This window comes from Wyeomyia smithii, chromosome 1, assembly GCF_029784165.1.
Source record: "Wyeomyia smithii strain HCP4-BCI-WySm-NY-G18 chromosome 1, ASM2978416v1, whole genome shotgun sequence".
Classification (NCBI taxonomy): Eukaryota; Metazoa; Arthropoda; class Insecta; order Diptera; family Culicidae; genus Wyeomyia; species Wyeomyia smithii.
Window position 1 is genome coordinate 141,735,975 of NC_073694.1, and position 72,089 is coordinate 141,808,063.

At 39.1% G+C, this 72,089-nt stretch overlaps 2 protein-coding genes across 2 annotated transcripts; one reads left to right on the forward strand and one right to left on the reverse strand.

Annotated features, from left to right (window-relative positions):
- Positions 1-23,079: 23,079 nt before the first annotated feature.
- LOC129730957 (uncharacterized) lies at positions 23,080-30,917 on the reverse strand. The gene is made up of 2 exons (XM_055690632.1): positions 30,375-30,917; positions 23,080-23,694 (listed from the first exon to the last, which is right to left on the reverse strand). Exons 1-2 carry the CDS (start codon positions 30,781-30,783, stop codon positions 23,348-23,350), a joined length of 756 nt encoding a protein of 251 aa, XP_055546607.1. The 5' UTR covers positions 30,784-30,917; the 3' UTR covers positions 23,080-23,347.
- A 28,044-nt stretch (positions 30,918-58,961) lies between these two features.
- Positions 58,962-61,263, forward strand: LOC129718163 (uncharacterized). The gene is made up of 3 exons (XM_055668618.1): positions 58,962-59,638; positions 59,728-59,917; positions 60,477-61,263. Exons 1-3 carry the CDS (start codon positions 59,254-59,256, stop codon positions 60,802-60,804), a joined length of 903 nt encoding a protein of 300 aa, XP_055524593.1. The 5' UTR covers positions 58,962-59,253; the 3' UTR covers positions 60,805-61,263.
- The last annotated feature ends 10,826 nt before the right edge of the window (positions 61,264-72,089 follow it).

The window sequence follows — 72,089 nt, forward strand, 5'->3', positions numbered from 1 at the left end:
CTAATATGAAGTCGATTCAATCAATCAGCATAAACAGAATTTCGTCGTCTCCCAGCAGCCAAGTTGCAACATGATGCAACACGCAACAGCGAGCAAACGAAATCGCTTGATGTTACAAACCGCAATAAGATACGGGTTAAAACCGTTGCGTGTGTGAGAGCACCATCGGTGTTTATTCGCTGGATACACTATCTACTGTCTACTGAACGCAATAATCTGCTTACATGCGACACGGGGACGGGAACATTTTCTTCAACGAAGCTGCGCAACACGACACAAAACATGTTATTTTGTTGCTTCAATGAGAGTGCTATCGGTCCGGTTCGACAAGAAATCATTTTTGTGCATCCGTGCTACGAAACTGAGGAAAAACTTTAGAAACTGAAAAAAGAGGTGGAGCTTATCAAATGATCGCTCTGAACCAGAATGAAGTCACACATATTTTTCAAGTTATATCATTCCACCACGTACGTAAAATAATTCATTCCTATTTTCATCCCTATATAAGAACTTGTTTTAGTCGAAGCCGCTCATAGTAGTTCTGAACAGCGACGACAGCAGTCCTCCCTTAGATAGCGGATAGCGGCCACAACTGTTGCATGGCTGTGGATAAGCGTAGCAGTTTCAGCGGATCTCACCATCGATAGCAGCAGGGCCAGCAGATTCAGGTACAGCGGATACCCATGGCGGCCACAACTGTGGCATGGCTACGGATAGCGTTGCAGTTGCTCAGCAGTTAGGCCAGCGTATTGCGGCCACAACTGTGGCATGGCTATGCATAGCGTAGCTGTTGCAGCGGGTATATCAGCATCGATAGTAGCAGGGTCAGCTGATTCAACGACACTCCCTCCACTAAAATGCTGTTTCAGTGTGGTAGCGGGAAGCATCAGCAGCAGGCTTGCATAAAGTCAATACATCAGCCAGCAACTTTCTCGAAGGCCTCTGCCGTAGTAGACGCGAAAAGCAGCGCGAACCGATTCGCTCGGCCGTAGGTTGATGTACAGCTCTACTGATGGCTGTACATTAACCTACAGCTGAGCGAATCGGTTCGCGTCACTTTTCGCATCTATTATGGCAGAGGCCTAATGGGAAAGTTGTATCAGTTTGTTCAGAAGAATATTATTGTCGGTAATATTACAGAGATGCGATTGCGTAAATCCGATTTTGAATTGAACAATTGTTCTTTTGAGAACAATAACACACTTATTTAAAGAGTTAGTAGCTTTTAGTACCAATAGCAGTAAAGTGACAGCCTCAGCGGTAGATGCAGATGCAGCCGGTACTTCCCTGAGGCCGATGTAAAGGTAAATGGGAGCAGCACGGCGAAACAGTTCGGGTTATGCTTAGACGCGCGTCATTTTTCGTTGTTGATATTCCCCACATGAAACGACGCGCTTTCGTATGATAGCGGTGGTATTAGCGGTAGATGCATTTGCCAACACTTCCTCCAGTAAAGCCGTGTCTAGTTTTCAATAAGAAAACACCTTTCTCATTGTGTTGACCGTGCGCCTTAGTCCTCACTATCAATGATAAATTGAACAATTGTCCTTATAAGGACAACAAATGAATTAATGAAGATTTAATTTTGAATTAGAATACTTCTCTCAGGAAGTTCGGCTACATAGGGATGTAAAATGAAAATCTAGAACTGAAAAAAGTGAGAAAAATTTCAAATGCCAATAAATCGGTTAGTTTTCGATGGATTTCCTTCGTTTTTGCAGCAATCGATTAGAAAATCTTCTAAGATTCCTACCAAATGCATGAAATTGCAATTTTATCATTCGAACTATTGTACTATTGAAAACTCTTAAGCCTTGTCAAAACACAAAATTTGACCTCTGATTAGTCGTTATACCGCGCTTTCCCAAGCACGGTCGGCAGAGTTATGGACCTAGTGAATTGGGAATGCATCATTTGGCCTATATAAGAGCTTCATCAGATAATAAACAAACATTTCATCGGATATTAAATTGAACAACTGAAATTTGAAGAACACAAATGATTATTTGAAGAGTTAATATTTTCTCGTTTTGCGCTATAATCCAAAGTTAATTATCTTCATCTACATGCATACTCTGACTATTATTACGTGTTTGCGTCGCTTAGTGCTTAGCTACGGTCATGCAGAATGCAAATAACGGCGCGATGCGATTCGGCAAGACGAAATCTGTTGAAATGTATAGCTCTACTTCGCCTTAAAAAGAGCTGTACATTTCACCACGGTAAGGCGAATCGCATCGCGCCGGCATTCGCGTTCTGCATAACCGTAGCCTTTGTTCCGTTCCCGTTTAATGATGTCGTATTAAATGTGCATATTACAATTCGGCAGCACTTCAACTTCTCATTTGCACAAAATTTAAAAATAACCAATGAACCTCATTCAAAATATCAGACAAAAAGAAATTACAATACTGCCAATGAACGGTCAACGTTTAGAAAAAAAATGACTGACACGCAAGCAGCCAGGTTATCTTTCTTGTAAAAGTATTCTACTTCAACCTTGCGGACGTGGCTTTGCATACAACCTTCTTGTGATTTTTGATTTTTTTCTTTATGTAATCTTCTTTTTCGAGCTCCACTTTGATATACGCGGGGTTTTGTGGCGATCGCTCATTTTGAATAAATGTAATAATAAATTCGGTTCTTGCTCACTGTTTACAGCCAGATCTAACTCATGATACCTATACATCATGATCTAACTGTCGAATGATTTGGACCAGAGGTGCCAGATGTTTTCGAAAGGTGTCTGCAACTGCTCGAAATCCGGAATTTTTTTCTTGATATCTAAAAAAAACCTACCGCAATTTGAAAAAATTGCGATCCGCAAGCAAAAATTTGCACACAATTTGAGAAAGACTGCGCAAATCTAAGGCTACGCTGGCAATAATCTACAGAAACTAGGAAAAAACTACACACCACTATCTTCAGGTCAATAAAATCTGCACACGGACTCCGAAAATCTGCATTTTGCAACGCAAATCTGGTATCCCTGGTTCGGACAGGTAAACTTATTTTCGGAATCAACAGCAATGCATTAAAAAAACTTGTGGATTATTTGATTTCCTGCTTGATCTCCCATGCGCGCTGGTTCGATTCAAATGGTGTGTTAATGTGTGTCATTCCAAGAGAATCGAAGGTGAACTCTTATGGATGTAGTTGTGATATTGGCGCTCGCGAAAAAATAACACTGAAGGAAAGTTTCAGATTGAAATGGTCTGTTCAAATTTTTTTACTGTAAATTGAACTTTTGTTTGAATCTCATTTTTGATAGAGAAAAGAACTTTTTCTCGTTTTGTGGGGGCCCCAAAAATGTGGGGTCCCGGGGCCCGGGCCCCCTGGGCCCCCCTTAAATCCGGCTCTGCATTAAGGTGTTCGCTTCAACTATCTACGTGACTTGGTAGTCCTATGTCCACCACAGAAATTAGATTTTTTCACGAGCCGATGGAGGATTGATTGCGTACTTCGAAAAGTGTGGCTGATCTTCAAGATTACGATAGACTGTCCCGTATCAAAATATTTATGTCAACAACTAACATCCAACACTAATCACTAGTAATGCTATGATATAAAAACTCTCTAGAAATAATGTGGTGGCCTTGAGGAAATTCAAAATAACATCTTGAACAGGGGAAAAATATACCAAAATATGGCAGTTTTTTTATGACATTCACGAGCTATCGCTATCGCAAACACACGGCAACAGAAAAAGTATTCTGAGAAGACAGTAAAAAAGACTATACTTAGGCGACATCCATAAATTACGCTACGCAAAAAAAATCTATTTTTGGACCCCCATCCTCCATATGTAACGAATCGTAAAGCCAACACATACCCCCCCCCCCCCATAAAAATTACGTAACGCTGCAGAAGGATTTCCTTGATAAAAATTCTCATTTTTGGAGAGTCTCTCCAGTGATTTTTCGTTACGGAACGCTGAACTCACCTCCCCCCTCCCCTGTGTAACAAATCGTAACGGTCAAGGATACCCCTTCTTCCCTATGAGCGTTACGTAATTTATGGATGTCGCTTTATGGCATGCCTGATCGAGGGTACATTTATTTGGGTATTATCCCGGTTCTAGAAATACTCAATTAGATGGTATTCAGTCATTGTGGGGTTGTTTTCCTAAAACCGAAGTTGCATGAATTTCAGAATTGCGTCTGGGCTCAATTTCAGGTTTCTAGAATTCTTACAGTAGTGGAAAAAACAATAGGTGTGAGCATTGCTTATAAAGTCACCTGCATTTTAATTTATCATGTGTAAGGCATATTCGAACGCAATATCTGTGTGAGATTGTTTACACTATGGGTAATGAATAGGAAATGCTATCTGTCGAAATTCATGGTATTTTATTCGTGAGCGAAAAGAAAACTTTCATCTCAATTGCAGAATTATCTATTTTTTTAGGCTGTGGAAAAAATAATAGGCATAAAGTAAACTATACATCGTGACGTAACTGTTAATACAATTTGCTTATTGAAAAATATTTATTTACGGTTTTCTGTGAGTAGAAACAGTAAGTTTGTTCTGATAAACTAATCTATGCGAATGTCTGTCTGTCTGTCTGTTCGTTATAGACTCCAAAACTACTGAACCGATTATCGTGAAAATTTGTACATAGGGGTTTTCGAGTACGGGGTTTCGACTAACACTAAAATATAAGTTTTGCTCTATCTCATAAGCGTCGGCAAGGGGGGGTAGATTGGTGGTTTATGACCGTGAAAACATCCTCCCCGTTAACCGTGCAAACTTATATACAGATGTCTTTTAGTCTGAGATATATTTTTGCGAAGTTACCGAATGATGTTAGATCTCCTTTATTTAAGAGGCGTTGCAAGTACAAGGTGGGAAGAGAGGGGGTTTAACTATGTTGGCCTTTGATGATTTTAAATCTGCTGGATCGATCGATTAGCATTAAATTCGGTATTAGAGTCTATGGTAGCTGTAGAATTTCAATGACTTTGTCTACTATATAAAAATGGAATTCCGTAACGCTTGATCTTATTGATATTATTCCCTCGGTCTCTGAGGTGTACAGTAATCATCATCATTTTGAATCATTCTAAATCAAAAATAATAAGCGGTGTAGGTTTTTTAACATGAAAATGTTCGCTGATGTTCAGAAAAGACATATGAGAAAAAATAACAGGTATCTAATTACTAACACTTGAGATATTATTCACAAAACTACGTAAAACATGCAAAATTATGACTTTCTGTGCTGAATTTGCCTCTAAATCAAAATTCAAAGCGATGACATATGATTCTTTTTTCACTAAAATGTTTGGTTATGTTCAGGAAAGACATTTGAGGAAAAATAATTAGTATCTAAAACACTAAAACTTGAGATATTATTAAAAAAACTACGTTAAACATGCAAAATTATGACTTTTTATTCTTTATTCGTCTCCAAATTAAAATTCAAAGCAATGGCACGTTATTTTTTTTTCATTAAAATGTTCGTTGATGTTTAAGACAGACATTTGAGAAAAAATAACAGGTATCTGATTACTAAAACTCGAGATATTATTCACAAAACTACGTGAAACATGCAAAATCATGACTATTATGCTGAATTTGCCTCTAAATCAAAACTCGAAGCAGTGATTTTTACTATAATAAAATGTTCGTTGGGTTTAGGAAAGATATTTTAGGAAAATTATTGGGTATCTGATTATTTGAAATTTAAATCCTTGCACAAAACCACACGAGAAATGCAAAACCATAATTTTTTAGGCTCAATTTGTCTCTAAATCCAAATTCAAAGCAATGATATATGATTTTTTCATTAAAATGTTCGTTCATATCCAGGAAAGACTTTTGAGTAAAAATAACAGATTTTTGATTACTGAAAATTGAGATGTTATTCACAACACTACGTTAAACAAGCAAAATCATGAATATTTGAACTCAATTTGACTTGAAATTCAATGCTATGATATGTAATTGTTCTTCATTGAAATGATTAACAAACATTCAGGAAAAAAAAGGAAGGGAAGGAAAAATAATAGGTATCTTATTGCTTAAAGTTGAGATATTACTTTAAAAACTACGTATGTTTGAAGATGATTTTCTGCATACAGAAAAACACATTAAAACACTCTTTTTGAAATTTATATATTTTATACATATAATACATGCAAAATGTTGACTTTTTGAGCAATTCGCCTGTAAATTAAAATTTGTTGTCAATAAAACGTTCGTTGTTCCTTCAACATCTGCAAATATTTTCTTTCAGAAGAATTTATGTTTCAATTTAGTGCGAGTCGAGCAGAAAAAAAATACATTTCTGATGTTTTCGTAGTTTTGTGAATAGTAACACATTACGGGGATTCGATTTACTTTTTTACTTTTACCAAAACTAGATCTTGGGACATTTGGTTGGAGGAAAGGGCGCATTTCATTGGTTTTATTTTTTTTTAATTGCTACGGATTAAAACGTTAATTTCTTTTCTCAGACTGAATATTGAGAATAGGTTATGTTTCCTCTAATTCTACTACCAAAAATCGAATCCCTTTAATCGAGTACCGTCCGCAGATACGTATTTCGGAGGACTGTCCACATAAGCACTGATGATGGTTGCATGTAGCAACCGAAATACGTATCTGCGGACGGTATTCGATTAAAGGGACGCGATTTTTTGTAGTAGAATTAAATGGAAACATAACCTATTCTCAATATTCAATTCCATTCTACTAAGACGCTCAAAAATAAATTTATTTATTTACTGTGAACGATTGACGAATATTCGGTTATCACCTGAGTGTGGTATGTTCGGAACTGGGATGACCCCACATAACATTAAAGTGATGCTGGACGTAGAAGATGTGAAATATTTTTGAAGTGAGTTGTGCTAATAATGCAATGAATTATAAAAAATGATTCCTAATTTTGAAACTTTTGATCCCGAGCATCGCCGGGAACGTTCAACTAGTATGTCATATATTCATATATATATATATATATATATATATATATATATATATATATATATATATATATATATATATATATATATATATATATATATATATATATATATATATATATGTCATACACGGTGACAAAAAAGTCCGGTCACACTTTTTTGGGGTCGCCTGTAGCCTACACGTTGCATCTCTCTGGTGCCATCTATATGTCAAATGAAAGGGTTAACTTTGCTGCCTAAAGTGGCAGAGTTTCGTTTCTGTGCAGCTTGTTTACATTGAGCTGTGAGCCATGGTAGAGTTAAGAGCAGCTGTTATCGCTGAATATGTGAAAGGGTACAAACCCGGACACATATTCAAACACCTAAAACCGCACGGAATCAACCGGAAATTCGTGTACCGGACCATAAATCGGTACCTAGAGACCGGAGGCACCGAGGACAAAGCACGATCTGGACGACCAAGGTCTGTGAGAACTCCAAGGCTGAAAAAGATTATACGAGACCGGATTCGTGGAATCCCGCCCAATCTGCACGGAAGCTGGCCAGGAACCTTAAAATTACCCGAGAATCAATCCGCCTGCTTCTGCGCAAGGATTTAAAACTCACACCGTACAAGAAACAGGTGGTTCATGGGGTTACCAAAGCTACAAAGGACAAAAGGTACCAACGGTCGCGGGAGTTGCTCGGTTGGCGCGCAGATGACGAGATTTTTTCGGACGAGAAGCTGTTCGTTTTGGAGCAAACAGTCAATCGCCAAAATGATCGAGTTTGGAGTGTGAGCCTCCAGCAAGCTCATGCGGACAAGCTAAACGTTTCCCGGTTCCGAAATAAGACGTCAGTGATGGTTTGGGAAGCCATTTGCAAGAGAGGTAAACTGCCTCTTATTTTTATCGAAAAAGTGGTCAAAATCAACGCAGCGTACTACCTGGACACGGTTTTGAATAATAGTGTTCTGCCTCAAGCTGAACTATTGTTTGAAGACGATTACTACTGCTTCCAGCAAGATGGCGCCCCATCCCACACCGCAAAGGTTGCTCAGGCGTGGTGTGAGGAAAACTTGACCGATTTCATTTCGAAGAATGAATGGCCTCCGTCGTCTCCGAATCTGAATCCACTGGATTATTTCGTGTGGGGATACATGATGTCGAAGCTGAACGACTATAAAATAACAAATGTGGAGCAATTCAAGCGAGTTATCACGAAAATCTGGGACGAGATGCCGATGGGGCACGTGCGCGCCGCTTGCAACGACTTTCCGAGACGTCTAAAGCTGGTTCGATCAGAGAAAGGTGGTGTAATTCCGAGATATCGTTTATGAAGTATCTTTATGAGTTACTGAATAAAGCTATGAAAGTCAGATTCAGATTTTCTTCTTATTCTTTGAAATAATGAGATTTTCCTGTGTGACCGGACGCTTTGACAAGCGAGAATCTTAGTAGAAACAAAATTGCAAAAGGGCTTTTAAGTATGGGTTTATTCTCAGGCTTTTTCAAACACAAAATTCCCTCCAGACTTAATAATCACTGGTCTTAAGCTTCGATGATATCATAGATTATAGCACGTTGTACGCTGTTAAAGTAATAGCTTGCAAGCAGGAGGATATTATAAGGTCGATAAGAAAGGAAGTTGGTTACTAGATCTGAAGGAGAAGACAAAAGCACTTTGTATAAAATGAAACAGCATACTTCTCAATAAGTAATACTGTAAAAAGTAAATAGAAATGTGCGAACAGCAAAAACGTCCGGACAATGCCACAAAATATGAAAAAAAACTACTGGTCCATACAAAAAAGGACACTACGTTTTGACGTAGGACTACGTCTTTGTATTCTATATGAAAATATATACTTGATTACATTTTGTAAAATTGAAAATGTAACTGGCAAATGTTGCGTTAGATTTCAAACGATTATAGCAAGCGAACGACTCAATGCATCTTAGTCATTTATATGTCGGTGGATAGATGAAATGTGTAACAATAGTTTGATATAATGTTTACCATTGATGCTTTACTGCTTAGTGGTGAAAAAAGGTGAAAAGTGCCAAGGTCAAGCTTTCTCATACATTTTCCTTGCTATTCCCTTGTTTCCCGAGCACGGTTAACAATAACATGGACGGAATAAATTCCGCTGCCTACATATTCTGACTCAACAAAGTGTTTTGTTCCGTTTGTCTTTTATCTGCGTGGCCACGCCCTCATGGCAAAAATCTACGCTTAGCTCGATACAAAAGACTGCGTGTAGGAAATTCAGCTTCAGTCTAGTTTGTCACACAACAGCGAGTGGAGTATAGCTGTTAGAGGTACGCGACATTGAGAAACGAGAGCTGCATACGAGTCAACTTCCAGGCACTGCGGAGCAGTGCTGATGAAAGTCATTTTCCCCAGCAAAATTCTTCGAAAATTACAGCCAATCATTTTCAATTTTCACTTCCAATGATCGCAGCACTCTTTCAGATACACTAGATTTTCGTCCTAGTAACGTGCTGTTATACTCAGATGAAATAGATCGCTGTTGCGGAATAAAATTTGACGACAAATCCAACCAAATGATCTTCACTTCAAGCGTAAAAGAAGAACAAATAGTCCACTCAACCAAAATGAACCTCACCGAAACACTTTCTCACTGACACTGATGCCTTGACAATCCTCGTTAACTGATAAACTGATTTTGTTGTCTTGCTTTCATCGCATGAAATATAATGAGGTGTTTTGACAGTTCACTTCCATGCAAAAAGCGGGAAGGGAGAACTCTGAAAGGATTGTAAAAATATAACGTTTATGGATGCTTTTTTTCACTTTCACTCAAGAGTGTCAACAAATATCAACCCTACTGCGGAGTATGTTACCTTTATTTGCTTACGGCAGCAACAGTTACTATCGTACGCTGCAAAATATTTAGCTGGCACAGCTACTGGAGGGCACAGCGGAGAGCAAACTTTATTATGCGCAGTCAAGCAAAATATTCAATGCTACCGATGGTGCGATCAGCAGCGTTCTGTAGCACGAATTTCTAACTGAAGATTATGGAATCGGTTCTTTTCAGAACTATAAATGCTTGAAGATAAGAGTTATGAGAATTTTCGCAACTACTACTAGTGTAAAATTTTCATGTACTCATGCATCGTTAGTTTTACAATAACCATCAAATATAAACGGTAGTGTTGCCTATGAACAGTTTATCGCAGCATAAAATATGTACATTTAGTTCCACGTCACCATTTCATACAACCCCTAGGGCTGTATACCTTGTAGTATTTCAATAGTAGGCACAACAGCTACCTTTATAAAATCACTGATTTTTGCGTTTCGTTCGATGCGTAGCTAATTTTCCTATTGATTGTCGTAAGAATGAATAAAAGTCGTTGAGAACTGAGTAAGTTATAAGCATTTGAAATTGGGCGATTTTAGAGACGCTCTCGAGATGTTCGGTATTTTAATTTTACAGTTTTATTCTAAAATGCTGCCGAATTTGTTAAGAAACATTGAGATCAGAAGTTTTTTATATGAACTTTATAAAGTATGTAAGCCCTGTCAAAAAAATACTTGCATTTTTTCGAGACAATTAAACCTAGATTCTGAAAAAAAACTGAATGATTTGCGCGTTATTTCAATATTAAGAGAAACCTCGATATCCATGTCCCATCAAGCTACAACTTGCTAACAGATTGACACCGTTAGCCACAGAGCCATGAGAACTCTCTGATTGAATGAATATATTAAACCAAAAGCGTAAACCTCCATCGCCATGAAGATGGAGATTATTTCCCGTTTACTCTGTTGTTTCATTCAGTCGTACAGGCAAAACCTTAGCTACTGCTGAATATCTCCTTCACGGTGGAAACGAAACAACGGCCTTGAAAATATGGCGCCAAAATTCGAATTCCTTACCTTCCCATAAATAAAAATATACAAATAAAGCGACAGCGAAATGGGGACAGCCTCGAACGGAATTTTGTCGTCAATGGCTTCAGCCGACGGTGGCAGGAGAGAGTTTGACTGTTGCTCCCGGCAAACGAGGACGAAAGTGGGAAGCGCATGCCAACTGACCGCACACTCGCGCGCGAAGCACGCCCCATTCACATCAAATTGAATTGAATTTTTTATGCCATTTTTTAAGTCCGCACGGTTAATTGTACTTTCCGTTGCTTGTGCATCGCTTTGCTTGCAGTCACAGCTAGAGTAAATGTGACACGTGACATGGTAAGTCAACACGGTTAGCCATGCACACATTAATGCCGTGGATTGTGAAATGAATTTCCTATCAAATATGTTCATATCTATAATTTCTCTATGAACTTATTTATATATTTACACGAGCAGTTTGCTGTATGCTTGACGTAAAGCCCGTGTGTAAAAAAATAATTACCAACAACAAGTACAATTACAAGATGAACACTTTCAGCAAGGGACCATCAGGCGATTGATTGCACTTGATTGAAAATCATTTTATTACTCGAGCACAGTTTTTCAATTTCTTCCAATCAATTGAACTTTAGTCCACCCTTGTCGAGAGCCACTGAAACATATGAAGAACGTCTTTTCAGACTGGCTCTTGAACTGCATTCCCCACACTTACACAGCTTCGCCACCTATTCAGAAGCACAGCAGCCGTGCCGCCCAACAGTCCCAATCTTAGCTGGCGACGTGATTTGTGCATGTGGAAATAATCCGCTTCCAGTTCGCTATGGTTAATCGTTCACCTGGCTTGGTCCCAAGTTTGGTTGGTACACTTTGATAAAGATCAGCCTTTCATTACAAGGGCAGCATAGCGCATAAACATTCAAATCGCTTAAGCACGTGCCCGATTATACACGGATGCTGATAAAGTTAACCGAATTGAACTGAAAGAAAGTGCCAGTGGGATAGCACAGTGCAGAGGTTCTCCAAACGAAGGCACTTTGGAAGGTAAACGTTAACGTTTCAACACAATTTTCTCTACTCCATTTTATTTTACTCAACTCGAAGACTTAGAGTAACGAAAGTGATGCTAAGTTGATTTGCAATGCAATTTTCATTTTTTTTTAAATTTTGTAATATTATTTATCTTTTAAAAATTTTGTGACTGATGTCAATACTTCAGCTTTCGTAATTTTTGTTTTATTTTTGTACAATTTACAAATTTTCGACTTGTGCATATTTTGTGAATTTCGAATTAGTTTATTGATTATCGTCCGGTGAAAGAAACTTGTTTGTGATGGACAGATTTATATTAATTCTTCCTTAGACTGAAACCGAACGCAACACATTTTTGTTTGTTTGCTTCTGTGAGAAACAAAACCTGTAATTCGCTATAAGCAATAACAACCACTCGGTACTACCATATTTGGAGGAAAACCTTTCTCCCGGTGTGGTGGTTTTACTTTCGGCGTTACTGTGGTGCTTCTGACTCGACCAGTATCGTAGATATGGGGGTCATTGACTTGAGAAACGCAAAAAATAACCCCCTAGACTGCATTGTGAAATCGCGTCAAAATCCGCAGTGAGCACTCCACCTGAGGTGCGCTGCGCGCTGTTCACAAAATTTATTTTTCGCTTTTTCGGAACTGAAATCTGCTATCTTTAAGGAGATTATGAGGCTTGAGCTGATTGGCCTCCGGGAAATGCACGCAGTAATTGGGAAATGACGTTCGCATTTGAGAGGTAATAATAATAAAATGCATTTCACCTACATTTTCAAAACAGTCGTGATAAAGGTGTATCCACTGTGTGGATGGAAACCAGGCTGACAAAATATGGAAACCAACGCACCTCGCTTCATTGGCATACTGGGTTATGGGAGAGCCACATTAAAAAGTAGGTGTTTGATTTCAGAAGGATTGAGTTTATTACGTTCAGTTTCATATTCCGTATTCCGTAATTTAACCTTCATAACCGAGTGTGAGTTTAAGTTGACTCATGCAACGCACTTTTCAATTCATCCACGAGTTAAATGCAATCTAATACAAACAACACGTGAATCTGTGTTTTTAGGTTGACCTTGCGAGCACTAGCATACAGACGAAACAGAAAAATGCCACAACCCCGTGATTTGCTGGCGGGTACTTGAAAAGGAAAGTATAAACCCTAGCAAAACTACTACGGAACGAAGGTGTACCAGAAAAGTTGTTACACTCATGTTCGACTTGTTTAATGGATCGTTAAACTTAGTACGTGATATTGACGCGCGATGTTTTGTGAGTGCTAATGGAAGACTTAACAAACCGTCGAATAAGCAGGTTTTGTTACACATGAAGCAGGACGAAGAAGCACGCAGGAGAGAAAAATTAATGGCAATGTAATTCTAGTTACACAACAAAGTGCTCAGGAATTTGAATATTCGAAAGTAATATTGCAAGACACATTGTGTTACACACCAACACAATGCATGTTCTATCAAACGTGACAGATGAAGTATCATATGTACTTTGACGATTCTAGTTTGTTTCTGAATATTTTGCAGTGCATAAGGGGCCATCCACATACCACGTGGACAGTTTTTTTACCGATTTTACCCCCCCCCCTCCGTAGACAACTGCCTATATGAATTCTAAAAATTTTGTATGGACCGTGGACATCACACAGACCCCCCTCCAACCCCAAAGCCGTCCACGTGGTATGTGGATGGCCCCTAAGCAAGTAGAAAAGTTCCGTGTACTTTTTACATTATAGCTTTATTTGAATTCCTATTGGAGAAATGATTTCATTGATCCTGAACACCTCATAGGACCCAACGCCACAAAACGATTCTGGAATTATAGCTGTCATATGTTTTTACCCAGAAAATTTTAATCATCTGATTTTTCATAAACATTTGCACTGCACTTACTTGATTTCTTGAGATAAAACTTGCTATTGACAGACTGAGAGTTACATTCTTCTTGTAAACTGACAGCCTTTCTCTGCCAGTTTACCCCAAGTGTATGCTTCCACGCGAGGCATAAAAGTTGAGCGGCAACTTTCGGAAATCTAAGCTTCAGCAGCGAGAAACACAAACTTTTCGATTTCCTCTTCATGACATCGTTCGCTTTCGCATTGGTTAAAGCTTTGGAACACTAATCGTAATTTTTATTTGACGGCCGTCGAATTTCCTAACTGAATTGAGTTTTTAGTTGTTACAATTGTGAGAAATTCAATTTGACTGGGAAATTTTTTGACACCTTTTCATATTTTTTTCTACATACTCATGAAGTTCTGGTTGGCAGTACAGCAACACCTCCTAACGAAACAAATTAATCAAGTGAGCGAAGGTGACATAGTTAGTTACACTTGTCGACGAAACTCAAAAATAAACTGAAAAAAAGATAGAGTTAAGCGTTTTAACCCGAACTGTAAATTTGAGTTCTACTAGCAAAGATAGAAGTGCGTCAAAGACCACAGAGCAACTGCTCGCCGGGTTTTTTTTCCTCTGTGTGGACTCATCACTGCGACCAGAGACATTTTGATCTATTGTGATATTGCCCAGGTGTTTTCTGTGTTCCGCACTTCATATTACTGGCAGTATCACTATTGGAGTGAATGATACGCTTTTCATTTATATCCGTGCTTGTGTGTGAGAGTTTACCCTTTCATTTCAATCTTACTGCTCTACTATACCGCCGAGCCTCATTTCTATCCTACCAATATCGCCAAATTACAATTCCCTGGACTGAGGCTACACCTAACGTTCCTCTCTGGCCAGGTTTATTCTAAGAGGGACTTATTATGTCAAGAGGCAGGAGTCTTATCGAAACCTCGTTCCTCGTGCCTATATCGCCAATTACAATTCCCTGAAGAGGGTAAATATTTCTGAAATCAGTTTTATTATAAGAAAGACTTATTTTGTCAAGAGGAAGGAGTCTTATCGAACCTCGTTCCTCCTACCAACACCGCGTCACAATCACAATTCCCTGAAGAGGCACTTAATGCTACACCTCTGGTTAGGTTTATTATAACTAGAACTTATATTTTTGTCAAGAGAAGGAGTCTTATCGAAACCTCGTTTCGCCAGCCAAGACCGCGTCATAATTACAATTCCCTGAAGAGAACTATTATACGTTACTCAGAACAGTTTTATTATAAGAGGTACTTTTTTGTTAGGATGAAAGTCAGCAAGGGTACTTTAGAATTCAGCTTAAAGGAAGGGTATGTAGTGGAGAGCCTGAGAATGAACCCATGTTAAAGTCCTTTGACAACCAAATGGCCTGATTCTACTAAGATTCGAACCCACGACCACTCGCTTATCAAAGCGGACTCTGTAACCTTGCGGCTACGAAGCTCTCTTTGCTCGCCGGGTTTGTTGCTTCTATGTTCGCTTACGAGAAAATTTTATTTATATGTGTAAGTTCTCAGGTTGTCTTCCACCTGATCGATCCATTTGTCCGCTGTGCACCTTCCGAAGGATTGGTTTAAATAACCATCTTTACCGTCGTCCGGCATCCTTACGAATTGCCCAGGCACTGCTCGAAGACCGCAAGGGCGCTTACTTCATGTTTTATGACCGTAGAGGACTACCGGTCTAATCAGAGTCTTGTAGACGGTCTACTCGATTGTACGATTTCCTGCCAAATGAATTTCCCTGCTAATATCGTTGTCGGCAGTTACCAGTGAGCCCAGATATACACTAGAAATGATCGGGTTTGGCTTTTTTCAAACCGACCCGCACCCGATTTTTTGCCTTTCTCCTAGAAAGGTATAGCAATCACTGGAAAGACCAAAGGTATAAAAGTGCTCCAAATGGTCGAATCTCGTATATCAATCGACTCAGTTTGACGAGCTGAGCATTTTCTGTATGTGTGTGTGTATGTGTGTGTGTGTATGTGTGTGTATGTAACGCTATCCCAATCTCACTCGATTTTCTCAGAGATGGCTGGACCGATCTTCATGAAATAAATTGCAAATGAAAGCTCTAGTTGCTCCATAAGACTCTATTAAATTTCATTGCAATCGGATTTTTAGTTTAGAGGTTATGTTTAAAAACATGAAAATCACGAAACATCATTATCTCAGAAACTACTCAACCGATTTTAACAAAATTGGTTTAAATGAACGAGCTACTTAAAAAGCCTTTAACTTTTGAGTTTCATGAAGATTGAACATGTGGTTCAAAAGTTATTTAAAGAAACGTGTTCTGGAGAGTGTTTAATCTCACTCATGTTTCTCAGAGATGGCTGAACCGATTTCCACAAAATTAGTGTAACTTGGAAGGTCTTATTACCTCATAAAACCCTATTGATTTTTTTCGCAATCGGACTATTACTTTGCCTGTTATGTTTAAAAATGTGAAATCCAGCTTTGAAAAGAAACATATTCCGAAGACTACTTAAACTCACTCACTTTTCTTAGAGATGGCTGACCCGATTTCCACGAAATTAGTGTCAAATGAAAGGTCTAGCTGCCTCATAACACCCTATTGAATTTCAATGTAATTGGTCAGTTACTTTGTCTGTAATGTATCAAAATATGAAAATCACGAAAATTCATTATCTCAGAAAGTACACAACCGAATTGAACAATATTGGTATCAAATGAACGGGCTAGTTAAAGGTTAATTGATGAATTTTATAGTGATTAAACACGTGGTTCAAAAATTGTGAAAAGAAACATGTTCCGGTGACTTTTTAAATTCACTCGTTTTCCCAAAAATGGCTGGACTAAATTCAACAATCTTAGTGTCAAATGAAAAGTTTTGCTTTCCTAGAGGTTCCCATTTTATTCGACTATAATCGTTTTTTTTATTCCAATCGATATGAATTAAATTATAAAAACAACGAAAGTCTATTACCTCAAAGATCACACAACTTATTTGAACATATCTAGTGTCATTTGAACGGGTTGTCTCTCAAACTCACAAGTAATAAATTTCATAGCAATTTGATATGTGGTTCAAAAGTTATGAAAAGAAACGAAATTCAAAGACTATTTAAAACTGTAACTGCTTTGATCAAAACATATGGCCTCAACAAAATTTAAATTTAGTATTGTGCTATTCGTACGTTCCCGGTATTGCTCGTGATTGAAGTGTACGAAATTCAAAGTCATTTCTTTTATTTCGCTATTTCTTCAGCACGAATATTTTACCCCTAATTAATATTTTTTTTAACTTTTTGCCTTTCTCCTAGAAAGGTATAGCAATCACTTGCAAAACCGAAGATATGAAAGTGCTCCAAAGGGCCGAATGGCATATATCACTCGACTCAGTTCGACGAGCTGAGCATTTTCTGTATGTATGCGTGTGTGTGTGCAGATTTTTTTTTTCACTCACTTTTCTCAGAGATGGCTGAACCGATTTTGATGAAGTTATATGCAAATGAAAGTTCTAGATGCCCCATAAGACCCTATTGAATTTCATTGTAATTGGATTTTTATTTTAGAGGTTATGTTTAAAAATGTAAAAATCCGAAACATCAATATCTCAGAAACCACACAACCGATTTCAATAAAATTGGCATCAAATGAACGAGCTATCTTAAAAACCCTTATTTTTTGAATTTTATATAGACTGAATATAGATTGATATAGATTGGTTCAAAAGTTATGAAAAGAAACGTCTTCTGAAGACTGTTTAATTTCACTCATGTTTCTCAGAGATAGCTGGACCGATTTTCTCGAAATTAGTGTCAAATGAAAGGTCTAGCTGACTCATAACACTCTATTGAATTTTACTGTAATCGAACTGTAACTTCGTCTGTAATGTACCGAATTGTGAAAATCACGAATTTTCATTATCTCAGAAAGTACACAACCGATTTGATCAACAGTATTATCAAATTAACGGGCTAGTTAATGGTTAACTGATGAATTATGATTTAACACGTGGTTTCAAAGTTTGGCTGCCCTATACGTTCCCATTTCATTTGATTATAATCGAACTATGCAACCGTTATGTATTAAATTGTTAATAAAACAACGAAAGTCTATTATCTCAAAGATTACACAACTTATTTGAACATAACTAGTGTCATACGAACGAGTCATCTCTCAAACTTACAAATAACAAACTTCATAACAATTTGATATGTGGTTAAAAAGTTATGGAAAGAAAAGAAATTCAAAGACTATTTAAAACTATACCTGCTTTAATCAATATATGTGGCCACAATATAATTTAAATGTGGTATCGTACCATTTGAATGTTCCCGGTGTCGCTCGTGATTGAATTGTTCGAAATTAAGAGTCATTTCTTTTATTTCGCTATTTCTTGTGCATTTACATTCCGTCAAATTCCATATTTTATACTTCTATTACAACATCATTATTTTAGAACCCAAAAAGTGAATACACATTTATTGGATTGAAGCGTTCATGTAAATCTATTTTTACAAATAATAAGTTTGAATGAGAAAGGCTGGGTCTGACCGCTAGGTGGATTCATTTAGGTTTTTTTCGGTTGAAACCCGAACCCAACCCGAACTCGAAACTTTTTTTTTCGATCAAACCCGACACGAATCCGAAAATTTCATTTTCGTGAAACCCGAACCCGACCCGAACCCGAGATTTTTTTTTAAGGTTGATTTTTTGTACCAATTTGAATCTGTCCTGAAGCTTTGAGCCTCGAACGGTATTGGAATGTTAGTGATTTTTACAGTTGCATGAAAAAAAAAAATTTTTTTTCCACCAAACCCGAACCCGATTCGTACCCGACACCTTCAAAAATTGGAAAACCCGAAACACGACCATCTCTGATATACATGAACTCGTCGACCACCACGATTTCATCGCCACCCTCTTGAACTCGAGTTGGGAGGTTAGCGCTTTCTTGTCATGAACTTTGTTCAACACATTTCGTCTTTGATGCATTGATATACCAGTCTGTAGGAATTATAGAATGAAATTGTCAATGTTTTAAAAATATGGTTGCAAAAAAAAGAATGTTTACTATTGCGTCAGTGTATAAGCATATAACAACGTGGACCATACGAAAAATGGATCACGAGAAAACACATACAGGAGTATGATTGCCAAAAGTGAGAGAAAAGACCCTTCATAGCAATACATTCTCCCGATCGCTCGTGTGCGTGAGCGCTGGTGAGAGAACACGAATAAGCTCGTCTTGCTATCGCTCTACTGAGAGCGAAGAAGACGAATCAGATTTTAGACGGACGTTGGAAAAGAATGTTCGCAGATAAAAGTTTTATAAAATGGAGACTTCCGACACAGTCCAATCCGTTTGGCCTCGTCTTTTAGTCCAATGTACGGATCTACCATCTTCACACAGGTCCAAGTCACAATATCGATGTCATTGGCAAAGCTAAACAATTGAACCGACTTTTTAACGTCATGCCCGATCTTCCAGAAACAATAGTAAACACTAGACACGACACTAAACACTAGACATTACCGAGTTTCAAGTTTCGAAGGGGCTCGAGAGTGATCCCGACACTCGAACCATACACATCACTCGATCTACCGTTAATTCGACCAATCGTGTTAATTTGTCCGAAAATCCGTAATCGTGCATAATCTACCATAGCTGTTCGCGATCGATTGTGTCCTTTGCCGATTTCTAATTGGTGAAAAGATAATGTGCGGGCACACTGTATTCGCAGCATTTCTGACAACCTGTCGAATCTCGAAAATCTGATCCGTGATTGCACGAAAACCCATGAATCCCGCATGATAGTGCCTCACGAACTGCTTCGCAAATGGTGATAGTCAACGGTGGTGTTTAGCAGAATGATTGCCCGGTAATTGCAGCACTCCAGGTTGTCGCCCATTTTGTATATGGCACACCTAATATCTTCCATCGACTCTTCCTCTCATCCCGTAATAGTTGTTCCTCCCGTAACAGCAGTTTTATTGCTTTTCAGTCGACCAAGCTTCTCCTTCCCCTTACGGGGATCGGGGCTGGCCTCGGCTCGTGCTCTACTGCATCGCCGTTCAGATGCTCATGAAAGCGCTGCTTCCTCCTTTCAATCACTTCACACTCGTCCGTAAAGAGTTTGCCGTCCTAACGCCTGCACATATCGGCTAGCAGCACGTAGCCTTCTCGGGAGCTGTTCAGCTTCTCATAGAACCACCGAGTGGCTCCACGATCTCGGTTTTCTTGCTGACCCTTCTTCCTTCGGACGACGGAGCTTCGACTGTTCCGTGCCCTTCGATATCGTTCCACGTTCGCTTTCGTAAGATGTTGCAAGTGCTGTGTTTTTCTCCTCGACTTACTGTTTGCATTCGCCTTCAAACAAGTCGGTTCTAAGATTTTGAGCCCTTGCTGCTAGTTGTACATCAGTGCTACCTCTGGCGGATCTAGTGCTCCTTTGACCATCTTCAAGAGTAGCTGCACTAAGCTACTCTTCAATGGCTAGAGCTTCCGCAAGCTGCTGCGCGTATTTCTGTACAACCCCGGCGTCTCGCAGTTGCTTAATATTAGATCACGGCGTTCGCCTTTGGCGGGTATTATACACTGTCTAGAGTTTTGAGCGTAAACATACATTTACCAGGTAGTGATCCGAATCTATTTTCACTGCGCGATGGTGCACACTTTGATGACGTCACAGATGAACCTGCCGTCGTTTAAAACGTAGTCGATTTCTCTGTCTCTGCTGGTCGGGCGATCTCCAGGTGGGTTTGTGGATATCTTGGCGGGGAAATAAGGTATTTCGAACTACCATACCACGGGAGGCTGCAAAGTTCACGCACTGATGGCCGTTATCATTAGACACGGCGCAGTGTACAGACTATCTGGCCCGATTACTGGTCTGTACATTGCGTCCCGTCCCACCTGAACATTCATGTCCCCAATGATGACTTTCACGTTCCGTCGTGGCAGCTATCGTAAACCTGTAGACCTTCTCGTCGTCAGGTTTCCCTTAATGTGGCAGTACACATTGATGATGCTGTACTTAAAGAAGCGGTCTTCTATCCTCAACGCGAGAAGGTGCTTCATCGTCACGTTGATCGGGTGCCACCCCATCATGCGTTGGCGCATCTTGCCCAGTATTATGAAGCCTCAGCTTGCTGGTGGTGTTGCAATTTTGGTAGAAAGTAGCCGCCCGGTGCTCACTTTTTCATACTTTCTGTCCTATCTTGCCGCATCCTGCAAAGTAGAGCTATTTCCAGTTCCATGTCTAAAGTTTCCAATCGTAGTTCTTATTCCGTTGAACAGGTCCGATGACAACATTGCCCAGGCAACACCAATCCGTTGTGTCCATGTTTTAGCTGGCAGTCTTTTGCAATCATATGACTCCTGATGGTGGGAGATAGTAACTTGTGAGGGCCGGAGCTTAGTTTGACGCTCCTTCCAGGTTGTCAACTCACCATTTGAAGCCTACATAGACTTTTAACCGTTCCTGTAAATTGTGGTGTCCTTAGCTAGCTCGAAATTGCGTTATGTATTCAGAGACTTGAATGAAGACTTCTCGTAAGAATGACATATTTGCGCGAAAAATGGTTTGGATGAGTCGGATTTTCTCACCAATATATCCGGCGTTCCACTAGGGACAATTATGGTCCACTACTTTTCACACTATTTATCAACGAAGCCTGCATTTTACTGTCATTTGGGTTTCGCTTACTTTACACAAATGATGTGAAAATATTCGTGATCATCAAAGCCTTATACGACTGTCTGGAACAGCAATATATGATCAACGAGTTCGAGATATGGTGCACGAAGAATATGTTGACATTGAGTGTTCAGAAGTGCAACGTAATTACGTTTCACCGCAAGCTTAATAAACATTTGAATACACCGTACTCAACCATACATTGCAACGAGTAGCTCACACCCGTGACCTTGGGGTAAACCTTAATTGCGCACTCTCATTTGGTCTGCACTTGATAGAAATTATCTCAAAGAATGGTTAGTTGAGATTCTTTTTTAAGATAGCTACCTAGTTCCTGGATTCTTACTGTCTCTGATCGTTCTACTATTCACTGGTGCGATCTATCCTCGAGTCTTGTTCAGTAGTTTGGTGTCCGTCTCAAGCTCACTGATATCTGAACAAAATTTTTCCAAAAATCGACAGAGTATCAACGATAGGGTGCCGATGGAATGTATAAGAACAATTTGAACAATTAGAATTTCGTTCAGCAGTAATGTTTGCATTAAAAAGTTGCCTTTTTTTCGGATGGTGATGGGAAAAAACTAAGACAGATAGTTGGGTTTGATGAATTTATACACCCTTGCGAGCGGCCTTCCGGCAGTTGACCGGCACTTTCTCATTGTTGGCGAAAACATGCGTGTAGACATGTTTTTTTGTTCTCTTTTCGTCTTATTTTTGAATTCCTCCTCAGTTTTCAGCGGCAAGTTTGGAGTAGATCTTACGCTTCAGGTCATCCCAGAAACTTTCGATGGGACGCAGCTGGAGGACGCTCTATCTCATCCAACGCTTGCTTCGAGTAGTGGGTCGACGGCAGATCCAGCCAGGACACCGTGTCTTCGCCCGTATGGTATTTCTTGACGAACGACGCAAATTCCGGCAAGTCAACCACAGCAGCACCTTCTTAGGAAAACCTGGTGTGTGTAATGAGCTTCACCTTCGGGGCTCACTTTCTTCGTGAGGAAAATAAAATACGAAGTGCCCTGCCAGTCATTGCCACCCAGGTTGAGATAAGGCCCGACGTCCATCACCACCACCATGTCGCGATTGCCGTGAAAATCGACTTTTCCATTTTTGTTCAGCCACTGCCGCTGCGTCATTGCCGACATCTCCAAGACCAATGGACAGGACTGCCGTTTCCTGACATTTATGTCCATGTTCGCTAGGTAATTGTCACGTTTTGGCCGGTGGCACTAATCTGATCGATGGTGCATGGGTAGTTTCGTCATTGCGTCCAGAAGTGACTCATGAAAAATCGACCATTTTTGTGCCTTTTTTTTATAGAAACGGGCTTCTGGTATGGCTTTACCTACAGTAGAGAAAGTCTCACTTTTTTGAAGAAATGAATAAAATATAACCTCTCACTCAACGATATCCTTGAAAAAATTGCTCATATACGCGGCAATTTAACATAGTTTATAGTTCCGAACATAGGTAACATTGCATTTTTTTGGTTTTGTCCGATAATTCCGTGTGGGTAAGTACCCACATGAATATTTTCCGAGTGGGTACTACTACCCACATCAACTGCCAGCCCTGATCGACATAGTGTCCCTCGATTGGTACCTTCAATTGTTTATTGCTGAAGTTTGTTTATATCAGTTTTATAACCTGAAAACAAGTGCTGACAGAGAAAAAGATAGTGGACAAGTTGATATAGTTATGTTTGTATTTCACTTCACACATTTCGAGTATGTCGTCTCAATACACAAGAAGCTACAAAAACTCTTCAAATAAGGTTCCCTACCTTACAATCTGTGACATTATCACCATACATCATCTTTGTATTTTTCGTTTCAAGAATGATTAAGTTGTCATTAATCTAGTATCCAGAAAATATGTTTCTGATTCAATCGAGTCTTCTTACAACTTTTTCAAATTTCTTAAATACTGATTGAGTTGCTTAAGTAGCTCCCGATAATTCTACGTAGAAATCGCACTCCATCCGCGATATGGTAGAGTCTCCGTGGCCCGCCGCCGCCGTCGTTTTTGATTATCCATATTATAATCGTCGTAGGCGTTGCGGTGGATCGGTTCACCGGGGACGACACGAATACTCGAGTCCTGGCGACCCTTACTGTCTCCACCGCTATCGGTCAGCTTCTTAAGCCCAATGATGGTGGAGAGTACCAGGGCTATAGTGGACACACCGAGGGCTTTCATCGCAAGCATGGCAACACTGCCGAACCCGATTGCGCCCAGCAGCTTACTCATCATGACGCCCAGCATCATGAGTGCTCCTAATCCTCCTTTATCCTTTTTGCGGCCCTCTGGAAAATAAAGGAAAGGTTTGTGAGAAATATGTATGATCCATCAAGAGTAGCGCTTTAAATATATGTTCTAATATGTATCAAATTCTGCTTTCAAATTCAGAGGAACCATCGGTTAGAAAATGAACATGATCATCTTTTGAACACAGGTTCAAAAGATCAAAAGTGAAACGTAAAGAGTTGAAGAAATTTCTTCCTTGAATTCCAATAATTGTCAATAAATACTGTGCTCGAATCTCCCAGCTGGTCTCGAGGTACGATGCTGGTCTAACAAGTCAGTCGTCGTATGCTTGAATCCCGGCTCTGGAAATGCTGTTAGTGTCAGTAGAATCGTAGTGCTAGCTTTGGCATCTCCTTCCTTGTATCATCGAGCTCCATTATAGGATTGTGTGGATGCTCAGCGGAATAAAACTCAATTTACTTCGTTTTTTTTTTTGCAAAGTAATTGATTTTTTATCAAACAGTTTCAAGCCATGGTACAGTCTTCGCTGTTCACAAGCGCCGCCACTCTTCTCGGTCCGTGGCTTCAGCTCGCCAATTCTGTAGTCTGCATTGGGTTCGCAGATCGTTATCCATTTGATCAATCCACCTTGTCTGAGAGGCACCTCACTGCCTCGTCCCTGACGAATTGCTTTTGCACCAACTGCACCTATACCCGGTTGTCGTCTGCCATCCTTGCGACATGTCCAGCCCACATCAACCTGTTTATTTGGCGATGATCGATGGCTCGCCAAGCAGCTTCTACATTCGTTGGCCTTCCCCACATTCCGTTATTTATCTGTATTCAAAGAAAAATGGTCTTCGAATGGAAGGTTGGTCCTCAATATTACCAGTGAGCCCTGGTATACGAACTCATCAACCACCTTGATTTCATCAGAGAGGTTAGCGCCGTTATGCTGACCCTATTTCTTTCCCGTACTTCGTCTTTGTTGCATTCAATATCAGTCCAATTTGTTTGATTGTTTCAGTTCGATGTACGTAAAATTGACACCATGACTCTTTTGTCGATCTTCGTTCTATCACACCTTCCAGAGTAATAGTAAACAGCAGGCACGAGAGTCTATCCCCTTCGCGTAACCCTCGTCGTGTTGCAAAAATATTCGAGAGAGAGACCCTAATTTTAACTTTTTTTTGGGCGTTCCCTTTCCCAGCGGAGAATAATTAAATTTTACCTCGAAAAATGATCTCCCAATTGGTATTACTACAAGTGTTGCGTATTGTAGATCGATCTGTTCTCTACCCGTATTGAATAGTTTCATCGTTTAAAATATCAAATTTAATTGTTAAGCTGTAATCCAAGTTTAGATGACAGGTGATGCCACCGGAAATGGGTTAATAATAAAAACAAAAATCAACGGAAATAAAACACACTTAAAACAATGTTGTTCGCTTCGCGAGACACAATAAAATTAAAAACATACTAAAAGCTATCAAACACACGAGACATACTTCGCATTGGCTCATGAAAGTCATGATGATTCATGACAGGAAAATGCGGCAGCGTATGCTGAAATATTACCCTGAAGAAGGTCACCGGTTAAGCACGCTTTAACTAAGTTGCGACTATCCTCCAACAGTTCTTACCTAAACAGCAAACATTGGATTTCGTAGTAGAGTAGACTGCAAGGTTTCGTCTACCTGAGATGGCGTAAACAACAACGACATCCATCAACGATTTCCTATTATTACGGTCGCAGGAACAATGCGACTAATGGTTGTTTTATCGTGGAATACAACTCCAAGTCATCGTAACAAGATAGTTTAGAGTACTTTAGAACAGAGTTGACATCGTTCATAAACTGCGTGAACTGCAGAAATATAAGTGGTCCAACATAACTTCCCTGAGGAACGCTAGGCCAAACGGGAAAGCATGAGGAAAGGTGGTCACCGATTTTGACAGATATATTTCTGCCAGTTAGAATCGATTCGAGCCCGACAATTAAGTTATCATTCATGCCTACTTCGTCAAATTTGGCTATTGGAATCACTATTCATTTTATCAAACACCGCATATATATCTGAGTAGAAAAAGGGGGCACCAGCGTAGTTGGCTAGTGACGTCTATGCCAACCACGCTGGTGGCCTGGACATAGGTGTCGATGGTTGGGGGGTGGCGGGTGTTGTCGAAGATTTGAAATCGTGCTGATTCGAAAACATATATTGTTTATATCTCTAAACCTGTAAGCGACTATCAGCTCAAACGACTATCAAACTATCAGCGGTGGTCACGTCTCAATGCTATATACGCTGCTGAATTGTGATTGGAAGTGGTCAGCAATATTTGCAGTCGATATAGTTTCAAGCAAACTAGCCTGGATGCGTATCTGAATCTCTTTGCTGTTGTTATTGTCAACGGTCACCAGTTACCCCGAATACACGAGCTTGTTGACCACCTCAAGCTCATCGTCGACTACAGAGACTTGAGTTGGGAGGCTTCACGCTAACATGTATCCCGTTTTTTAACGCTGTTATCCGCAGTACATTTCGACTGGCAACGGCTTTCAGTCGGGTGTAGGTTTTCTCCACCGTCGCAAAGTTACGTGATATGATGTCAAAGTCAACCGCGAAGCCCAGAAGCTGAGTCTGCCTTGTGAAAAGCATCAAATCACCGTAAAGCCAATGAAGATGTGATATGTGAGCACGTTGTTTTCTTGAATCTCTGTCTGAAAGATCTTTTCCGAGGTGACGGGGGCTATTATAAAACCCGCTTGATGCTAGCGTACGAACCTCCTGATCAAAAGTGAAAGACGACAGAACAGAATCTGTGAGAGTATTTCAAAGGCGACATTGATGTCGTGTTAGTTGGAGCACTCCAGCTTGTCGCCCTATTTGTAGATGGGGCAGCCGACTCCTGTCGTATACCAACTCTTTTGTACGGCACCGTAAACCATAAACAAACAAATTTCGATTCAAACCACTGACCCGTGCAAGTAAGTTCCGTTACTCAATGAAAGCCTAAGCGTTACAGCACACTCGCTACCATGCCATGCCGAGTGTACCGCAACGTTTGGTACCTGATTCATACAGCACGCAAAATGCAGCGTTGCAATTTAAATGCTGTCTCTCCAGCTGTTTTCCAGTAGGGGCCCAAGCTGGCCACACATGTAACACATGTCAGTATACCAGCGGTTCATGTCCATGGAGATAAACCCTTCGGTTGTTGCTCCATCCCATGAGATTTCAACATCGCTCAACAATTCTTCTGTTGTATTTGATTTGACGATGAAACAAGGAATCCATGGAATTCCCGATCACCTCAAACCAACAGTTGTGCCATCAATATTTTCGGCAAAATTTGGCCACCTCCCAAAACAGAATTCCTTTTTCACGGACGGATCTGTGATGGATGGACAATCCGGATATGGCGTTTTCAACACAGATCATCGCATATCTCGCAAACTGGCACAGCCCTGCTCCATATACGTAGCTGAATTAGCTGCCATACACAATTCGCTGCGAATTATCGAGCTCAAGACACCAGACAATTACTTCATCTTCTCGGACAGCCTCAGTTCTATCGAAGCTCTCCGATCGATTAAACCGGTCAAGCACCCGTCCTATTTCCTTCCGGAAATTAGACGGATATTAGAAGTGCTGGTTGATCGGTCTTTCATTATCTGCTTTGTGTGGGTCCCCTCTCATTGCTCATCCCAGGCAATGAAGAAGCTGATTTATTAGCAAAAAGGGGTGCCATAGAAGGAGAGATATTTGATAGACCGATCACCTATACCGAGTATTTTCATCTGCCCCGACAACTGGCTCTGGAAAACTGGCAGGAAAAGTGGGATAAAGACGACCTTGGGCGATGGATGCACTCGATCTCGCCCAAAGTGTCTACAAAAGCTTGGTTCAAAGGGTTAGATTTAACTCGTGATTTCATTCGAGTTATTTCGCGCCTAATGTCCAATCACTATGTTGCAAACGCACACCTCTATCGAATAAACTTAGTCGATAGTAATCTGTGCGAATGTGGAGGGTACGAAGATATTGACCACATAGTCTTCGTATGCCCTAAGTACCACAGAGCAAGGGCCAAGCTTATAGATTCTCTCCGGAAACAGAAAGTGACGTTTACAATGCAAGTACGGGATGTGCTTGCTAGCCGCAACCCCGCGCTTGTAATACCCATTTACGACTTTTTAAGAGATATCAAGTATCGAATTTGATTATCTCTATGCTTTCTCTCCTAATTTCTCCCAACACAACAATCTTAAAAAGTTTCACACTAATTCTGTTTTTTTTTTTCTTTCTTTCGTTCATCTTTTTTATAGAAACATGAATCATCGCTTCTTTCTGAGAGACATGATCCACCGAACTTAGATATAAGTTTTGATTTCAAAGAGATAAGGAACCATCACCCTCAACGAATAGTAGTAAGGATTAGTATTTAGTTATAAAGAGAAAAACTTTGATGTTAATGTTAGTCGTAGGCTTAAATGACATGTATTTTTAAATTGTATTTTTGAAAGAGAAAAGATGAGAGGGTTTTTATGCCTGTTTGAGGAGGAGCAGTTGGGATACAGGCTCAACTCAAGCTGGCTTTTCCCTACTCCAAAAGATATTCGGCCCCGTTATGCTTCGCGGTTGGGCCTAAATAAATATTAGAGTTAAAAAAAAAAAAAACAATAACCATCGTACGCTGCAGGATATTTTGCTGGCAGAGTTGCTGGAGAGCACAGCGGAGAGCAAATTTTATACGCGGTCAACTAAATAATCGATGCTACCGGTGGTGGTGTGATCATCAGCATTCTGTAGCTACATTTCGAGCTGAAGATTATGAAATCGGTTCGAGTCAGAACTATTAGATGATGAAGATAAGAGTTATGAGAATTTTCACAACTACTACTAGTGTGAAATGTTCATCTATTTCTAAATAATCATTTTTACAATAACGACCAGGACGCACCAAAGATAAACGGTAGTGTTACCTATGAATAGTTTGTCACAAGATATAACCCTCATTTCAAGAATTTTCACTGCTAAATTGAGTGATTTTCCGGTTTAATTGTTTGTTTGTGTTCACTCGAACACCGTTATCATCAAATATCAGCAACGAAAATTAGTTAATCTAAGAACCAGAGTGATTTTCGCATCGGGAAAGCAAAAACTTTCTTTTGATGCTTATGAAAATCACTCAGTAGTATTGAAGATGTGTTGGTTTGTTTCTCTTTCTTTCTATAAGCTACGTGGCCACGCCTTGAAGGTAAAAATCTACGCTGAACTGACTGCGTGTAGAAAATTCAGCTTCAGTTTAGTTAGTTACACAAAGGCGAGAGCAGTGCAGCTGTTAAAGGTACGCGACATTGAGAAACGAGAGCTGCATACGAGTCAACTTCCAGGCACTGCGGAACTATGTTACACCTTTATTTTGCATACGGCAGCAACACTTACCATCGTTCGATGCAGGATATTTTGCTAGCACAGCTACTGGAGGGTACAGCGGAGAGCAAATTTTATGCGCGGCCAACAAAATATTCATGGTGCGATTATCAGCGTTCTGTAGCACGAATTTCTAACTGAATATTATGGAATCGGTTCTTTTCAGAACTATAGATGCTTGAAGATAAGAGTTATGAGAATTTTCGCAACTACTACTAGTGTAAAATTTTCATGTATTCATGCATCGTTAGTTTTAAAATAACGACTATCAAAAACAAACGGTAGTGTTACCTATGAACAGTTTAGCGCAGCATATAATAATATTTAGTTAGCATATATTATATATTTAGTCCTACGTCACCATTTCATACAACCCCTAGGGTTGTATACCTTGTGGTATTTTTTAATTTATTCGAAACTTGATGTTTCTTGTAATCAGAAAATATTTCTAAATCTTTGTTCTTTCGACACCAGATGGCTTGATTCTACTTGGGTTCGAACCTGAGAACTGTAGACATAAATACGTCTGACGAACACTGCGCATGAACTCTACAAAGTGTCCGTAAAGCATAATCTATTATGTACTAAAATAAATGTTGAATGAACATCAATTATGGTAATAGGGGACTTCTCTTTTTATCTATGAAAGGCAGACTTTAGTGAAAACTTGTTTTGTACCAAGCCAAGCAATTTTTTGTTCTTTTTTATTTTCTAAAAATGTTTGTTTTTGCGCTTGAACATCAAAACAGTAAATAAAAATAAGTTCAAAAATACAATAAAGTTTTTTTTTATTTTTTTGACAAAATTTCCGTTTGCTCGTTCTTCACCACTGTTTTGGAACATAACAATGATAGTTATCATTCGAGTACATTGTACCTACCCAGAGACATATGAATTATTTCATTTATTTGTTTTCATTGGTACTTTTACCCCAATGTTGTGGAAACTACGTATTTCTACGCCATAAAGCAAGAAAAGCCAAATAAAAATCGGAAACAGCGCATCACAGCGACTATCATTCATTTTGTTTGCTTGAATTATTGAATCAAAACAATCCATGGAGGTGATTTCAAAAGTATTAGCGCCACTGGTCTAAGCGACAGAAATTGACTTAAAACTAAACACTAGTCTGAAATTTTCCAGCTTTGATAAAAATTCCTGAATATCAAAGACTAGTTTTTACTGCAATTTTACCACAACGCTAACAATACTAAATTCCTAATTCAGGAGAAGAAGAATTCTCTTCGACAACTTCGCAAGCTTAAGCTTTGAGTTCGCGAATGCAGCATCATGTTAATTACCTTCCATATTCGCCATCAACTCTTGTTGAACTGTGTTAAACACTGACCGAACCACATCTTGGATATCGACTTTTCGTACCATTTCCCCCACGTTAAATCTAAGCTCATGAGTGGCCAAATATCGGCCAATTCGATCGAATAGTCCTTCCTGTTCGTTGCCAATCGCGTTCAGAGCCCGTTCTTGTTCCTCCCCAGCATCACCAATTGCCACAACTTCCACGCCTGACGCCAGCTGGAGGGACTTCTCTTTGTCCAGCTTCTTCATCACATTTCGAAACATTTTCGCTCCATAACACGACAGGGGACTATCGGCCTCTATGCAGTCCTTGAGAGCTACTGTCACATCGAAGCGCCCAACAAAGGCCACCCACGCGACAACGAACATCACCCGTGCACAGTGTTTTCCCATTGTATAACTTAATTACAAACACCACGCAGAAAGTAGCTCCCGCAGAGACAACTTTTCATTAACCACTGTTTGATTGCTGTTTCAAGCTTCGCGTTCCAGGCAAGCCAGGTTCAGCACCGAATCTGTTTCAACACAATCCGCAAATCGCAACTGGCCATGAAAAGCCCGGGAGCAGTGCATTTATACACAATAAAGGACAACCGTTTTTTTACCCGTTGCAGCGGCGCGGAAGCTTAAGAATCAGATCGAAGCAAATTTTCCACTTGAATTCGCGGTGAAACGAAATGAATGCCAAAGCTGGTCCCATTGAAAGTGGAAAATCAACCGCAAAAATTGATTTCAAATCTTCGAAGTTTGTGTTGATACGAGTGTTGTGTTCAAGTCTCTGGCTTCTGCGACAAGGCCGGGAAACGGGAGAAGTATTTTCTATTGTCTCGAACGACAGCTGCAACAGCTGTCCCCTGACGAGATGCGCAAGTTTGGCTAGTTCGGTTTGCAGCACTATTGCGATGTTTCGCTTGCCGCTTTCCGAGCACGAAAGAAAGGAAAAGCCGCAACGGAGAACGCTAACGAAAACAGAACCACAGGTGCGTTTGGTTTGAAAATTGCGTAAATTGATGATGATCCTCCTATCCATGGCTATAATTTGAAACACAAAGCGTTCAGATCCGTTGTGTGGGAGACCGTAAAGAAAAATTGGTAAACTGCTTTGTCCCAGATATTATGAAACTTGGCAACCTAGAAATTATTGGGATGACGAACCAGAACAGTGAATTGAGAAAAGAAACAAAACCATAAAATTACGCAACTAAATTAGTACGAAATTAACATACACGAATTTGTCATGAAGACCAAAATTAATTTGTGATATTTGTATTGACAATTTATCCCGAGTAAACCACGGGTAATCGGCTTTGATTAACTACTTAATATCAGGGCTAGGGTAGGGTTCCCTCAACCCCTCTGAATGAATGCAAGTGGGAATTTTGAGTATGAATGCAAGCAATGGTTGATAAGCATGTATGCGAGTGTGACTGTAATTGACTGACCCCGATAAAGCCGCGGGTAACCGGCACCACGTATGTGTCTCGTAACAAGCGAAGGTTGTTCCGCTCTGTGTTGTGTAGGTCCAACGAAGGTTGTCCCGTTGGCTCGTAGATCGTGTACTACCGTCGTGTGTTGCTCGCCGGATTGGTAAGCAATGTTTGCTACCCCGGCTAATCGTTTGTTTTTTTTAGTGCTGTAGCAGAAATCCAAAAATTTTCCGCCTTGTTGGCAAGATTCTGCCAGGCACATTGAGTAACTAGAAGAGTAGCTAACTGGCTATCTAGCAAAATTCTATAAATGATTCTGAGGCTTCCCCTGACATCTTGGAAGTCAAATCAATTTATATCTGTGAATACTGGAGGACGGGTACTTGGACACTTTCAAATTTTGCTATATTTCCGAATTCAACATTGTTTCCACAGGACAACACTTTTTTTGTTCCGTTTTCTTTCTTCTCCGTTCAATCACTGTCCGTTCTTTGCTCTGTTTTCTTTTTAATCTTCACTTATAGGGTGCCACTGTTTCCCGCTTTTCAGATCTACCACACTGTCAATCCGATTCACCCAAAACTAGGCTTTCTCATACCCTACACAAACCAACAAATAAATGTCCAACTAGTAGAGCACTTTACCTGCAGAACGTTGTTACATTCAAAAATACAAATGAAAATTCATTGAAATTCAGTTAAAGAAATCTCAAACAAATCATTTTACTAGTCGAATGATGCTTAACAGCAGGAGTTCCTGTTTCTGTCAGTGTCGGTGACATTTGAGAGGCTATATTGGAATCGGCTTTCGGTTCAAACAAATCAATCACCTAGTGGAGGGTGTGACGAACGATCACATCTTAGCAGCAATCTCTGATCAACATGTACGGTTAAAGATGAAACAACAAACTGTCCTTCTCAGGACAACAAATGAATGATTGAAGATTAGCCACTTTTCACTACTCGCTTTGCGAAAGCATTGCAGCTTGCAATCCGACTGTTAAAATTTGTTAAAATTTGGGTTTTAACAGAGGGGTTTTCCACATATCCTGTCGATTTATGGACGGTGAAGTTCTTTCCAAACTTTTGGTGCTATAAATGACATATTTTTTCAATTACAAACCAACGAAACACTTACTTATGAAAAATGAATCTCATTTCGTGTTGGCATTCAGTGGAGCCGGGCCGACAGAACTCTCACAAACGCTTTTTTTTGTATGTCCCTAGGGCATTGGGCAAAAGTACCACTGCGACAAGAATGTTTGTCTTTTGTGGCTGGCCCCGATTGCTTTACACAGATTACAAGATGCTCGACCTCATTGATGGAGTTCAGATAGTTGGTTGTAAGCCTGTGCCTTAACTTGGAACTACATGGTTGATGAAACCAGTGACCGTTTTGGGATTGGTTCTCCATACTTGGTATGGAGTTGAAAGGTAACTTTCGAAGAAGTTGAACCTCGACGAAGTAACAGCCCCGCAGAAGCAAAGCAGATGCCCGCAGGTTCAGCGTTGCAAGAGCGGCAATTGTCGGTTTGCGACTATGCCGATTTTCTTCAAATAGTAAAGAGCAGGACAGTGTCTAGTGAGGAGTCCCGTGATGATGCGCAGTTCACTACGGGTTAAAGTAAGTAGCCTTTTGGTAACCGCAAGGTAAGGGTAGATAAACTGTTTAGCCTGTCTGCAACTCTGCGCATGTTGCCCTTCTGATGCTATTTCTAGCTTTTTCCACGTCCTTTTTTTCCTGTTGGGTACATTTTCCACCGCGACCAGTTATTTGATCTATTGTGGCGGGCCCCGTTTGTTGTAAGCCTCATCAGGGTGTCCTATCACTATTAGATTGAGTGGTTTGCATTTGATGATTATAGGAATCGTCCCAATATATCTTGTATGCCTGAAGGGCACTGGGTACTGAAATGCTAAAAAGATATTATTGAACGAAAATAGCGCACACATCTAATGGTTCTAATAAGTTTTTATCAAAAAATTGCTTCCTCTTTTGAAAGAATGTTCCGAGGTTTCTCTATCTAGGTTACAGAAGTGACAGGCATCATCTTGCAATTCACCTATCTGCTTAATATTTGCTTGAGCAGTGACCCGTCACAAGGCCACTGACGGTACAAAGATCTTTTTTGAAGATATTGAGTAGTTTTTGAGTAACTGTTTTGTTGTGTGATATAATCGCCTTTTATGGCGGATTTGGAAATACCCAGAAACGGTTTAGGTTCAATCAATTACTGAGCAGATCCTTGTCGTGCTAGGCTGTTGGCATGTTCATTTCCTAGGATTCCGCAGTGACCGGGTTACCCATATAGATAGAGGCCTTTATACCTAGTCCATAGATCCTTGATCCAGTCTGGGATCCAACTTTTGAGCCATCCGTATAGAAACGGATGGTGCCCGATGGAAGACTCGGCCCTTTATTGTTTAAAATTATGCGATTAGTCTCAATCACCCCATATGGAACGTCCATGTTTGGCTCCTTTCCATCCAGTCCGAGACTTTTGTTACCAAGGATGAAAATTACTTACGCTCATTTTTTTCCGCAAGCCGATAGCCAATTTGATATGCACGTTTTGAACAACTAGTAGTACTACAACTTTGTCGAAGAGAGTATCGCTCGTACTCAAACACCGGAACCGTGAGAGTAGATTTAAGAAAATTATCGCAATGATTACCGCAATCGTGATAATCACGCGATAATCTGCTAGAATGTCCTCTCCTTACTCCGGTGTTTGAGTACGAGCAATACTCTCTTCGACAATGTTGTAGTACTACTCGAGGACTTCAAATTCGTCATACAAAGTTGTTCAGAATTGTGCATGTTGAATGAGCAATCGGCATCCTCTGTTGTTACCAAAGGTGTTAGCTTGAACTGCTTCAGGATGCTTATATGACCCGTTAGGTCACCTTCGAACAACACTGTATATCTTCGCAGCCTTAGTGCGCCAAGCTCTACCTCCTTCTTCACATGAAAATGTAGAGACAGTAAGTTCAAGATGACTTCCATGGCTGCAGTCGGCGTTGTGCGTAGGGCCCTGGTAACTGAAAGACAGACCAATCGTCGAACTTTGGTGAATTTCGCCTGGGCTGTCGTTTTATACACCTTGGGCCACCATACGAGGGCTGCGTATATTATACGTGGCCAAGCAATAGTGATGTAAGATCAGAGCGCTAATTGTGGTTTTAGCCCTCAGGTCTTGCCAAACAGTGTACTGCAAGCCCATATAACCGAAGTTGCCTCCCTAATAGTGTAATCTATTTGAGCAGTCCAGTTCAGCTTCTTGTCCAGAATGATTCCAAGATATTTGGTCTCGTTTCTAAAGTTCAGTCTTACCCCATTTAATAGCAGAGGAGTGATTGAATGCCTCTTTCGTTTGGTAGAGGGTATAATGAATGTTTAAGCCCTCCTTCTAAGCACCACTCAAAGGTGGTGTTAATTGCTGTTGCATACGACTAGATAGTAAAGAGAATATGCATAAGAACTTTAGTGTTTCTCTGGTTCCGTGGTCCTGCACTGTGGGTAGCTTACTGCGATGTCCAGCTCAGCTTGAGCTCGAATATTTTTTGTGACAGGATGTTCTCGAGTTATATTTCTTGAAACAGTTCAAGTTGATTTTCTCAGAAATCCTGAGGTGTTCTCTTCTCAGAGGGGTAGCCTCGACGTCAAATCTAATGTGTCTATGGTCTGATAAACTTGGTTCATCAGAGACATGCCAGTTTTTGACTTTCTTCGTTAACGAGGTTTCGAGTCGAACGACCAACATATGGTTAAAGCCTCGTTAAAAGAAATAAATGAAGAAATAAATAATTCGTTATCGAGGCGCTACATAGAGTGAGATCTAAAACCTCTTGTCTAATAGCATTACAAAATGTTGGCTCATTCTCTACATTGCACACATTAACATTGTTAGAAGTGAGTTATTCGAGCAGGTACTCACCTCGTGTGCTGACATCTGAGCTGCCCCTGACTGTGTGGTGCGCGTTGCTTCGGTAGTATTAGACGAAGTTCTCTCATTTCTGGTGTCCACACTGTCCTGGAAGTACCCTTTGAATCTTAGGGCCTTTGGCAGGTCCTTCGTGTGCTCCCTCCCACGGTTTAAGAGAAGACACAGTAGTCCAGGATGGCGTCAGGAACAGTTTTTAACTTCTCAGGGGTAAGTACGGAGGCTGGATAGTCATTCTTTCTTGTGGCCTCAAGCATCTTCCTATAACTTACCCCTGTGGGGCCCTAAGCGCTCGTATTTGGCGACGATGTCTCAGTCGACCGTTGTCGCTGGTTTGCGACCTGACCTGAGCGGTCGGTCTGGTCGACTGGTCGACGTACTAAGCTAGCAACCTCTTGCATTGTGGCCTTGGCTTAGCAGTCGCTTCAGGCGTCGCCGTTGCGATTGGGAGAGCTGTTTGGCAGGTGACTCAGGTTTCCCTTGCTCATTCGGCTGCGTCGGATCAGGAAGACAGTCTGTAAGGTTCTTCTCTTTCCCGCTAGGCGAACCAGAGATTAGTGATGAAACCGAAAGTCCTCCATACAGCGATTCGGTGTCGGTTGACGTTTTCCTCTAATTCCATCTCCTCGGTTGCGCCTGTTGCGTACGGCATTGTAGGACTGCACACAATGGAAATTTGTTGTTTGTTTATATCAGAATCCAGTTTTAATCCCACGCGTGTGCCACGAATGAAGGAGGTTTTTTGCGAGTTACGGTAGCCTTACGCAGAAGGCTAGAATACTATGGAAGGGCGCACACTGGGGCAGCCCCATACAAAAGCTCAGACAAAAGGTAAATTTTTTTCCGGAATTTGGTTCGAAATCGATATTTTGCAGAAACTAGAATGCCTACAGACCAAAAACCAAGCATAGGTTGTAGAGAATTCGCATGTTTTAGTACATCGTAATGTAGGAGAAGTTGGAGTTTAACATTTGATAAAACCAAAAAAAAAAAAAAATATTTCGATCATCTTTACCAACCTACAAAATGCAGGAGCTCCCGTATAATAATGATGTTAAGCATGAAATCCCTTAAATATGAGTTAAATTAAAGGAAAAAAACTTAGATAGCTGACTATATCCTACTATACCATGCTTAAAAGATAAAGAAGATAAAAATAAAGAAAAGATAAAAAACCCATTTTTTTACTAATTTCAAACGTTTGAAAATGTGATTAACCAGCGAGTACCCTCTCTATATTTATCTCAAATTTGAAGATACCAGTCTCAGCTATTAAAAAACCCCAACTTTAGCTGCCGCTTTCTGCCACTTCAAAAGTTATTTGATTTTTGGTACAGCATGTTTTAAGTATAAATCATGCGTTTCGCGGCAGCTTTCTATGACGACATCACATTTTAACAAATTCGTGAAGCGCACAGGCAAAAGTCCAGCAGAATTGAAACCATGCAAGATGTTTTGAACGGTATGTTGGTTATATCTGACTCCTATTTTGTCCAGTTTAAGAACAAACTTCGATTCAACTGATCCGCGCAAAATGAAAAAAGCGGTCGTGAAACTCCTTTACGTTGAAAATGATATGGAAGACGATGAATTAATGTTTCTGTATTCTTTTCAAATTCAATCATTTTTGTTGTATATCATGAATCATGATCAATACGTTTAGAATGTGTATGTGTATGCGTGTGAAATGAGTGTCTTAGGCCTTTTTATGCATGACCCAAACAATTAAACGATCCTAACAACTGATCTAAGAACACAAAAATGCTTAGACTTGAACTTGAGTAGTAAAAAGAATTTCACTTTCAGGATTGAGCGATCTAGATCAAACAGTAAACAAGGTATGTTGTATATGAATGTACTAGGAATCCTGCCAAAAAATTCACCTGAAAATGCCAAACTTTCTTGTCTTCTTGATGTCAGAAGATAGAAATTATATAAATGAAGATTTCTAGATGAAAAAGTCCCCTAGATCAAAATATGATGTGCATAATGGTAAATCGTATATAGTTGATCAACTTCGCGTGACACTAAATGGTTTTGTTTTATTTCACTCTGAATCAATCAAATTTATTATATGAATTTTATTTTGAAAATAATTTCAAAGTCGTTACATAGATTCACTAATAAAGAAACATTAGAAGACATGTCAAACAAAATTTTCAACAAGTTTTAGCAGAAAGTCGTAGCAATCAACAATTACAGTGAAGTTAAAGTTTTAAAAGATTCATTTTTGTGTTTTGCTTGGCAAGTTTGTTTATTTGCAGACAATCACATTTGTATCACGAAGAAAAATTTAAAATGAAAAAAAAAATCATCTAATAATGTTGAAATGTAAAAAAAAAAGGTTCTGAATTAATCATAGTAAATGAGCCAAAAATTCACAAGCATTCGCTGGGTCTTACTATTATACAAATTTTTGTACATGGGACTAGCATTGGCCGATATCGTGTCGATGCTTACGATATCGATACCTTTGGGTCTAAATATCGTTATTTTTTATCGGTGCAGGCGACTTCAATATCAACCAGGATCGATACTTTCGCCCCGATATTTTTTCGATACTGAAGGGAAACTATAAAATCGGAAAATATTGTTGATTGCTATAAATTGTCCAACGAAAAATACTTGTAGAATTGCGCGGATACGATCCATCGCGTTAAAGTCTTCTGCAAACAGTGCAGAAATTTGATTTGTGCTCTTTTTGTAAAAGATGCCAACAGGATTGAATATACCCGCTCATTTCCAAGGCGGTTTTTCTTGCCTCTTGCGAGAAAAATTCTCCCGCATTTGATGATACTGTCTGTGCAAAGCAAAAGCGAGTTTTTGCAAAAGGCAGACAATAAAGAATAAGAAGCCAGATTTTCGTGCTGCCCTATATTTCAAATGAGGCCACAGACGCGCTTATGCTATTGCATTGATTTGTATGTGACATATAATTCTGTCTCACCGTGGTCCCATTAGGTCTATTGACCGCAGAGGTACAAAATATGCAGATTTTTCTTCAAAACGCAGATTTTTAGAGTCAGTGTGCAGATTTTTATTGATACGCCGATAATTCTATTTTTTCCAGAGTTTTTGCAGATTTTTGTAAGAGTTTCTTTATATTTGCGCAGACTTTCTCAACATCTGTGAAACTTTTTGCAGACTTTTGCCAGCGTGAACGCAATTTTCTCAAATCACAGTCAATTATTTTTTTCAGATTTTAAGCAGATTCTGTCGGTTTTCCGAGTAGTTGCATACATTTTTCAAAAACACCTGGCATCTCTGATTTCCTGTATTAAAGATCAAGAAAAAATAGTAGCTTTTCATAGACCTGTTTCAAGTAGCAGGCAGAGTATCGATACAGCTGGTATCAATGCTCCTCCCTCAATATCAACCAGGTATCGATACCACCAAGAAAAAATTATCGATACTTCAGGATCGATACTTCTGCAATTTTTGGCCAATGCTATTTGGGACATCACTTTTTCGATATTATACCGGTCATGAATACTTAGTGAATATCAAAGATTAAACTGTACTGTTGCTTTTACCAGCAGGTTTTCTTTCTAGACATCAGTTTTACACTCTAACAGAAAGTTTAAAAATTCTTCAAGAAAAGAGGTTTTTTTCAATTTTTTTCAAAAACTTCGGTCTAAGTTTATGGAAGCAAACATAAATTAACCTGGTGTGGAGACTCTGTCATTTTTTTTCTATTGATACAGAAAATGTCACAGGGAATGGTTGGAATTCCTGTCGTCTGTACTAAGAATGCTCGTAAAAATTTGTCCTTGAAACTTTTTTTCAATTTTCACTGCTTAGCAATGAATAATAATGATTACTAGCGTATTGCAAAATTTTCCAACATTTTATCTATTCAAAAACATGTTGGTTATTGTCATTTATCATGTGGTTATGCTGTTATTATCGTTATTAATTTAAATCTGACGAAACATTTGCCAGTTTCTTTTTCAATTTTACTATTTTTCTATTGAAATGCAGTTCTTCTGTAACTAGTCACTTTTTCTCCAGATTGAAGTTTGTACGACGTCGTTGGAATGAAGAACCGAGAATGTTGCGGACTGCCTTTTGTTAGCTTATTTATCCTTACATAAATGCGTGAAAATCCATTCATTCTACAATCAACTTTTGCCGGATAATGTTTTTTGCCAGCAAATAAATAAACAAGTAGAATGAGTCTGCCGTGAATCCTTTGCAACAGACGATAGGCTTCTTTCGATATCGAATGGTGCTAGACATCTTATTGCCAGCGCACCAGGCGAAGTGCCGCTTGTTAGTTTTGATTGCGCCCGGTCGCCTGTCGGTGAACAACACGCTGCTCGAGAAACTTCAGGTCTGAAAACTTTTCGCATTGCATATCTACCGACCCCACAATATCGATAGTAGAGAAACATGAACAAAACTTTAACTGTTGTGGAAATGAGCAATAGAGGTGGCATTGATTATACCGATGATATATCATCTACGGACTAAAATCAGACATTTAATTCATGTGAAAAAAGATTAGAAATGTAGACATATTTCATTTATCAAAGGCTAACAAAAGTACTATTTTGTTGAAAAATTACAACCTTGAAATATGGCACAAGAAAATAAAAATCATGCAACCTTCCGTTGATCCTTTTCGCGAATGATAAGTGAGTTGCCGTAGGAATACAGCGGTGGTAGATTGATGCGTTGTCATTTACAGACGTACGAATAGAGAGATGAATCGTCGGCCCTTCTTCGCTGAAAGAGTAATCAATTTGTTTCGAGTTTGGTGGCATTTAGCTGGTCTGACATGGAAATGTTAGCTTCGGCGAAAAAGTTTGCTTCGTTAGAACCTACGCAAACATTTAACAGACTGCTCGTATTACACTTATACGGTTCTTCGTTTGATGAAGATTCAATCATTCATAAGCAGTGATGATAAGGTTGAGAGCTCGACATTCCAGAGTAGAAATTCGATTTGTTTTCCGTTTCATATAGAGTGCTAAAACTGATCCACAGCACTTTATTTGGTTTCACGAGTCACTGACAAGCTGCTAACAGGTGAACAACTTTTTGTTTCATTTGCTTTTGCTTAACTCCGAATGTTTCTACGAATGAATGGCGGTTCGGAATAGCAGCATTGCAAATAGGCACATAGCTATGCGTTGAACGTATTGAACTTGCAATGAAAGGTACCGAATCGACGCTTCGATGGTGGTCATTAAACGGAAAACAATTGGGGGGTTGGATGCTCGCATGCGATTCGTTAATGACATAGTAAAATGCCTAGCTACACAGTTTTAGTCACGAACTTCCCCAGTTTCAAAGCCATCAACAAAACGCCATCGTTTGAAATTCGAATGAAATGTTTATTATATCGCTGCATTTCTACTTCGTCCTAATTTTTATTTTATTATAGGTGTTGGATTTCGTTACAGGCAAACTGTTAGTTTTGAATCATGTTTTAAATTTGAAAAGTAATGGATTTTTTTCCGTACCTCTGTTCGTCTTTAACTCAAAGAGCAAGTCTAGTTGATTTTTGAATTAGAATAAAACGCAAGGTAAAATGCATGGTATGACATTTTATGACAGGAATATAGTTCACTCATGTATTATCAGGAAGCCGTGTGATGCTACTTGTTACTAGTATATAGTGAAAACAATGAATCTTGGAAAACAACACATAAGTGAAAAATATGTTGCCCCAAAGCTCAGAATATATGCCCAAGAAAGAAAATAGATTTTCGATCATTCCTGTGAATTTTGGTACCCTGGTGTAAACAGAAATGCGTCAAAATGCCGCAAAGTAATTGCTCGTCGGGTTCGTCGCTTTTACTCTTATGGCCTCACTAAGGGTACCAAAATTCAAAGGAATGGTTGAAAAGCTATAATCCCGACCAGAGACCAGAGACACTTCATATCATTGGCAGTATCACTATTGATGTAAATAATACGCTTTTCATTTTATATCCGTGTTTGTGTGTGACAGTTCAGCCTTTCGTTTCAAGCTTACTGCTCTACTATACCGAGCCTCTTTCTATACTACCAATATCGCCAAATTACAATTCCCTGAAGTGAGACTACACCTAACGATCCTCTCTGGCCAGATTAATTCTAAAAGGGATTTATTTTGTCAAGAGGAAGGAGTCTTATCGAAAACCTCGTTCCTCCAGCCAAGAACACGTCATAATTATAAATTACCTTAAGAGACCTATTGTACGTTTCTACAGACCAGTTTTATTATGAGAGAGATTTATTAGGATAAAAGTCAGCAGGGGTACTATAGAATTCAGCTTGGAGTTAGGCTATGTTGTGGAGAGCCTGAGAATAAACCCATGTTGAAGTCCTTTGACAACCACCAAATGGCCTGATTCTACTAAGATTCGAACCGACGACACCCCGCTTATCAAAGCGGACTCTGTAACCCTGCGGCTACGAAGCTCGTCATGTAAATTCATTTGATCTAATCCCAAGAACGATTTTAAGATCCCAAAAAATGATGATATATGACAAATATTAAATGATGATGTATGACAAATATTAAGAAATATTAGATACAATATCCGCAAATATTTTATTGCAGAAAGCTCCATGTTCTGGTTAAGTGTGAGTCAAGCATACAAATTTATTACTTCTAATGTTTTCGTAGTTTGTTGAATAGTATCACGTTCTATTGGATTCAATAAAAGAACTTTCAGCTGGCGGAGAATCATGATGGGCATATGTTTGCAGTCGGTGAAGGCCGTCCGAAGCGTCCGAAAACGCAACAGGCAGCTGGTAAAGTCATGGCGTTAGTTTTTTGGGACGCGCACGGCATAATTTACATCGACATCCTTGAAAAGGGAAGACCCATCAATAGCGACTATTACATCGAGCTATTGGTGCGTTTGAAGGACGAAATCGCGAAAAAACGACCACACATGAGAAAAAAAATTGTTCTCTCATCAAGACAATGCACCTAGTCAATGAAAACAATGGCCAAATTGAACGAGTTGGGCTTCGATTTACTTCCTCACCTACCATTTAGCGCCCAGCGACTGTCTGTCTTTTTGCTGATCGCAGAAGGATGCTCCAGGAAAAAAGAATTGACTCGAATGAGGAAGTAATTGCTGAGACTGAAGCTTATTTTGAGACCAAGGACAAATCGTTCTACAAGCATGGTTTTGAAAAGTTAGAAAAGCGTTGGAACAATTGTATTGCACTTGAAGGTGGTTATATTGATTAATAAAAAATAATTATGAAAAAGAAATTTGTTTTCTTAGTTAGTCCCGGGACTTATCGAACGATGTGTTAACATCGCAGCGGCTCAACGATTTGTGGGCCCAACTGTTAGAGGCTATGTTATGCGTATGAAAAGTGGCGGTGATATACTATCTCGTTAGTCCTTGAAACATGGCGGGATGCCATCTAGCTGCTCAGGGCCAATTGGGCTTATAAAGTGTTCGAAAACGAAACAAATGTTTTTCAATTGAAAGCGACGGGTCAAAGCGTCACTATAACCTGATACATAGAGTCTGTTTTACGCGGGAGGTACATAGCGCGTAAAAAACGCGTAAATCCCAAAATCCGTGTAAAAAAAATGCATAAATTCAGATATCTGTGTAAAGAAACCTAATTTGCCAAACGTTTTCAATCATTTCAGCTGAATTCTTTCGAAATAGGATTAATAGCAGTGTTATTTCCGCATGCGAATCCAGCTGGATATCAAGGAATATTAAAAAAAAGGTTTGGCCAAATCTGTGAATATTCAGTACAGTTGAATCGCTTTATAGCGACATCGCAAGGGACCGTCGTTTTAGAGAATTGTCGCAATAAAAAGAAGAATTTTTATGAGTACTAAGCAGAAGGGACCATGGAAAATGTCACTATAGAGAGATTTGTCGCTATATAAACTGTCGTAATAGAGGGATTCGACTGTAATTGAATTAAGTAACCTCATTAGACACTCTAAATAAGGGAACACGAAAAACCACCAGAAACATGCCGCGTTAAAAACTGATTTTTCTAAAAAATTCGTGTAAAAAAACACGGAAATTCCAAAAACCTGTGTGAAAAAATCGTGTAAGAAATTCTCAAAACCTGTGTTAAAAATCGTGTAAGAAATCCGCGTAAATTCTGAAATCCAAGTAAAAAAAGACGCGCAAAAACCCGCGTAGAAACACCTTAGTGTAATTGTCAATTGAAGGTGACTTAGTCATGCTCTGCTTAGAGCACTTCACTTGTCGGTCGTTCTTTTTACGGTTAGGGGTGTTCGAGTTAAAAATACAAAAGATTTCAGCAATGATTGTTCCTACTTACTCTCACTTGAATGAACAAATGAAAATCAAATAGAGCTATGTCCGGTGGGACAAATCTTCCCATTTGATCTGGGCTGGCATTGTTAGGAGGCACAATCACTTTGTCGTGTCGATTCTTAAATTGTGGTCTTTCCGTTCTAATCTAATAATGCCGGCCCAAAGGCATCAATTGTCATCTGTTCAGGATCCCAGTGTTAGTTTCGCCCGATTGGATCGGTTCGTAATAGATTACGCCTGGCTGAAACCGGTATATGTACGAATATGATTTTTTTCCCGTGAATATCCTGCTTTCTTGTTGATGGCGATGCTGACCGGGTGAACTTTATGATTTTCGGCTTTCAGGATTGTCACACCGCACATTCTGTTCGGCACCAATTACTTTACGATACAAAAATCCTTTCCTCTAAAGCCGTTATATCAGCTGTTCACAGATGACTAAATGCCGTTTGACGTCTCTTGACTGCAAATTATTTGAGACACTTGATACGTCGCTTTTGTACCGTTCCAGAAGCTTTAAGGTAGTTTCCAACCATCAATAAGTCTTAAAACTGGTGATTTGGACAGTTATAGATGTGTTTGACACGGGTTTTATTCTTTGTCTTTGAAGTTTTTGGGTTATCCAGGATTAGTCTTCAATGGCTAAATTTCATCCTTTTAACCGCCCAAATCAGTTGCTCAGGCTTATGTTTTTTTATGCTAAAACATCAGAAGGACTGTGTGCAAAGCCAAGACCGCAAGGTTATCTAAAAATAGTGCAAAACCAGTAGAGAAAAATGTTTAATCTTCAATCATTCATTTGGTCATCCTGATGAAAGCAGTTTCCAGTTATGCATATCATACGAGGATTTCAAAGTAATACTGTTCCGTTCTGCAGTACCTGTATGTGCCCTTTGATAAGAAACATTCACGTGGTTGTAAACGATATTGCTTAAATTGTATACCAGTGAAATAATAACCTAATAATCAATTGGAAAAGCAATGGTTATCTAACAACGAGCTTTCATTCGGTTGTCGAAGTTTATTTCAGACACATGTTGCAATTGGCTCCGCCTTTTTTTCAAGGTGTGTCATTTCTCCATTTTCGCAAGACGCAAATAATTTATTCTTATAAGCAAGATCGCGCCAAATGACCTATGGTCGAATATCGACCATTTTTGATTTGAATGAAATTTTGCACACGTTTTTGGCTTAGCAAACTAAGAATTTTTCACAGATGGAGAGGTTTTTTACACCCATGAGTTACATTCTAAAAGGGCGTATGCCTTTTGGCATTGGTTTTATTCGAAGCACTGTAGCCCAGAAACCATTGGTTATATAAAAAACCGTCTGAGAATGAGTTTTAGGGAATTTAAAATGCACCATAAAAAAATATACACTGTACAAAAAAAAATTTGTTTGACCAAAAAAAAAAAAAAAATAATCATTAAATTTCAATTTAAAAAAAAGAGTTGAAATTTTTTTAATTTTTTTTAAAGAAATTTGACGTCAATACGCAACTTTTAAAAAAGTCCAGGATGGAGATATAAAAAATATTTTTTTTATGATAGATTGATTTATTTTATAAAAATTCTAATTTAAACATTTTTCAAAATATTTGAATTCTGATGATTTTAAAAGATGCAGAGAGTCATTTTGAATCAAAAAGCTCTTGGTAGTAAACATTCTAAAGACATCAGTTTTCGAGTTATTTTTAATTTAAGCTCGAAAAATTATTAATATTTAGGAAAATACACGTTATTCTTAATTTGTCCGTGGTTCTCCAGCAAAAACCATACGTTCATTGGAATACTTGATCAAAAATATACAATTTATTCTTTGACAACAAAACGATTGGATAAATAACTCAAGCGCTGTACCTTATCCTGCCTACACGTTTCCTCTTGCCGAATGTTTTATAAAAAAATACGTTTGTCGTGCAACACTACCTACTTGTTTACTAATAATAACTGTTTGTAAAGTACGCAACCAATAACTACTGGGTCACCTATAATATCTGTTTTCGTATATTAATACGATTGCATTACTCCAGATGTAAACTTTGCAAGTCTTCGCAAGCTCAAAACAAAATATAACGTCGATGCACGGTGGCACTTTTTGCGACTTCTCATGGTAAAGGCCCATGCGATGCAATTGGTGGCATAATAAAACGAATGGCAGGAAATGCAAGTTTAGCTAAAGAACATGAACATCTCATTACAAGCGCAAAAGAATTGTATGATTGGTCTAATCAGAAAAGTAATAAAAATTCATCGAAAATGTCATTTAGTTGGGTATAATATAAAGAATATGAACAGGGAGTAACAGAATGGAGCAATATTTTCAAAAAATCTATAATAATAGCTGCCACACAAAAGTACTACTCTTTTGTTCCGATATCAGAAAATAAGATACAAACGAAGCTGTTTTCAAAAGATGACGAATCATTTACTTATGATGTATATAAAATATAAGGTGAAACTAGTTCTGTAACGTATCTATGTCATAAAAAAATATATTCCTAAGATAATTAAACTCGAAAATAAATATTTGATTAATATATATATATATATATATATATATATATATATATATATATATATATATATATATATATATATATATATATATATATATATATATATATATATATATATATATATATATATATATATATATATATATATATATATATATATATATATCACTATATCACTTAGAACATTTAACTCTTTTCTTGAAAACCGTTCGCCCAATCGTTTTGTTGTCAAAGGATGAATTGTATATTTTTGATCAAGCATTCCAATTAACGTATGGTTTTCGCTGGAACATGGACAAATTAAGAAAAACGTGTGTTTTCCCTAAAAATTATAATTTTTTGAGCTTAAATTAGAAATAACTCGAAAACCAATGCCTTTAGAATGTTTACTACCAAGAGCTTTTTGATTCAAAATGACTCCTGCATCTTTTAAAATCATCAGAATACAAATATTTTGAAAAATGTTTGAATTAGAATTTTTATAAAAAAAATGAATCTACCATAAAAATATTATTTTTCATTTCTCCATCCTGGACTTTTTTTAAAAGTTGCGTATTAACGTCAAGTTTTTAAAAAAAAAATAAAAAATAATCAACTCTTTATTTTTAATTGAAATTTAATGTTTATTTTTAATTTTATTTTAGTCAAACAAATTTTTTTTTGTACAGTGTATATTTTTTTATGGTGCATTTTAAATTCCCTACAACTCATTCTCAGACAGATTTTCCATACAACCAACGGTTTCTGGGCTACAATGCTTCGAATAAAACCTATGCCAAAAGGCATACGCCCTTTTAGAATGTGACCCATGGGTGTAAAAAATCTCTCCACCTGTGAAAAATGTTCAGTTTGCTAAGCCAAAAACGTGTGCAAAGTTTCATTCAAATCAAAAATGGTCGATATTCGACCATAGGTCATTTGGCGCGATCTTGCTCATAAGGAATAAATTCTTTGCGTCTTGCGAAAATGGAGAAATGACACACCTTGAGAAAAAGGCGGAGTTTTATGATCCTGTACAGAAATAATCTGCTGAAATTCAGATGCTATGACAGCTTCATTCTGATCTATATGTTGCTCATTGCAGCAAGGTACAAAATCTTGATTTGTTTTCGACTTGTATACATTGCTCCATTCCTCTAAAAAAAAAATGAAAAACTGCCTTCATCACCAACAAGTGAACTATAAACATTCGCCGCAATCAAAACAAACAGAGCTGCTGAACAGGGTTGGTCTGGCGATGCGAAAAGATGCACTCAAACGTGTATCACGTTCACGGTGACACCATGTATTCTTTCTATCGTTAAGATTGATGTCTCACATTCCAATGATGTCTCAATTGATTTTGTTATATATGATTAGTACTTGTTTACAACTATTTATCGTTTACAGCTGTTATGGTTGAAGTTGTCAGTATTGAAAAATAGTGCTAACTTACAGTGTGCTATGCTATGTATGCTAAAAAGTGAAATGTATACATTGTGATAGTTAAATTTTTTTTTTTTTTGAAAACGATTGAAATTCGGTAGTATTTTTTTAACTAAAATAAATCCGGATAACCATTGTTAAGCTTCAATACATGCATTTTCATGTATAAATACATATTCCGAATTTCTGCAACGCAATTGATCGTATTGATAGGAACCATCGTTCCCTGTCATCTCTAACGAGTATACAGAATGGCCAAACACCACCTAATTTAAGTATTTCAGCAGCCGAGACGTAGCCCGGAGGCCGGAAATCTACCCTAGATACCATTCTGAGATGACAACTTCCGGTTTCTGAAAAATAGCCTAGAACGGCTAACTCTCACCCAATATGAGTACATGGGGCAGCGTCGAATATGTAGTTGTTTTCATAATCTAATAGTTGATGCCGCAAGGCAAAACAAAACTAAGTGAATCAAGTCGGTAATATAAATGAAGGATCGGAAATATGAGAGCAGCAAATATGCTTTTTGCGAGAATATGTTAATCTTATTTTCCAACGAAACGATATCTACATTAGAACAAGAACAACGCAAAATTTATGCCAAATGCAAATGGTAGTAGTATTAGCATTTAATATGACGTTACAGCAATCTTCTTTCCCACCACCAACTGGAATTTATCTATATAATAAATGCGACTGGCTAACTTGCAGTGAAACCGAAACGAGTGAACACTTGTTTGCCCACAATCTAGTCAATCTTCGTTTATGCCACTCTCCGCGTGCCCCAGCTGACGTAGCCGCTATCCGTCGGTAAAGGTCCTTCAGGCGTAACGCACATTCATCTCCCCACACATAGAAAAAGGCTCGCGTTAGAAGAGAAAAACTTTTCCCTCCAGTCATGCGGTGCGAGATGGGGATGTGTGCGAACTAAGCGAATTTTTCTTTGGCCAATTGCATCACGCAACACCCGAAGCTAGGCAATCTCTACTGTCCGCGAACTTCCAAGGAAAGTGAAAACGCACATTGTGCATCACGGCTATGGTAGACCAACTTTTAAAGGTCTGACACACTTTCCTACATGCCTGCATGTTAAATAGCAACTAGTGGAAACGGGGAGGGGTAGCAAGGCTGAAGGGTTGCCAATGGAAAAGGACGCGTTCATTGAGGGATATGGGCCTTGAATTCAATGCTACTGAAGTGTGACGTCCCAACATGATGTTTACTGCTTTTACTGTATGCAGTGGCAGAGCCAATATGTACAGAGTGTCAGGCTATTGTAGGTTTTGTAGGCACACAAGTTGACGGCGATTGGCTTCGGTTTCAATTTTCTCGTATTGTGCCTAATCAGATTAAATATAGATACCGGTGATATCAATACAAATAAAACCCTATGAATACACAAACAAACACTGGCGTAAATTAAGAGTGACGATTCGAGTCGCATGCGGTGGAAGGACACTTTTGGAGAATTGTAATAACACTGTCATGAATACGACGGGACAGATAGCTGCAGAAATTGTTTATTTATTTCGCCCAATTTTCATTGCATTTCGAAGTGAAGCTGAATCAGTTAGCAATGTCTAGGTGCTGAATTTCGCTTTCGACAGTCTGCCTGCTGTTTTTCAGAGACACCCCAACAAACAATTTTTTTGGATAACAGCTTGTTAAGCTATAGTTCAGCCGAAATCCACTTAACAATAGCTTATTAAGCTGTAGATCAACAACAAATTGTTTGTTGGGACGCGCATTGAGGCGAACTGTTAGTATTAAAGTAGTAGTATTCGTAATTACTATTCACTGTCACATCAGTTCACTTCGAAATAATGTTTTTGTGTTAAGTTCCTGGTCGGGTCCAAAATCATATCAAACTGTATGTTTTCCCGATGCTGGTCATAGGAGTTCTAATTGATCTATTGTACACTTGGTTCAATTAAATCCTACTTTAACTGAATTAAAAAAAAAAAAACAAATAACAACAATTGTATGATACGCTAGTAAAATGTCTAAATAACAATTAAAAAATCGTCTCCTAAAAACGAAACAATATTTAGCATCCAAGTAAATAGTGTGTTAAAATACTGTGCTTAGCCTGCTTTTGCTTCACGAATTAAAAAAGTTAGGTTCGTCTACAGACGGACTTGAGTACTAGAAGATTAAGGGTCGGGCTCCCGACTGCTGCATAGGAACTTTTTTTTCGAGAAAACGAAACTTTTGAGCCATACGGCTAGCTTAGCTTTACTTAGCCTAGTTCTGACTGTACATATCAATGGTCGCTACTCCATGATGAGTCCGAGCCCTTCAAGATACACAATGAATCAACTGAAAGAACGACTGGGAGTGATTCATCATGAGGGTGTCCTAAACATTAAAAAATTGTTTTCAGGTTGCCCAAACGTGTTTTATGAAAAAACGACTTTTTCAAGCTACAAAACCACTCTTTTGCACTTTTTTCAATTCTGTTCGATTTCCACATTTTTCCATACTTTTTTTTGTTTTTGTGGGATTGTTTTTGAATATTTTGCATGGTTTTATAATTTGCGACCGATCGCACGCACGTTGCCACATGTGATCGTCATCACCAGCAGCCAGCCGTAGCCAGCAAAGCTACTAATAGCAGCACCAGCAGCCAGCTGTAGCAGTATCCAGCAAAAGAACCAATAGCAGCAACAACAGCGACCGTCACAGCAGTTTCGGTGAGTCATATCGTTTCTTCTATTAAAGAGGTCTCCTTAAAGGACGCCCTGTAGATCCTGTATCAGTTTTTCCGACTTGAGTCGGCCGCGACCGGCATACTACCGCCGTGTCCCAAAGTATAAGGTGAGCCTAATTAGCGTGCACGCAATTATGACAAATCATCATTTATGAACGCCACCTTACCAAATTAGACACCCGGGTGCAAGCACTTGCTCAAGCCGGTGACGTCACTGCGGATTCATTATGAAGCAGCTGATTGAAATATAAAGCACATGGGTCCACGAGCACAGTAGGGAGAAAAAAGCACACGAAAAATAGAGGATAAGTCGAGAGTTAAGTGGTACATTAGGGTGGGGAATCGTTATTTGGAAAAAAACGAAACTTGATAGCAGAAAGCCAGAACCAAGTTTTTTTGTTCTATTTGGAGCTTGCTTATATGACGACTGAAACGGTTAGTTTAATAGGTTTATCGGCTTAATCAGTCCGTGTATACTAGCAAAAACGATTAGTTTTTTCTTAAATATAATAATAAGAAAAAACAAATCGTTTTTGCTAGTATACACGGACTGATTAAGCCGATAAACCCATTAATCTATTTAGAGCCCCAAACAATCCTTAATTTATCGGAAGTCGATTGGTTTAGTCTCCGCTTGGCGCATTGCATTTCAAATTTATATGGAGATTTGTATGGAAAAACCTACAATTTTGCATTTTCCATTCTAAAGAGCTCACAGTGGCTCAAACCATAGATTTCATGACTTCAAATGGTAGGTTTTTGATGTCTAACAACTTGGCCGAAGACATCAAAGAGCTAGGGTATCCCAAAAAAATACTGGAGCTGTTCAAAGTTGAGTATGTCGAAATTTATGTTGGAAATTTTTTTTTCTGCCAACACTGACAGTGTACCGGCATTAGTGAGATTTCCATCAAAAGTAACCTCTGAAACATGTTGTAGATTCTACTTACGACTAGAATATTGACCTGAATTTGTTTGTTTGATCCAGCTGAGTGTATCAACTCGTTACGACAGGTTATTTCTGATGGGAATCCTGCTGGCGCTGGTACATTGGTAATGTTGGCAGAAAACAAGATTTTCTGCATTTTAATCGAAATACTCAACTGTAAACAGCTATAGCTCTTCTTAGGGACATCCTAGCTCTTCAGTGCCCTCTGCAAGGTTGTTAGGCATCTCAAATACTATTCTTTTACATAATGTAGTGCATTATTAGATTACTATTGAGCTCTCTAGAAAGTTAAATGCAAAAAAGTAGGCTTTCTCATATAAATTTTCATACAAATTTGAAATACAATGCGCCAAACGGAGACAAAAACAATCGACTTCCGGTAAGTTTAGGGTTGTTTGGGGCCCCAGAAGGAATTCAATAAACTTGGTTCTGAAAAATCGATCACTTTTCCCCACCCTAAGGTACATATACCAATATAACATACATTAAAGCATGCAAATAATACGAAATACAAACCTGTTCTTTGTAGTCTCCAATAAATGTTGTAGTTGGCAAAGCAAGCAGCGTGTTTACCTGAAGAGTTTGGTACGTTCTAGTATGTTGACGTCATTCGTATTCGTTTAGTTTGATTCGTTGTGTCATCCGCGTGGCGGGATTTGAATGTCGAGCAAAACTCATTGTTCGAGATGCTTGCGCCGTCTAGCGGCAAATAGCGACTTTTCCTGTGATGAGAACATCAAGGGATGGGCACAGATTTTTTTTTCTTTTTTTTTCTGTATCACTGCGACCAGAGCTTAGATCTATTGTGATGTTGCCCTGGTGTTTTCTATACTCCGCACTTCATATGATTGGCAGTATCACTATTGAAGTAAGCGATACGCTTATCTTTCATATCCGTGCTTGTGTGTAAATTTTACCTTTCCGTTTCAAGCTTACTGCTTTTCTATACCGAGCCTCTGTCCATCCTAACAACATCGCCTGTTACAATTCCCGTAGAGAACTTTCATACGTTACTCACACTAGTTTTATTATAATAGGGACTTTTTTGTTAGAAGAAGAGTCAACAGGGGTACTGTAGAATTCAGATTGAAGGAAGGGTACGTGGTGGAGAGCCTGAGAATAAACCCATGCTAAAGTCCTTCGACAACCAAATGGCCTGATTATACTAAGATTCGAACCCACGACCACCTGCTTACCAAAGCGGACTCTGTAACCTTGCGGCTACGGAGCCCCCCATGGGCACAGATAACAGACATCCAAGCTAATTTCGTTTCATGTGTAACAAGATGCAAAGGTTTTTTAGCATGTCGCAATACGCAGTATGGAAGCGCTAAACGCTTAGTAGTCAATGATTTGATAAAATCGATAGTTTTTCAGCTCTTATCGATATTATCGCAATGAGAAGGGTTGCCGTTTTTTAATATAGACATTTTGAGCAAACTGTGATTTGTCATTATCGACATTTTTATTCAATCCCAGTTTATATTTGCAATAAATTTGTTTGTTTTAGTGTTGATTTGAAAAAAAAACATAAACCTTACAAAATCAGTGTTATATCGTTGCAAAAACAGGGATTGCATAATCTGTGAGAATTTTAATACGTCTGGCAGCTTTGACTGTAATCCAGCGCTGCCATCACTTAAGTGGTTAAAGTCGCAAGTTGCAGAAAGATGTCATTTCTGGACGCGATTTCTGGAGTTTTTTGTTATAGTTTGGATGTCTGTTATCTGTTGTATGGGTGATTCCTTATCGTAAGCTTTAATTGAGTTCACTTTGGTATTGAAGATTTCTACTGGCTAATAAAAGGGGTTTCTGCCCGCTTTTAGAGCCTTAAATTTGTTAGCCTATCTGGTCTGATCCTAATTCCTTTCTTTATGGCAACTTTTGACTGACCTTTAGGTTAGTCTCACCGGGCAAACAAAGCGTGGCGTGCAGTCTCCTAACGGAGTGGCGCTTGAGCTGCACGCTGATTAGGGATCGACCAGGGCCGGCTACACCTTTACCCGACCATTATAGGCTGTTCTCCGAAAAACCTGGTTAAAATATCTGTTTTATTTGTATGGGAGACCTCCCTCCCCTTCCAGAATACGGAGGAGTGTCCCGTCGGGATGCGGTATATTTTTCCAAATCTGTGTCATATTTCCAGTTCGCTTATTTTTCGTTCTTTCTCTACTTCACATACTGTCTGCTTCATGAACTGTCAAACCACGATTGAAATTTGTGTTTGATTTGTATGAAAGGTCGTAAATGCGAGCCCAGCTTCTACTCGTGAAAACTTGGTGGTAAACATACCACGAAGATAAATATGGTTAGGCCACGAAATATGAAAAGTGAGTTTTGTAACGTAAAAGGTCACTTTGCTAACGATATGTAGAAAAATAAAGCTTATTTAGAATGTTTTGTATATATATATATATATATATATATATATATATATATATATATATATATATATATATATATATATATATATATATATATATATATATATATATATATATATATATATATATATATATATATATATATATATATATATATATATATATATATATATTTATACTGTGTTTTTTATATATGCCGCCTTAAAAACACTAACTCACGAGAAAAACTTTCGGAATCACCGACACAGAAAAAAACCAGTTATTTCTCCGTTCATCTTTGAAAAAGAGTATCTGCAGATCGTAATGACGTAATATAACATCATATAACAACTTAAATCAGTGCGCAAATATGGAAAATTAACTAAAACTGCAAGTGTATTGATTATTTTCTCCATGACTGTAACTTACTGGGAGTTTATCAATCGTGTTTTGATCGTTGTGAAGGTGAGCATCATGTGCATTCTGTGTATTAGTATTGGTGTCAGTTTTATATAGGCTAACCGACGTGCACGGTGTCGACTTGCTGTCATTTCTTGTTTGTTTAGCGAAGTTGTTTGCGAGAGGTGAGCGACCCGGCGACACATTCCGACGGTTCAAATCCCTCGGAGTGAAACGGAATGTCATCTACAGCACCATCCGTCAGTACCGAAAGGCGGGCTCGGCTTAGGATCGTACGAGATCCGGGTGGCCCCGCTCGCGAGGACACCCGCAGCCATCAAGGTGGTAAAGGAGCGGAATCGTCGAAAAATGAAAAGCTCGATCCGAAAGAGCGCTGCTGATCGATGTGTCGGTCGAGACAGCCTACACCATCATGACGACAGCAGAGCTGCATGCCACCACGGGTCGGCGCGTGGCGACCGCCGAGGTCACGTTATATGAGGGCGACCGCTGACAGTACCTAACAGCCCCGGACCAGCAGCGGGAGATTGCCTAGGGTTGGTGAGGGTCGGACACTGGGCCGTCGACTCCTCGTAAATGCCACAATTACCCGGAAGCATCTCTGACGGAGCGAGTAGTGCTCCCATCAACCAAATGCACTCCCCCGCCCATTGGGGCTGACACCAGTAAGGTCCCAATTATGGCAACTGGCAGCGAACGAAATGAATTCGAGTCGGATACGATAAGGAACCATGACCAAGGGCTGGCACCTGCATCGAGCTCCCTTAGTAAAGTCGCGTGACAGTGGCTTAAAACGGCGAGATGGTACCCGGTGCAGGGGTCTCCGTCCCGTACACAAAACACAAAATTTTCGATCAATGTTGTTCTTGCTTGGACGTCTGTCTGTGGTACAACGTGGCTCGGACATGACCAGTTCGATCGAGTCTAGTGCAAAAAAGCAAAAATACGATATATTTGATACGACCGGTAGTCCTCTACGGAGTTGATACAACGACGCTTTTGGCGAAGGGCCTTAACGCTCTTGGAGTTTTCGAACGGACGGTGCTGCGGACTACCTACGGTTAAGTACAAACGGACGACAGATAATGACGACACTGCATGAACCATGAGCTGCGCGCGCTGCTTGGAGAGAAACCCATTGCACACCTGGCGAAAGTCAATAGGTTGCGGGGGTCGGTCACTTCGTTAGGATGCCGAACGATAACCCTGATCGAAAGAGACTTGCGGGTGATGGGACGTCTAGGGAACTGGAGAACACAGCCCAAAACCGAGCAGCATGGCAACAACTTTTCGATACAGCACGAGCCACTACGGCTCTCATTTTATTAGTAAAGTTAGTGAGAGAGCTAGGTTTGAGAATCTATCCTGGATGCAGTACTAGTTCTTAACCAATGAATGATGAACTCTCAATTTGTGTTAATTTGGATTCTCTGATAAGAAGTGTGGAATGTATTTATATTGAATACAATCATTCTCTGGGAAATTCTAGGGGGGGCTTAAAGCTTTCTAGGGGCCCGTAGTTGCGCCCATGCGTTTACTGTTTTTTTGAATACAACAGATTTTTGAATACAAATCAAGTTGAACGAATCGGTCTGGTTTGTCTACAAAATTCAAAATAATCTTGGGCATCGGCTCTATTATCGTCAGGTTTTACCTATTATCGTCAGGGGGTAAATGAGGTCCTGAAGTTTAAATTCTTACATGATGGTTCATCATAATGCAGAGCATCTTGCTGGAAAAGATTAGTTTTCTATAGCTTAATTAACCCTCCCCGGACGATAATTGGACAAACTTAACGATAATAGAGTCGGTACCCTACATCTAGAATACAAGAGAAGAAATACAAAGAAGGACACAAATGTAAAAAATATACACTAGATCAAGGATACAATTGTAATTAACAAATTGAGGGGCTCTAATGCCTCAGTTGGAAAAATGCCCAATGTGTGAAATGTTTCCGCCTTGGCTTTTTCCTTTACCAAAGGAAAATGAGAGCAAATAAAAATATGTTGTTTGCATTTCTGTGTCCAAATGAGGAAGACTAGATCTCACAGCTATTTTCGTTTAAATAACAAAGGCACATCTACTTATAACTCTGGATATTTTGTTGAAAAATCGAATATGTCAGTTTCAAACGAAATCGATGACATAACTCAAGCAATTATCAATCTGTTCAGTTTTAAAAAAAAAAATCATGAAGTTTTAATTTGAATTTCAACAATTTAGTCGTTCACGCAAATGTTTTACAATTGTGCAATCAATCACTTCTTTTGCCCAACAAGGTTTACAAGGTAAACGCGAAGTAGAATATTCATATTAGGAGAGTGGATACAACGTCAAAATTCGGTTTATTCGCGTTGAAAATATTTTGAAGGCTGTTCGCACTTATGTGAACTCTCATATGAGATTGTCAAAATGTGCGTGATGACAAAAGCAAAAATATTTCCAAACAAATATCAGCAACACCGTCGACGCGAATTGGATAACGATTATCTGTCAGTGTCATTTCAATCGAGCAAACAACCTTTTTAGCTCGTGTGGTGAAAAAAGAAAGTATGTTCAGTGTTACCTAAATCCTGGATGACGTTTCGTCACTCCACTTATACAGGCACTCTAATGTGATGGCATCAGAGGCAACCGCGAAAGAATAACTTAAGATGTCGTTTGACAGGCGACATCTCAAGGGGTTGAACGACAATTTGAAAATGGCTGGAAATGTTCTCTTTATGCGTTTTACAAAACGCGATTTTTTTACAATAACGCGGATTATTTTTACGTGATTTGGGAGATAATTTGTAAGCGGTATTAAAAAAGTTTGGTATAAGTAAATCTATTCTAATCTTTGGAACGCGGTACAATCAACCGCGTAAAAAAGGCCCCAGTGTATTTGAAACCTGTTCTATGTTATGTCAAGAGTGTAAGCGATACTCAAAGATACAAAAACAATTTGTCTTCACATGATCCTCCCTTTTTTGCGGGGAGGGGTTCTCATTTTTAGCCAGGACCGGTCAAAACATAAAAATCTCACTTCAGCTTTAATACAGAATCATCGCGTTGCTGATATTTTACGTGGTTCAGACACCTTTCAATCGATTTCTGAGACTTTTTAACTCTATATGAGACATAGTTTGACTACCACTTTTAGATATTAGCGCATTACCATTAATGCTCTACATACTCATTATTATTTTACTTTGTGAAATATACTAAAACCATGCAAAAATCTTTTTTCGTAGAATCGCCGTTTTAAGCTCAGTTTATGTCCGATTCAAGATCTGTTTTGGGTTAGAAGATGCAACTATGTAGACCAACTTTTGATATTTGGATTTAAAATAAAATGGCGTCGAAAAAACACCGAACATTTTCGGTCTCTCCAAAATTCAAAATGGCGCCATTGTTGTCCCATGAAAAGGGTCTGAATTCGGGGAAATTTATTTTTGTATCAAACTACTTAAAAAAATTATACATAGAAGCAAAGGCAAAAGAAAAAGTCAATTTTTGTTGCACTGTGTAATCTTCACCTGGTGAGAATCATGGAAATCTTAAGAGTGTTGAGCCTATTACAGCCAAATCCTTAGTTGAAGTATTTATAATAATGATTAGTAAATAATAATTTTGTGTGGCCAATCAATAGTGATCAAATGGTGACTTCTCAACACTGTTAGGAATTTGTATTTTTTATTGTTTGGATTTGTTTGCTTTCGCAAATAGGACTTATCATTCGTAGTATTCGCGATCGATTGGATTACAGATTGCCTCTATACGTTAAACAATCATAAAATTTCACGGTAATAACAAATATCAATTTACTTGAATAGCACTCAGCACATCATTCATGCTTATTTTTTAATTGTTTCCATTGATTTTACGGAAACTATCCTGATTATTTGGCATAAAAATATCCCATCCCATCCAATTTACTTGGGAAAAATCTTCGTGTAGATTTAAGCGTTCTATTTTTTTTTGTTGGCAAATAACAAAAACGTTGTTTATACTGCACCAGCCTCTTTTGTTACAAAAATCTTGCTGCTGAGAGAAAAAAAAACGTTCCGATTAGGTCGCCAATTCATCTATTTACTAGGCGATAAGGTTCCGCAATCAGGGACGCTTAGCAGCGATTATCGAATGCACATTCAAGTCACAATCAGCAGCAACAAAAAACGGCCCTACCTCAATGCTCAAACTCATGAAGTGGAAATTTTTTGAAGGAAACCCTCGTTTTGTATCTCGCGTGTCGGATCCACTACTAATTAATCCGATTTGAAAGCATTTTCCTCGGTAGGTGCCCTTATCTGTGGTGCGCTACAGGGACATAAGGGAAGGGTGGGGCTCGAGCAGGTAGAGCTTGTACCGCGGTGCGCTATGTGTGAGAGCATGAGTGATTTTCCGATTTTCTTTACCCGGATCAGACCGTCTCGTTTTCCTTCAGTGAGGTGTGTTTTCAGATTTTGGTTTTTTGTTTGCCTTGCGAGGATCGATAGTGGGGGTTCTGGTGCTCACCAAGTGTGAAATGGATAAAAGTGGTTGTAATTTCAAAAAATCTATCATTTTATTGCTTCTTAGTGTTTAGTGAAAACCTACGATAAGGGAGAACGAGTTGTAGCTACAAATGAGCAGCAGATAAAAAGCGTGTGCCTGCCATATCCACATTGAACAGTTTCTTCTGGCTGTTCAAGGACTTTAGTTGGACCCACTCCTAACCTGGTCGAGGTAGCAGTGAGCACGAGTGTTCTTGGGTAGTAATTGTGTGTGTGCGTGTTACCCCGGGGCATTGTGAGGCAGTGTCCGCTTCGGGCAGAAAAACCAAGTTTTTAGCAAAGCCAAAAATTGGAAAAAGAAAAATGTTTTTCAAAAAAGTGGTCTCAATCTTAGTGATCTGCATAGCGGCGCAGAGCGCCCTGGCCGAAGAAAGCAAGGAGGAAGCTGCCTCAGAAAATGTTCTGAACGAGCTGAGCTGGTCATGTGCAAACAATGCGTCCTGCGTAAAGCGACTGGCTAGCGATGTGGTGCGAAAGCTGAAGACACGCAAGGCCATCGACTTCGGAGCGTTCAGCATCGAACCGGTCGAAAGGATTCCGCTGACCGTCGAGGGACGGTCATCCCGTGCATTGGATTTCCTTAGCGGCCATGCCATCAAGTTTCCGATCGGACCGATGGTTTTCAACATCGAACGCTCCGCCGACTATCCGAACTTCATCGAAGTGTCTCTGCTTAGAAAGGCCGATGGTAAGTTAGAAAACCTGTCAATTGCAAAAACGGACGTAATCTTATTCTGTTCTTTATCCTGGTTCTTTTTTACACTACCTAATGAACAGGTGCACGACGCACAACCCGCAAGCATATGCGCTTCTTCGTGCCAGCATTCCTGGTCTTCAGCCAAATAGGCTGGTACGCACTCGCCATCGCTGGAGTCAAGCTGCTAGCGATTAAGGCCTTTTTAGTCGCCAAAATTGCCCTAATCGTTGTTGCGATGATGACTTTCAAGAAACTATTGGAACCAGTAGCGTAAGTAAAATTTTCAAATTTTCAATTTTTCAAACCAAAAAATGAAAACTTAACGAGCAACAATTGGCTATCTGAATATATATTTCTATAATTCAAATCCTACCTTCATTCTTTAAAGTCCGATTTTGTTATTAGCTGCCTTCATTTTTACTTGGCAGATAAATAATTGTTGGAACGATAATCAGTAGATTAACGATCTTAACGACAAATTTTAAAAATACATTACACCATATAACTATTTTTATTGGGAAATATTTGCTTTTTTGTTTGTATTTTCATCACTTCAATCTTTTGTTGATATACTATAATAGCATTTATGTATGTATTTTCATTTCTCGCTTGACTGTTACACTAAATAAAAATTCTTCAAAACTAATGAGCCCCTCATATATTGCTGCTATTTCTAAAAATCAAATCAATCAATCAAGAAAGCTAAACTCGTAGCTGCTATGTTTGACTGCAACTCGTTCATTCAGAAGAATTGAATTACAAAAATTCTGAACCGTTACGTGATCTAGTAGACAACCGGAATTCATTGTGATTATTTTTTTACTCTCAGCGTCCTCCCGCCTCCGTACTTCGACCATCAGGAACCGTTTCTGATGCCCTACAGCATGGATTTCCATCACGGCTTCCCCGGTGCCGGACACGACATGTACCCGATGGGACTGGGCGGTCCATCCGCTCTGCACGCCGGCGAAGGACTTGGTGCCGCAAGTAATGTGAATGCCGTCGTCGACACTAACCAGGCTGCTGACAAGTCGGCATCCGTGGCCAGTGGATCCACCTCGTCAGCTGCCAGTTCCAACGACCGTCATCACTTCCCCGGTGGCAAAATCAAGCGGCAGGACTTTTATCCCGCGGTGCAAACTGCCAAGTACTACTAACAATCCTAGCATTCCCCCACATCCCAACACACACAGACACACACACAAACACAGAAACTGCTCTAGTTGTCCAGAATTAGTTAAACCAAACGAATTCAGAAGCCAATGCCACTGTATCCTCAGACAGGTCCAAGTCCAAGTCCAAGTCACGCTGTCACCGGTCCCTGACCAAATCCTGTCCCAAAATCCTAAAGAATGCGACCGAACGAGAATCGAAAAAGGACGATGACGATGATGCTATCTGGATAAGACAATGCCGACACACCAATCGCTGATAGAACTGTTTAGCGTATAGTCATAGTATTTTCCCGTATCTGCCGGAGAGTGAAACCTCGCTAGGAGCGGGAAAGCATTTCAAACTGTTGTAAAATTGATTTCCAACGCCCCTTCTGTACAATGCTGTTACATCTAATATTTATTTATTTATTGAAAGAACTGGGTAATTGAAAAAAAAATCACCACATTTTGTTTCATTTTCCACATATCCAAATGTCCGAGTTTTGTTTCCCAACTTCGAGCTGGCAATTGTTTTTTTTTCATTCCATGCACAACGCTTTCTGTTTCGCTTTCGCGCTTATAAAGTGCATCCGTGGTACGACTATCATCACACATGTTGCAAAATTGTGCACAATCATTAGCAGAACGATGGAGCGTTTCTTTTTTTTTTGTTTTCTGTATGTTCTCCTAATCTCATGATGCATACCGTCCGCGCCTGCAATCGAACACGGAAGCCTTGCAGTGCAGCATCGAGCGTTCTGCAGCTGGAACAGATGTAGCTGAAAATTACATCTTATTTCATGTGATGGAAATTGCGTCGGGGGGTGCTGAAAACCATCCGGAGAAATGGTGAAAGTGCTGTCCTATGTTTACGACATGATAGATTTTCCGAGCGGGTACTTCTTCCTCTTAACAGTGCTTGTACGCCTAGAGTTAATTGGGCTCTCAATTGTGTTTAAAACGAGAAAAGCATGGAAAAAGTAGAAGAGCATGGTTTGATATACTTAGACTTAGCAGCGATGTTTTGTGCTAAATTGCGTGGAACAATTTATCTGCCGGTATTTAATACTACTATCGCTCAACATTTGCGGAGATGAGATTTCCTCGTCCATATTCACTGTCCAGACGGAATCTATGGTGCATAAAATCGCCTTAGTTGGGCGATTTCGCATTGCCCACTGAGCAACAATATAAATTTGGGCAGCCGTAGAATGTTATTTTAGATCGGTTTTCAACAGATCGAAACTGGAAAATGCTCTCAGTTAAATGTGTAGGGGAAAGTAGGCAAAGATGGACACTTTTAATATTGCACAAACTAGAACGTTTTATGATAGTTGAGTGATGCGAATACCTTCTTTGTAGCGTGTTAATACTTTTGAAGTGCATTGTCGGTTTTCAGCAGGCAAACTGTCAAATTTGTAAGTAAAACCATGGGCGCAACTATGGGCGGGCTAGGGGCGTCTGAAGCCTCCCCACCTCCTCGAATTTCCTAGACACATTCCATACTTCTTATCAGAGCATCAAAATTACTACAAATTGAGATGTCATCATTTATTGGCTAAGAACTAGTACTGCACTCACGATCGATTCTCAAACTTAGCTCCCTCACTAACTTTACCAATAGTCAGCCTATACACCAAAGAGACGCCGAGACACTCACCGTTAAGGCAACTGTCAGCATCAAAACGGGCGAGCTGTATAATTTTTCATTGCCGATATCCGTTTTGATGTTAACAGTTGCCTTAACGGTGAGTGTCTTGTCATTTCTCTAATATTCAGGTTCCCTATTTACCAATAAAACGAGAGCCGTAGTGGCTCGTGCTGTATCAAGAAGTTGTTGCCACGCTGCACACTGTTTCCAAAGCTGCAAAAACATGATCGAAATTATTTCGACCCAAAAACATTGATTTTAGAGCCGTAACATCTTCAGCAAAGTTGTTCTATTTATTATTTTCCATGTTATAGTAGTTGTAATTCCATGATTAACCCATTCAACAGTGAGGAACGCATTTTACTTTTCTCATTTTGGAATATGAAAATCCACTTTGTTCAGCAAAGTTGTAGCAAATTTTAAAAGAAACAACTTGTTGGAAGATCATACTTCTATCTATTTATTTCACTGTTGTTGAGTTTTCTATAGATAATTACTAAGAATCTTTTTTTGCTATTTAATATTTTATAGTGATTTTCTACAATTTTTGAATATTCTACAAAATTGTTTGTTATAACGATACAAACAATGTCTTCGAAGCAAGTTTATTTTTATCTTACATATATTTTTGGTTGTTGACGACTTTTACAAGAATAATGCGCTAATTTACACTAATTACTCTTAACTCAAGAAAATAATGATTTTGGAGTCGCAGTGTCTCCAGTAAAGTTGTTCTATTAATTATTCTCCATTTTTTAGAAGTTATAATTTTGTGACTAATCTACCTAAAAGTGAGAAATGAGTTTTATTTTTCTCATTTTGCATATAAAAATCCACTTTGCTACTTTACTCAGCACATTTTGTAAGAAAAAACTTTGTCGAAGACACTATACTTGTATCTGCTAATTTTAATAAACTATTTTGAAGTTTTCTCTAGAATGCCCTTGACAATCATTTTTCAATATAACTTTTTATAGTGATTTTCTAAAATTTTTCAATGTTCTACAATGTTGTTAACTATAATAAAACACACAAGTTCACTGAAGAAAATTTATTTTTATCTCTTAAGTTTATTTAGTTATTTAAGATATTTATTAAAATAATGCACTTATTTATTTACAAATATCTACACAGGAGACAGCGAGAGACAAATGTCTATATCTTGATTAAATAATGTTTTACTTATACCTCAATACAGAAATGGTTTAGTCTGCAGATATTTGTAGATTTTACAGATATCTGTAAGTAAATAAGAGCATTGTTTCAATAAAAATCGTCAATAACTAATAAAATATGGGTGATAAAAATAAACTTTCTTCGATGGAATTGTTTGTTTTGGGTTGATTTTTTAAAACTTTGGTTTTTCTTTAAAAAAAACGCATAAAAACTACAAAATTGTATGAAACTTTTATTTGAGCCGATAAATTGGTTTATGCCATTTACTTTTTAAAGATAATGTCATTCAAATGTTGGCCACGGCTACGTTTTAAATGATCCATACGAAAAGTCCAATTTTGGGTCACTTTTTCGAGCATTTCGGCTGGTATCTCGCGAATAACGCGTGTAATGTTGTCTTCCAAGGCTGGACTTGTTGTTGGCTTATCCGCATAGACGAGAGACTTAACGTAGCCCCACAAAAAATAATCTAGCGGTGTTAAATCGCATGATCTAGGCGGCCAATTCACCGATCCATTTCGTGAGATGAATTGCTCACCGAACTCATTCCGCAATATGTCCATTGATGCGCGCGATGTGTGGCACGTTGCTCCGTCTTGCTGAAACCACATGTCAACAAGATCCAGCTCTTCCATTTCCGGCAAAAAAAATCAGAAATCATCGCGCGATAGCGCGCGCCACCCACCGTAACGTTGCGATTTTGATCATCTTTGAAGAAGTACGGACCAATGCCTCCAGCGTGTAAACCGCACCAAACCGTGCATTTTTCTGGGTGCATTGGCGATTTTTGTATTGGCTCTGGTTGCTCTTCGATCCAAATGCGGCAATTTTGCTTATTAACATACCCATTTAACCAGAAATGAGCTTCGTCACTGAAATGGTCGTGATGCGCGAAAAACATTTTTCACAGAGGACGAATTTTGGTAATAAAATTCGATTATTTGTATTGTTGTTCATGGTGAAATGGTAAACCAAACTGAGTACATTAGACTTTGACGGCTGTCAGAATTCCCGCGTGAACTGTCAAATCTGAATACACGAAAAACCAAATAGCAAAAAAAAACACCCTTTAGAACATTGAAAAACAAAAACTTCACAAAAGTCCAATTAACAAGGCAGATAGAAGAATGGCACCTTTGACAAAGTTGTTTCTTGTACAATGTGCAACAACTCTTCGGAACAAAGTGAATTTTTATATGCAAAAATGAAAAAAAGTAAAATTTGCTTCTCACTAAGTGAATTAATCACAAAATGGCAACTTCTTTAAAATGGAGAATAATTAATGGATCAACTTTTCTGAAGGCACTATAGCTCTAAAATCTATTTTTTGGGTCGAAATATTTTGGGTCACGTTTTTGCAGCTTTGGAAACAGTGTGCGCTGTTCGGTTTTGGGCTGTGTTTGGTCAGTTCTTCAGACGTCTAATCACCCGCAAGTCTCTTTCGATGTGGTAGAGCCATCGTGCACGCTGGGCCCCTCGAGTTCTAGTGTCGGCAGAGTTATTATTATTATTATTATTATTATTATTATTATTTATTGAAATAAATCCATCTGACTAGCAGTCTTAATGAATAAGTGAGTGTATGGCTGGGAAAAGCCACCTTGAAATTCACTGGTAGGCGACTATTAAGGCGGCATAAAAACCCAGCATCTTTTTAAAAAACAAAAACATATACAGAGATATTACAAAAATTCGATACAGATAACATAGATAAAGTCAAAACAAACAATGCACATTAACTAACTATAAAGCAAAGCCTTGGTGCTACATTCCGTATCGGAATTCGACCTCTTGTTTTACTATACACAGACTTCGCAGCCGACTGTTAAGTGTACAGGACAATTGCGGGGCTAGCGCTACGATCCTACTGACACTAACAGTCTCTCCCTAGCCGGGACTCGAACATACGACGACTGGCTTGATAGGCCAGCATCGTACCTCGAGACCAGCTGGGAGAGAATTAACTATACTAGAAATTAAAATTAACATTTTGACGATTATAAACCAGGGCCATCCGACGAACAGGTTCATGCTGGCCATAATTCGTGCGGTGTGCGTTGGTCTGCAGTAATCGCTGATGACGTTGTGGACGAAGAGGGCATTGCAGCTGAAGCATTGTCAAGATAGCGGGGCAGTCATAGCAACCAGTGAGGATTTTGTGCACTGTTCTGGCCAGTATGTGCTTACGACGTTCTTCAAGGGGTTATATGCCCACCAGCAGGCAAAGGTTTTCGTATGGCGGCAAATTATCAGGGTTCCTCCATGGCAATCTGCGACAAATCCTTCGGATAAAGAGTTTTCGAATGCGCTCGATTCGCTGTATCCAAAAATCGTAGTACGGGTCCCAAACAACGCAGGCAATTTCTAAAACTGAGCTTATCAGAGAGCAGTAGAGTGTGCGCATAGTACCAGAATCGTGAAACTCCTATCCAATCTTAAATATTAAACCAAGTTGACGATTGGCTTTATTGATGATCGCAGAATAATGCTGCCAAAATGACATACTAGTGTCCAACAAAACACCCAAATCAGTGACAACGTCGCTACGATGTAAATAAGTGCCAGCGATACGATAGTCAAAAAGCAACGGCTGTTTTTTGCGCTGGAAGCTGATCACGGTACATTTGGGAATGCTCAGCATCATATAGTTGCGTAGGCACCAGTCGTTGAAAGAATCGAGTAACGTTTGAAGTCTACAGCAATCATTATAATTCTCAACAATTTTAAATATTTTAGTATCATCAGCGTACAATAGTCGTGTGCCAGGTGGTAGAACTTTAGTTACATCATTAATGTACAAAGAGAAAAGCAGCGGCCCAAGAATGCTGCCTTGAGGAACACCAGAATTGTTGCTGAACCAAGCGGATTGCGACGTTCCCAACTTTACCGTGATCTGTCGGTTGCGTAGATAAGAACTGAGCCATTTTACCAGTCCAGTTGAAGCTCCAAGCTTGTCGCATTTTGCAGCTTTCAGGTCCGCGTAGACAGCATCAACCTGAAGACCACGATCCATACCACGCAAGCAGAGTGAAGTAAATTCCAGCAAGTTAGTAGGAACGGATCGACCAGGGTAAAACCCATGCTGAGCGGTAGAAATATAGCTTTTTATGCTGAACATGAGATGATTGTGGACAATCGTTTCGAAAAATTTTGAACAAGCACACAAACAAGAGATCCCACGATAGTGTTCCACATTTCGTTTATCACCTTTTTTAAAAACCGGAAACATCAAAGACTCTTTCCAGTTGCGAGTAAATTGATGACATTGAAGGGAGAGGTTGAAAATAGCGGCTAGCGGTGACTTTAAAACTGTAGCGCATTTCTTCAGGATAACGGCAGGAATACCATCGGGTCCAGGAGAGAATGATTGTTTCAGGTTGCAAATGGCTTCAACAACTTCTTCGTTTGAAATTATAAAGATATCGGCGCAGACAGAACGCATTTACTGTCATTCGTTGCTGAAGAGAAGTGATTTCACAGGGTTGCTCAAGTGGTTTTGTGGATGCCTTTTTGGGGAAAAAAGGTACCGTGCTGGATCGAAATCCGTACACCAAAGCACATGATAATCTTCGACGGTCAATATAAAATCAAGAAATCACATATTGCTTTAAACTGACATGTTTAGTTATAAGTCTACTTATATTTTATCACTATTTTCCAGCAAAATGATTAAAATCACTCCGAAACTCGAAAAAATCATGTTTAAATAGAACATGTTTTGAATCGAAATCCGTACTTAGTTTTCTGTCTAAATCAAAACCCGTACACTTTTGAACCGAAATCCGCACACACGCGATATAGACTGGATCAAAGTCCATACAACAATAAATCAAACTCCGTATAGATATAGAAGTACAAAAATGAACATCTTTTATTTATAAATAATCTTTAAATTACCGAATAAGTATATTTTGAGGATCAACTGGCTCCTAAAGTTTCACACGGTTTTCTAATTTTTGATATCAGCTGGAATAGTGCAATTTTCGTAGCGTTTCGTAGTAACCGGAACGCCGGAACCTCTCGAAGCTTCCCGGTACGACTTTCCCTTGCGCACCTTAGTCACAACTCGTTTAAAATTGTTTGCCGTATATTTATACTTGTTTTCTTCCATTATATGCTGAAAACAAGAAGAAAGTTCAACAATATATGCATGATACACACGCTGTACAGATTTCGATTCAAGCAAATAACAAGAATCAAAATTCGTACGGCACAGTTTTTGTTGAATAAATACAACTCACACTATTTATTAGACAATAAACAGCTCGAAAATGACAAAGACTTACCTTTTCAATCAATTTTAAAAAGATTCACAGAGTAAAACACTTATATCCCACTTGAAAATCGTTTTTATCTGAAGAACGTTTCCTTAATAAATTCTCTAACGATACAACGAAATGGCAACTGAAACCGATACACGATTGATTTTTCACTTTTAATATTTTTATTTCATGGTCTACTGGCGCATAGTTTAATTTAACAGAAGGCCAACAACTCAACGGATATGTACATGTAACTATCATATGAATTTTCACTTTTATAATGCTGAAAACTGAAGAAAAACATCAAGGTGTACGGATTTCGATACTGTACGGGTTTCGATCCAGCACGGTACTTAAGACTTCCAGCCTGCGGGAAGCTGCGAAGTTGACGCATCGCTGCCCGCTGTCGCTCGTCACGGCGTGCAGGCAGTGCGGGCCGATCACCGGCTTATATATTGCTTCCCTACCGATTTCAGCGTTCATGTTCCCGATGACGATCTTGATATTTCTACGCGAGCAACTATCGTAGATTTTCTCCAGCTGTGCGTAGAACGTTTCTTTTCTGTGTCGGGTCGTCCTTCGTGAGGGCAATGCACATTGAGGATAGTGTAATTGTAGAGTTGTGTTCTATTCTCAACAAACACAACCTGTCGCTGATCGCCTGTCACTTGATCGCACGACTCTGCATCGTGCCCAGCACTAAGAAGCCGGTACCCAGCTCATTGGCTGTGACGCCGCTCAAGTAAAACTGTGCCCTTCGGCCACAAATCCGCCGTACCTCCTCTCTTTCGGGCAAAGCTCCTGGAAACGCAACGATGTTGAAGTTGCAGGGTTCTAATGATCCAGCAGAACCGGTCGGCACTCGGGGCGTTGAGCGATCTACTGTTACAAGTACCGAGCTTCTAATCGTCGTCCTTATTTCGTCGGCTGGGTCATTGCCGATTGTTCCGGTTCGTTTTCAATTCTTGATTGTTCGTAGTATGTTTTTTAACATGCTGCTTCACTAGGGCTACGATGCCTAGTCTCGCGACGAAGCTGCAGTCTGTGGGGTGTACCTGGTGAGACACCGTTTTTCACAGTTTATCCGTCCGCCTCGAATCAGTCGTTGTTTCTGGTTCTGGGGAACAGACGATCAGACAAGCTGCTCTACAAGGAGAACAACTACTCCTTTCCTGTCAGCATACGACAAAGTTCCCAATGGTTCATCGATCTTCCCTTGGCTGCCCGTGTTCCAGTCGGTACCACAAGGAGGTAGGAATATGGCATTATACCTTGGACCACACTGGAATAGACCCCAGTTATGCCAACTAGTACGGGTGTACTGCTGGTACGCACCGCCCAGCCGTTTACCAAATTTAGCTCTCCCCAATATCGAATCAGTGATGCTGAGGTTGGCGTTGATGCTGTGGTCAAGATGTTCAATACATCCTTGGAGATTCAATCCCGATTGAAGTGATTTTTATACTGTTACGACACTATTTTTTGCGTTATCATGTAAGTGCATTTTAAACTCGTGAAATTTGTTTACATTTATTCTCGATGGTAAAGTTTTTAATTAGTCTTTCTTCGGTTTTCTCGTGAAAATCCAGCAGATTTTCGATGTTCTGATAGAGAGCTACGAACGTTTGAAAAATTTACAGCCAGATCGGGCAAGATGGACACACTAAGGTAGGGAAAGCTGGACACACGGATTTTCCAAGAATTTTCACATGCAATATCGGTTGTGTACTACAGATGTTCATAAAGTGCACCCGCGAGAGAAACCAGCAGATATTAATCACTTAGCAGTAAGAAAAAGCCATATAGACCGTGAATTTTTACCTTCATCGTAACCTATCCTCCCAAACTGTTCACGTGATGTATAAATGGACTCTAATAACGTAGAGTAAAGTCGACCGCGAGAGTAAAAAATGGTCTTCAAGTATTAAGTTAGTAAGTAAGACACATATGTGTATTTGGCTCCATTAAACATTAGATTGTATTGTGCCGTATCAAATAAACGTCTTGGAAAAAAAACGTAGAGTAGTGTATGGCCATTACTTAACACAAGAATCAAAAGAATACGCAACATACTACACCTCTTTTGTGAGTGTCCATATGCGAGATAACTTCAATATTTATTGAAAAAATACCTTCAATTACTTTTTGCCTTTCTCCTAGAAAGGTATAACAATCACTGGAACAACCAAAGGTATAAAAGTGGTCCCAATGGCCGAATGTCATATTCCACTCGACCCCTTTCGACAAACTGAGCATTTTCTGCATGTATGTATGTATGTATGTGTGTATGTGTGTATGTGTGTGTGTGTGTATGTGCAACTTTTTTTTCTCACTCACTTTTCTCAGAGATGGCTGAACCGATTTTCATAAAATTAATTGCAAATGAAAGGTCTAGTTGCGCCATAGGTTGCTATTGAATTTCATTGTAATCGGATTTTTAGTTTAGAGGTTATGTATCAAAATGTAAAAATCACGAAACATCAATAACTCAGAAACCACACAACCGATTTCAATGAAACTGGTTTCAAATGATCGGGCTGTCTCCAGAATCCTCAATTCTCAAATTTCGTTATGGTTGAACATATGGTTCAAAAGTTATGTAAAGAAAAGTTATCCTAAGGTTGTTTAAACTCACTCATTTTTCTCAGAGATGGCTGAACCGATTTTCACAAAATTAGTGCCAAATGAAAGGTCTAGTTGCCCCATAGGTTGCTATTGAATTTCATTGCAATCGAATAGTAACTTTGTCCGTTGTTCACGAAAATGTGAAATCACATAATGAAAGTAAACATATTGACTTTCTCCTAACGATCACTGGCAACTTTTTTTTCTCACTCACTTTTCTCAGCGATGGCTGAGCCGATTTCAATGAAATTAATTGCAAATGAAAGATCTAGTTGCCCTATAAGACCCTATTGATTTTTTTTGTAATCAGATTTCTAGTTTGAAGGTTATGTATCAAAATGTGAAAATCACGAAACATCAATATCTCAGAAACTGCACAACCGATTTGAACAAAATTGGTTTCAAATGAACGGGCTACCTAAAAAACCCTTAACTTTTGATTTTTTTTAAGATTGAACATGTGGTTCAGAAGTTATGGAAAGAAACGTGTTCTGGATACTATTTAATCTCACTCATGTTGCTCGGAGATGACTGGACAGATTTGCATAAAATCAGTGTCATATGGAAGGTCTTGTTGCCCCATAAGACCCTAATGATTTTTTTTTTGCAAACGGATTATTACTTTGCCTGTTATGTTGAAATCCAGCTATTGAAAGAAACAAATTCCGAAGACTACTTGGACTCACTCACTTTTCTCAGAGATGGTTGACCCGATTTCCACAGAATTAGTATCAAATGAAAGGTCTAGCTGCCTCATAACACCCTATTGAATTTTGCTGTAATCGGATTGTAACTTCGTCTGTAATGTATCGAAATGTGAAAATCACGAAACTTCATTATCTTAGAAACTACACAACCGATTTGAACAATATTGATATCAGATGAACGGGCTAGTTAAGGGTTAACTGATGAATTATGATTGAGCACGTGGTTTCAAAGTTTGGCTGCCCTTAAGCAACCGTTATGAATTAAATTGTTAATAAAACAACTAAAGTCTATTATCTCAAGTATTTCACGACTTATTTGAACATAACTAGTGTCATACAAACGAGTCATCTCTCAAACTTACAAATAACAAACTTCATATCAATTTGATATGTGGTTCAGAAGAAGTTATGGAAAGTAAAGAAATTAAGAGACTATTCAAAACTTTACCTGCTTTGATCAATATATGTGGCCTCAACATAATTTAAATATGTTATCGTTCAATTTAAACGTTTCTGGTATTGCTGGTGATTGAATTTTTCGAAATTAAGTCAAATTTCAATTTTGATACTTCAGTTACAACATCAATATTTTAGTACCCAAAGAGTGAATAGGGTTAATATGCTAGTAATGGACCCCCTTTAGATGTAAACGGCTAGAATTCTTTTTATTTTCGAAGCAGTATTCTTATATTTGGTTAAATATGAAGTCTTTTACCTAGTCGAATGAAAAATTCTTTGGTCAAGTCCATTTTTATTGCCAATTATCAATAAATATTACCGATCTTAATGTGCGCATAATGGACCCTTTTTCCTATAATGGACCCGAGTTCACTATGCGTATAATGGACCCGGGTCCATAATACGCAT

Coding starts and splice junctions, on each gene's coding strand:
- LOC129718163 (XM_055668618.1), top strand. CDS start 59,254: ATGTTTTTCAAAAAAGTGGTCTCAATCTTAGTGATCTGCATAGCGGCG. Junction 59,639..59,727: donor TCTGCTTAGAAAGGCCGATG/GTAAGTTAGAAA, acceptor CCTAATGAACAG/GTGCACGACGCACAACCCGC. Junction 59,918..60,476: donor AAACTATTGGAACCAGTAGC/GTAAGTAAAATT, acceptor TTTTACTCTCAG/CGTCCTCCCGCCTCCGTACT.
- LOC129730957 (XM_055690632.1), bottom strand. CDS start 30,783: ATGGGAAAACACTGTGCACGGGTGATGTTCGTTGTCGCGTGGGTGGCC. Junction 23,695..30,374: donor GTTGATGGCGAATATGGAAG/GTAATTAACATG, acceptor TTTATTTTCCAG/AGGGCCGCAAAAAGGATAAA.